Source organism: Rhamphochromis longiceps, linkage group LG14 (genome assembly GCF_057381845.1).
Source record: "Rhamphochromis longiceps isolate RC_006_pf linkage group LG14, R_longiceps_female_GT1.1, whole genome shotgun sequence".
Lineage (NCBI taxonomy): Eukaryota > Metazoa > Chordata > Actinopteri > Cichliformes > Cichlidae > Rhamphochromis > Rhamphochromis longiceps.
The window spans coordinates 24,474,929-24,531,493 of record NC_140570.1 but is presented as its reverse complement, the minus strand read 5'-3'; the positions used below and the strand labels follow the sequence as shown (position 1 = coordinate 24,531,493).

Here is a 56,565-nt window from a genome sequence, read left to right as displayed (position 1 = left end):
TTCCTGCCAGGTAAATGACGCTCCGCAATGTGGCGACGTCATTCGGGGCGACTGGAATCGATAAGGGAATCGTTTGCAAAAATGGCAAACAATTCCAAGGAATTGAAACAGTGGGAACCGGTTCTCAACAAGAACCGGGTTTCAATACCCATTCCTAGCTTTTACTGTGTAAATTGGTTCATCACAGTGGAAGCAGGTAGGGGTTCTCTGCCATTTTTGTTCAATCATTTTCTCCTCTGTTTTTTGCTAGGCAGGGAGCTCAACCGTTGCATTTTGTTTTCAGCTATAGAGTTCTTGGTTTGATTTTTAGTTAAAGGGGGTGTTTTGTTTGTTGTTTTGACCTTGGAGACCCTGAAGAAAAGAGCTTCCCTCTGTGTTCCTTATTTACTTTAGTAGTTTTGTGCAATAAATCATGTTTAATGACATCTATTTTCCAGTGCTTTGTTTTCTTTTTCACTTTGTGTTACTCCCCACCCCAGTTAACACTTCGTTTTTAAGTGGGGCGTAACAATCAGCATTACATTTTTGATACTGTATTAACAGTAACTCTGGGCCTCTGTGGAGTGTGCAGCTGATCTCATCACTGTCTAAAAATGGATAACAAAAACTAAGGAGTGCTGAATCATTCAAAAATACAGACTATTAGAGTAACAGGTGTGTAGCATTGCTAACTAGCTAGCAACAAGCCTCAAACACAGTGCATATGCTAACAGCTAATCTAGCAAACAAATTAACAACAGAGTGATTTTAGATGTTGTAGAACTATAAGATAATAAGCTGTGTGTCTTTTTTATAATACTGACGTGGTTGTATTTACCTTAATTGAACGAGTCGTCAGTCGCGGTAAACCCATCAGCAGATAAAGTGGAGCAGCCAGGCTACGTAAAAAGTGTAGGGGGACGTGTTTGCGGTCACGTCCAGCGGGTGTGTGTGCGGGAGCGTGACACAGTCGCTCCACCTCAAGTCACTACTGCGCAGACTCTGGCTCCAAAAATGCAAGATGGCAGCCTCCAGAAGCGGGCTAGTTTGGCTTCATTTGTGTACAATGGGAGGAGGTGCTGTCGCGTCGTCCATGTTTTCTACAGTCACCGGATTCGATCCCTGGCTCCTCCAGTTTGCATTTCAAGAGTGTAAATGTGTATGAATGTAGTTAGGAAGCACTTAGTTTAGAGAGATTGGGTGAATGTGGCATTTTGTATAGAGAGAGTAGAAAAAAGTGCTATATAAGAATCAGTCCATTCACTGTCTGAAAAGAGTTTCGTCATGTTACTTTTGCACTATTATGCACATTTTGTTATTAGATGGCTTGATTAAGGTTCACATTAGGCTAACATCTGGGGCCAGAGCTGTAACTTTTCTGGGCCAGCAGTGTGTCTGTAACTGGCCCGTGGCTGCACACAGCTTACACATGGCCCACATATCGCAGAGGTAATCCACACATGGGCCAGCACAGGACCACCAGTGTGTCTGCAACTTGCCTTGTGCTGCCCAATATGTGGGCCACCTCTGGCAAACCAGATATGGGCCACTAAAGGGCCGTCATTCCTTGTGGTATGCGGGCCAAGTGTGAGCACATTGTGTGGGCCATATACGGGCCATACCGGTTTTGCTATGTGGGAATAAGGAGGATTTCAGTTTTATTCTCATTACACTTAAGGAAATTAGAGCTGAACCAGGATTTTAATTTGGATAAGCATTCTGTAAGAGAATAAGGTGGGAGGGAGGAATCAGGCCTGAAATATAACTGGGTGTCATTGGCAAAACAGTGAAAATGAAGATCAAATTTATGGAAAATGCTACCAAGAGGGAGGATGAAAATTAGGCAAGGCTAGGACAGTGACATGTCTGCTATCTTGCTGCTGCTACATCTGCTACCACCATTTTCACAAGGGCGAAAGAGAAATATGTCTGCCTGTTAAGCTGTCAATAACCTCATCAAATTCCTATAGGTATGCTGTTTAAAATATACCTTCCATCACCTCCATCATTAAGTAGTGATCTAAAGATCACAGTGATGTGATCTAATCTACTGTCAGAGGATAATCTGTAAATACTGCTGTTTAATGTGTTGTTGTAGGCTGGAACTACATTTAGACAACATCACCTGAAGCAGTCAGCCCTACCTTCTTGCTAGGGACCCACAAGAAACACCATTCATGCCTTCTTCATTGTGATTGAAAAGCATATACTTCCATGTAAAGTGACAGGTTCAGTAGGAGCCCTTAATGAACTCTTTAAGGCCCATTATATCTTTTGTACATCATTTTGAGTCCAAAACAAAACGTCCACAAAAGGCACAGGAGCACAGAACAGTCCCAAACAGGATAGGTGTCAAGACCCAAAAACACATAGATCTGGAGGCCGTGGCACAACATTTCAGGAGGCCGACAGAGCAGGTCCGGAGGCCGGCCGCGAAGCCAGCGGTGGCGACGAACCCGTTCAGGGGACCACCCTCGACGGCGATGACATCCAGCTGGTGGCCTGGAAAGTGGCCGGTGAAGGCGAGGTGGTACAAGCCGAGCTGCATCAGATGGCACTGTAGCAACTGCAGGACCAGACGAGGCGGGACCAGACGGCAGCATGGCAGCTGCGGAACCAGACGCTGCAGGCGACGATGTGGTAGTTGCAGATGGTGGAGCGGGTGGTGGCTGAACAGACTCCCCAGAGTCGTCAGCGGACACGAGGATGTGCTTTCTGGGTCCTCCAGGACCCCCAGCTGACGAGGCGTGATGCTGGCTGGGTTCCCCTGAACCCCTAGCAGACGTGGCTTGATGCTGGCCGGGCTCCTCAGAACCTCCAGCTAACTTGACATGATGCTGAAACAGTTCTCCTGAACTGCCAGCGGAGACATGCAGCGGAATGGGAGCTGCGAAGTGCTGGATAAGCTCACCCAAGCTTTCAGCAGGAGCAGAGGGTGCAGAAACCCCTGGCAGCATAGGTAGCTGAATTGATGTTTGCACTAATTGCTGAGCTACCGGCTGGGCAGTTGACTGAAACAGAAGTTGTAGTGGTGGTCGTGATGATGGTTGTGCTGGTGGTACTGATGGTTGTTGAACTTGCAACGGAGCTAGTAACCGACTCTCAGCAACTCTTCTCCGGGGAACAGGGACGGGTACTGTGCCTGGCCGAACACCAGCCATCCCCACCTGAAGAACAGATACAGGTGCAGGGATGAGCTGTGTTCTGGCTGCCTTTACCCTCGGAGTCAGTGTGGGTGCAGGAGCTAGCTGGACCTCCGCTGCTCCCACCCGAGGAACTGAAACGGGTGCAGGAGTCAGCAGGGTCGTAGTTGCCCTCACCTGGGGAACCGGCACAGGCAACGACGGAGTGCCCGCCATTCCCACCCGAGGAGCAAGTATGGGTGCAGGGATGAATGGAGCCTCAGTTTGCCTAGGAACTGAAGCAGGGTCCAGCTGGACCTCAGCCACCCCCACCCACGGAGCTGGTACGGGTGCAAGGGAAAGCTAGGCCCGAGCTGCCCTGGGAACCGGAACTGGAGGCGGAGAGCAGAGCAGAGGAGCCGTAACAGTCACGGGGAAAACCAGATTTATGGTATCAGACATAGTTCTAGAAAACCGAGACTTATGGCAGGCTGACCTTGGAAAAATTGCTACCCTTAAGCCGTCCAGGTTGACAGTCTTAGGAAAGGTGAGTTCAGGAGCAGTCACAGGTGCTGGGGAATTCATACAAGCAGTGTCTGAATAAACTGGGTGTGAATCAACATTAAACACAGTCTTACCAAACGCAGTCTGGGAAGTTGCACACATAGTTTCCAGGACTACTGGCTGAAAAGCATGGCACGAGTTATGCAGACATGATCGTGGAACTAAAACTTTAACTCTGCAGTGTTCAAACCAAGTGCTTTTGCCAGCTTGTTAACAGCAGATGACACCTTGTTGCTCTTAACCTGGACAGTCACAGAATGCACAGTGAAGAGTTCACAATCAGCAACACAAACTTGAATGAATATTCTGGGCTTGTGATTTTTAACTCAGGACAGGTTATGAAAACATGAGGTTTTTCACAGGCAGCCTCAGAATGAACTGGCTGGTAAGCTGCGTAACTGATGGGTAAAGCAACACCAACAACAGTCTCATGAGGTGTAGCCTGAAAAGCATAGATGGAATTTGGCTGGAAAATTGAACTGTCCATGTTTAGTTAAGCAGTAGGAGAAATTGTCTTTTGAGCAGTGCAGCAGATAGTCTTTTGAACAGCATTTTTAATGTCCTGAGTGAGATTATGATTGTCCAAGTCATAAAATTCCATAACAGATTCACACATGTAATCTACATCTGAAAGCTCACTATTAATTAGTACTACCGAAGCCATCCATTAGAATACTCAGAGTCCCAAAAAGCAACCTCAGAGTCAGCCATCTTAGGATCATGAGTTTCTATCCTTACAGACTCGGAGTTAACGGTCAAAAAGTTAACTGAGTCTTGATTCACTGGCTCTGAGCTTAATAATCCCAGCATGGAAGAAGCCAGGTGAAAACTGTTCTGTTCACTCACCACGTCCAGCTCTTCAGAGCAGGACCTGGACACGATTGCGGTGAGGGACAGCAATGACAGCTTTCTCTTAGAAATAGGACTGGCAGAGAAAACGGAGGGTGTTGGAGCAACGGTGACTGGCCCCTCACCCTCCGACCGGGTGGTTGGAACCAGACGTGAGGGAGGAAGGAGTCCGATGCTACATGACGGAGTTTCTATACAGCTGGGAGGGTGCTATGATGTTACTGATGTTGAACTTTATTTTGTTCATACGGTTAATTATTAGAGTTGCCAACCGTCCCATAAAAACGGAATCGTCTCGTATTCAGAGAAAATATTACGCGTTTCGTATTGAGGTGAAAAGGAACACAGTTTGTCCCGTTCTTCAGCTACAATGAAAAAGACACTAAGCTGGAATTATTCTGTCTTTACGCTGCAGCTGCCTCTTCTTCTCTCATTCTCTCCCCCTCCCTCTCCCGTTTCTACTTCAACCACGAAACTGATCAATGATCAGCTGATTGGCTTTTCTCTCTTGTTTGTTTATCGCCCACTTTGTGTCAGAAAGAAGAAACCAGTGGAGGTCGCGCTAAACAACAGCTGCACGTTTAAGCTTGATCAGCTGTTGTTAGAATTTATTTAATATTAATTTCTAGTATCAGCTGATGTTTGCTGGAGCCACAGCTGTAAAAGCTGCTGGTCATGATGTCGGTTTGGTTATCTGGTGAGAGGGAAACATGAAGATGAAACCAGGAGATGTCCTTACTGAATCATCAGAGCTGAACAGGTGATGGAGAAACAGGTTTACCTTTTAGGTGACCTGAATGAGTTGAAGGGAAGTTATGAACTGTTTCTGAGAGACAAATAACACCAGGATCTTCTTCTATGTAGCTGACAGCTGCTGGTAACTGTGCAGGGGCGGGTCTAGCAAAGTTTTGCCAGGGGGCCAGGTAGGGCATTAACAGGGAGAGGGGGACACAAAGAAATTTTTCTTTCTTATTCTCATTTAAAATGTGTTGCTTTTAATAAGTAATTATCTGAATCTTACAACAAATGATTGATAGATTGATACATATACACCATCAGAACAGTGTACATCACTGTCACAACAGCGTTTGTTTTCATTCAAAGGCTTTATAATTTTTCCTATAGTCAAAACGCCCGGGCCGATTTTTTGTCCCAGTCCAGCCCTGTATGCAGCTCATCTGCAGTCTGGTGTTACCTACATCTTCCTATTCAGAAGGCAGAATTTCCGAGTTCTGAGTACAATCGAAAGCCCCACAACTGCAGTTTTTGTGTTGGATGTAAAAAGCGCACATGACACTGTGACGTAGGCTAGAATCATGGCGGCGGTCAACGACGGTCCAGGCATGGGATTTCTCTTGTAGAAATATGCACATTATCTTTTGCTTTCTGTTGGTAGGTGGCACAGTGCACTTGTGGCAAGTAAGCAAGCTAGAAGACTGGCAATCTTGCGGGGTATCCAGTTATGGAAAGCATCACACTAACAAGAGAATTCTGAGTAAAACCAAAGTTACTTTCCCTAGTAACTAGTTACTTTGAAAGTAACGAGTAACTTGAAGTAACTGAGTTACTTTTGATAGAAGTAACTAGTAATGTAACTAAGTTACTAATTTAAAGTAACTTACCCAACACTGCCTATTACATCGTATGCCATTTCCTCTGTGCATTCATTCATAAATGTTTCCATGTCTACTGGCATCCTTGAGAGGCTTTCTGCATCCACATTTTCCTTACCAGGGCGATATTTAATTGTGAAGTGGGAATCTGCCAGTTCTGCTACCCATCGACAACCTGTTGCATTCAGTTTGGCAGTGGACAGTACATAGGTAAGTGGATTATTGTCGGTGTACACAGTGAAGAATGGTGCATAATATAGGTAATCACGGAATTTTGCTGTGATAGCCCACTTGAGAGCAAGAAACTCTAAGTTGCCTGAATACAGATGGTAATTCTTCACAGCTCCAGTTAAAGTGCGGGAACCATACGCAATCACACAAAGCTTTCCATTCTGCTTTTGGTACAACACGGCACGTAATCCCTGGTTTGATGCATCAGTGTGAAGGGTAAATGGCTGTGAAAATTCTGGAAAGCCTAGAACAGGGGCTGAGTTAGACAGTATATCAACTGCTCTAGTGCTAACTGGTGCATGTCGGTCCACTCAAAGGGACACTACACCTGTTTCGCTTTCTTTGCCACTTTAATCTTGTGTTTCGCTGGGTTTCACCATCTGCAGGTCCCTTGAGCAAGTCATACAAATACAGAGGATTTGCAATTCTGGCAAAATCCTTGATGTATTGTCTGTAATAACTTAATAGGCCCAACATTGCTTTTAGTGAACTGTAGTTCACCAACAGTACCTGGCCGTTGTTTTTCAAAGCTGTCACAACAGCGGTATCTGCGGGATCTATCCTGCTTCCCTCTGCTGACACAATCCTGCCTCACACCAGAGAAGAGTAAGATGAGTTTTATTTTTCCACCCACCCCTGAGCTATTAGGTCCTGTAGGTAGTTTTTCATTTCCTGATACAAGGGTTTTGGTACAGAGAGATAAGTCCGTGTGACTGGCTCATTATCTTTCAATGAAATGTTCATTTGCAAGTTTTCAACACAGCCTATCTCATTATCAGATTTAGAGAATGATTCTGATTCTTCTCTTAACATCTGACTAACAGCTCGTCTCTGGTGGTCATTCACATGAGTCAAATCGACAGATGGGTCCCATTGTTCACTTTTAGGTGTGTTCTCACCTGAGCTCTTAGCCTGGATGGGACGGACTGATGCAGTAGGGAGACAGACAATTTTGAATACATTAGCAGGATATATTGATGCAACAGACTGCACAGTTCCAATAACATTCCTACTTGGCAGTGTGATGTCATGGCTATGGGATTTTGTACACTAATGACAATTTTTGTGTCATACCAGTCTTTACTAAAACAAGGGTATCACAGAACTCGAGTCTTTCAGGCCACTGTGGGTTCTCACAAGGCTCGAAGATGAGGGTTCTATCTTCTTTGAAAGGTGGGACTTGCACTCGACACTCGATTTGGATGGAGCTGTGTTTAGGCACTTCAACTCTCTCATTTGTTATTCTTACGCTGTGCTCACATGGCTGTCCCACTGTCACTGCATTAACAAAAGCTCTTGCCCTACTCTTTCTGAGGTGAGGAAAAGCTACTTTTACTGTTTTCATGAGTTTCTCTATATTCTTATTGTTTGTCTGATCCTGTACTCTGTTTGCAACTAGGTGTGAAATCACATTGAAGCTAATTATTGTCAGTGTTGGGAAGGTTACTTTTAAAATGTATTCCACTACAGATTACAAAATACATGCCCCAAAATGTATTTTGTTCCGTTCCGTTACTCAATGACAGTAGCATATTCTGAATACTTTGGATTACCTATTATATTATCGTGCTTTTTATAACTACATGAATGTACTACTGCTGTATGAATTATTACTTTTACTGAAGGTTACTCGCCATACCAATACCGACTAGATTTTTAAATCTTAATATAAAATGAGTAACAGTAGGGTGGACACTAGGTAAGGCTGCACTTTTTGCACTCTGGTGGCCCAGATCTGGTTTGCCAAAGGTGGCCCACACATTGGCCAGCACAAGGCCAGTTGCAGACACACTGGTGGTCCTTTGCTGGCCCATGTGTGGATTACCTCTGGAAAACCTGGTCTGAGCAACCAAAGGGCTGTCATTCTTTGCGGTATGTGGGCCATGTGTAAGTTGTGTGCAGCCACGGGCCAGTTGCAGACACACTGCTAGCCCAGAACAGTTTCAGCTCTGGCCCCAGATGTCAGCCTAATGTGTATCTTAATTAAGCCATGTAATAACAAAATGTGCATAATAGTGCAAAAGGAACATGACAAAACTCTGTTCAGCCAGTGAATGGACTGATTCTTATATAGTGTTTTTCAATTCTCCCACATTACTCAAAGTGCTTTATACAACATTTACCACACACTTTCCCTTAACTGGGTGCTTCCTAACTACAGTCATACACATTCACGCAATGCAGATTGGAGGAGCCAAGGATCAAACCACTAACCTTCCGATCAATAGGTGACCTGCTCTACCGCCTGAGCTACAGCCACCCACTGGCAAAGCTGAGTAAACCCTCACTAGATTTTGGATAAAGTGTACACTCACAAACCTGTCAAACCTGCATTTGAAACGTTGGCTACCAGAGCAGTATAGTATTGCAACATGGCATTTGTTGCAATGACACATCTGCTTACCTGTATCTTTTGCTCGTTTCTCCTCCTCTTCTTTAATCATAAATACATAATGGGCTTGGATTTACAACATTATACATGAAATATGCTCTATTTGGAAGTGCCCCCCACCCCCACCCCTTTGACAGGTTGTGTGTGAGACTTCATCATCAAACTGTAAATTATAAATTTTAAATTGTCATTGATACCTTTACCCCTAGTCCTAAAGTGTATATTTATTTTCTTACTCTTCTTATATATATTGTTTGTTTACTTGCACTGCTGTAATTGGAGCGTCATCATCTCGTCTCTCTGTATACTGTACTGTATGTAGCGGAGATGACAATAAGGTTTACTTTGACTTCAGCAGCAAGCAGGCGCACCGAGGGCTCTCGCGCTCACTTTTCACATATAGAATTTTGAAAAAACATCGGTGCAAATTATAAGTCTGTATCATAATGTCTCGTGTTTTCGTGTTTGTTGGTTTGTTTTTATTTTGTTTTATTTTGCGAGTTGGTTATTAGATGCTGCTCCAGCCAGCCAAAGAAGTCCCCGCCGCCCCATTCTCTCCTCCCTGTGCCGCAAGCAGCAGGCGCACCTCACAAACGGATGGCGCCCTTACTCCCAGCAAATGGGCGATATAAAACCAATCGGTGCCTATGCCATTCCCAATATGCGCTGGCATGTCATCGGAGCAGCATAAGAGCGAGCAATTTTTACATTTTTTGCCTGTGATGCCACCCCTCACCACGATGCCACCCCAGGCAATTGCCCATGCTGCCCGTATCAAAAACCGCTACTGGCCCGAAGCATGTGCACCACAAAGCGCCATACTCGGGTCCACCAATAGGTGGCGACAACACAACATAGGAACCGGCTTAAACATCCACACTTGAAAATTACAATCACCTTATAAACACATTCCAATGCGACAGCTACAGTCAAATTGTGAATGTTTTTATGTTGTTGAAAAATATACTTTATTATTTATTCTCTGTGAGAATGCCTTACTGTGAAAACTGATTATTTTATGTTGTTTGTACAGTGCTCACGGCATCTTTGGTGGCACATGTGTCCAATAAATGCCAGCAAAAATTAAGAACGCCTTATGTCCGTTTTTCAACTTGGAGGGAGTTACACTGTCTTTCCGCTACACAGCAACTTCAAAAGTGTTAAATGTTTTGGTGTTAATAGTCTTCTTGCAAAAGTAGAGTTAATTTTACTCTAAGTAGAGTCACATTCTTTTAATGTAACTGAGGTGTAAAATGATAGTAGTTAAAGTCGAGTGTTAAAAATGAGTGTTTCTAGGTCAAATCTGGAGGTGTTACAATGGAAACATTAACTCTTGACCTCCTAACTCTGAACTCCTACAGGGGCTATGACACCAATAGAGTAAATTCACAGACTCCGCCCCCAGCACCATAGGCTCCAATCGAAGCTGAAGTGAAGCCTTTTCAGAACATTTTGCTCTACATATTTGAGTTGTTTGCCATGCTTGGTAAGTCATTTTTTCAAAGATTGTTTCAATTGTTATTAGCTTTTACTTCTGTGGCTCTTTGGAGTTGAGACAAAGCTGTGTGAAAGGCATTAGCCATGTTGCTCGGTGATAGCATAATATTCTGTTTTAGCTAGCTGAAAGGTGTTGTTTGTGGGCAAATACCACAGCCTTGAAAAAAAGCTTGCATGTGAATTTTCTGTCAAATTTTTGGTCAAATACACCTAAAACAATGTCTAGAATGTGAAATGTTGGTATAATGGTGCTACTTGAAGCCTGAAAATGATCTCCCATAACAAAATGAGCAAACAGCAGTAGCAGATGTCCTGACTGGGTTCTACGTTAGCATTTAGATCCTTCCAGAGTTTTGTGCACACGGTTTAGGTAAAAATGAAAAAGGTTGAGGTTTTACATTTAGTTCAGTATTACCTGTTGTCTGTGTCCTTGTCTTTTGGGAAAATACTTTACACAAGTTGACTCAAAAAGGATTCCTTTTTTTTTTTACTGTGCTGCAATTGATTACTGGATTATTTGTGCCATTAATTAGTGTCAACTAAGTTTTATTCAATCTCCACATAGGATATGCTTGTGAAGATGGAATATGGGGAGAGCAGAATCAGAATCAGAATACTTTATTCATCCCGAGGGAAATTAGGGGTTACAGCAGGCAGCACGCTAATGGCGCATGCGCACTTACAAAGGAACCTTCAGACCAACTTTACACAAACATCACATTGGGCAGACATGTCAGAAGGTAGGCTGATAGGAAAAAACAACGAAAATACACTACATGAGGTAAGAGGAGGAGAAAAAAAACTCCACTCAGACTGAGCTCCTAGTGGGAGAACAGTTTGATAACAGAAAAAACACCTCAGCACAAAAGCACATGACTATCAATACACCATAGAAACACAAGACAAGCAACAGGGGCGGGTATAGGGTAAGAGAGAGCCGGTGTAGACAGCGCATCCGGTCCTGCAGCATCTGTGCTGGTCCAGTTGACTGCTATCTTCCCCGGTAGGGCACAAGCATCGAAGGCGTTGGAAAGGGAGGGGGATGAGTGAGTGCTTATCAGTATAAGTGTGTGTGTGTGCGTGTCCATAGTTTAGCTGAGACAGTGTCCTTCGGCCTATCAGGCTAAGTAAACAGTCCTCCAGCAATCCAGAAGTGCGTTGCAGTTCCACAAAGTAATGAATGAAGGACATGTATATTGTATTTTGTATTTATTGAAATAAGTGATGAGAATGCTGTTATTTGCATTTACCAGCTCACCTATGTCAGACCTTTTGATAAACAAAATTCTAATGAAAGTGAGAACATGTACACTGTTACATCTTTCAGAAAATGTTTTGAAATTGTGGTGCACAGTTCAGAATAAATGTTTTTCAAAAACCATTGCGTCTTTTTAGTAAATGTTTATTTCCAAGAGAAATTTTTAGAAGTTCAGAACAGTAAAATTCCCGCTTTTTAGAATTAATTAGAAGATAACTCTTACGTAGTTAAACTAAAATACTCTTTGAGAGTTAATATATTGTCACGGTTTGCCGGGGCAAGCCGTGTGGAATATTTAGGACCTGGGCCCTATTTCAGGAAGCCGGTTTAGTGGAAAAACTGAGTAAGTATACCCTGAGTTAACGAAAACTCTGGGTTTTCGGTTTCACAAAGCGAGTTCAGCTGAAGCCTGAGTGAGTCACTATGACGACACACGCCGTGAAGCTAACCTGCCCCCTAGCAGGTTTACTACAACTAACCCTGACTGTCTCCGCCCCTTTGTCGGAAACCTGACAGTAGGAAGTGTCAGACATGGCGTGTCCCTTCCTTGAAGAGCCAGTAGATCGTGAAGCCCAAATTCTCCGCAGAGCTCTCCGCCGGGAGAGAGTGATCAGAGCGCGTTTGGACATTTTATCATTACCTGATGATTTTCTGTGCGAACGTTACCGTTTCTCAGCACAATCTATAATTTATTTGAATAACATCCTCAGGCCATATATTACGCATGTGACACATCGCGGACATGCTCTGTTCATTACATATTATTTGTATTGCACTTCGGTTTTTTGCAAACGGGAGCTTTCTGTATAATATTGGTGACGCTGAGCACGTTTCCAAGGCTACCGTCTGTCGGGCAGTCAGGAATGTTACAGTTGCACTGAAACGTCTCCTGTACTCGTCTGTGGTGTTCCCCGGTCATAGACCCACAAGATTTATCAAAGAGGGATGCCACAAAATTGCAGGTATCAGGATGAACAAAACTTAATTCATGATGTGGTGATACTTGAACTACTACTTAAATTTTACATTTATTCTCACGGTTCCCAGGCGTGATTGGCTGTATAGATGGCACTCACATTCCAATCATTGCTCCTTCAGTAAATGAAGGAGACTATGTGAACAGGAAGTCTTTCCACAGCATTAATGTACAGGTACATAGTTCCCTGTAGCATTTCAAACTAACAAATTATTTCATTATAGTAATGGATGCTAATTTGTGTTCTCTGCACTGTGAAGATCATATGTGATGCTGCCAACATTATCACAAATGTGGAAGCCAAGTGGCCAGGCTCTGTCCATGACTCACAAATATTCCGTGAATGTACACTGAGCACAAAATTTGGACATGGTGAGTTGAGAATACTTTAAAATATATAAAGACCAATTGCTTCAGGGACATTTGAACTGAAGTGTATCCTTCTGTCTTAGGAGAGTTCACTGGCTACTTGCTTGGTGATAGGGGGTATCCATGTTTACCCTATTTGCTTACCCCTTACCCTGACCCTGAACCGGGCCCACAGCAGCGATATAATCTGGCTAATTGCAGGACAAGAGCCAGAATTGAAATGACTATCGGAATGCTTAAGGCCCGGTTCCAGTGCCTGCAAGGACTCAGGGTCACCCCAGAAAGGGCATGTGACATTATTGTGGCATGTGTGATTCTTCACAACATTGCCACAATTAGAGGAGAACACTGTCCTTCTGAACCAAACATCAGCAGTGATCCAAACCATGAACATCCTGACCCTCCCACGGACATACAAGATGGAAGAGCAGTCAGAGACACCATATGTCACAATCATTTCTTTTGACCCATCACCTCAACATGTTGAAAGAAGAATAAACAGATGTTTTGTTCAACTGGCTTTATTGGTCGCCTGTGTTTCCTGTACACAAAGTGTAAAGTGTCTCTGTTGCTTCCTCCTCTGTAACAGCTGTCAATGTTTCTTCATTATTTTCCTGCAGTAAAGAAATTAACAACATTGCTGTTCTACTGTAAACTCATATAATCTGTGGAGTATTACTCACAACTGCATGTTGGTCTGGCTCAACAGGAGGCTGCACCAGATGCAGTACACCATCAACTGATAGAATATGAGGTTTATACAGGTCACTTATAACTTACAAGGGACCAAATGGCAATTAACAAACATATAGCACTCAGCTTACACTTCATTGTCATTATGCTCTCAAAGACAACCAAGACTGAGGGAAGGCAAAATCAGTCGGAAAATAACTTCACTACAAAATAATCCATTATGGTAAAGAGTTTATCAAATGAATGAGTGGCACTGCAAAGGTGACTGTGAAGAAAGGATGTACGCACATCATGTATTATTTTGAATTTACCCCCTATGTAGGCACTTGTGTCTTGCGGGGTTATTGACTCACAGGATGTCCCCACAGAGATGCCTTCAGCCACAGGGCGCCCACTGTTTTGGCTGAGGGCCAACTGCTCAGCCTCTGTGAGTGGTGGTGGTGGAGGACCCCCACCTGTTTTTCGGGCCTCCGCTTTTTTTCTGTTGGCTATAACGGGGTCACATTTGAGCATACAGAGTAAGCAAATATGTACTTGTAATGTGCTCAGATAATTTCAATAAGTGCTTACAGAAAGAAAATTAATGTAGCCTCTAACTGCAATTGATTTACATAGGACACACAGACCAAGCACTATGGCTCATAATACAATTACACCTTACCTGTTTGGACTATATTTTTATATTTCATTTTTACTTGCTGCCAGGCACGTTTGGGGCCTGTTGGGTTGCACCTGCGCTCACATCACATCACAACATAAAATGTATAAAATAACAAATAAAATAACATATGATAAAATAACGTGTTAAATGGGTGGAAATCCCTAGATCAATGTTTATATTAACACTCACGCATTGACTCTGTTGGCTATGTTTTGCCATGCATGCTCCCTTTCTTTTGCAGCTGAGGCTGTGTTACCTTTTTTTCTGCAAAATTTGCATGTTATCGGCATATGCTGCCATCAGAATTTCGGCCTCAAGCGCTGTAAAATACATTGACCGCGCCTTCTTTCCCTCCATCTCCATGGTGACTCGCTTACTCTGTGCTCCGCTTATCAGGGCTTTATGTATCCTCGTGCGCGCGCTTAATTTGGGGTTAAAGCAACTCCGCGTTGACTGAACTACTTGTTATCAGCCTTTCTGAAACCGAATATTCCGAGTTGGACAGTTCGGGGTTACTCAACCCTGAGTATCGTTTTTCACTCTGAGTTTTCTAAACCGGCTTCCTGAAATAGGGCCCTGGACGCAGCAGCTCTGGTGCAGGTGAGTGTTTATTAACGAAGGGAAAAACAAACAACAAAGGCGCAGGGAACATGAAACTGGAACCTAAACTGGGTAAAACAAACCAGAAACAAAGATGCAGTGAGATCCGGGGAAATACACATGGAGAGATGCAGGGAGACCGAGGGGAACAACACAGACGAACCAGCAACTACCATGACAGAAGACACAACTTAAATACACTCAGAGAACACAGGGAGATTACACACAGGTGGGGAACACAGCCGGGAGTGATTAACGTGACGAGACTAGGGAGGCAAACTGAAAACACTCACATAAGACGCAGACCTTCACAATAAAACAGGAAACACATACACGCAATGACATAACCCACCAACTTAACACAGACTGGGGGACACAGAACATGAACCATGAAACAGAAGAGTACAAACACCCAAGGCAACCAAAACCACAGAATACTAATAAACTAAACATAAACACGGAGTCGCAGACTCCGGACCATGACATAATATATAAACTCTTAACACCTAGTTAGCATTAGTAAGTGTTAAATTATCAACTCCAGACAGATTTGGTGTTTAACACTAAATCAGAGTTAACCTACCAACTCTCCAAAAAGAGTTAAATTAACACTCTCTGGTGTGGACCCATATAGACACTTTAATAGTGTTGAAATCAAATCTGACAGTGTTAATTTGGACATGCTGGATTTGCTGTGTACATCAGCTAATAAAATAATTTAAAAAATGAATTCATAAATGAATTTACAAATACATATTTTATTGCACAATTTACTATTTAAGCAGATAATTCTTTAGTTTAATGTGTGTGACTCGTTTGGTCCTCCATATACCAGCTCCTCCAGGTAGATCCTTGTGCTTGCTGTAGCTACGCCCCTCAGCCACGCGCTCCCGTCAGGACCCGTTACAGTGTGTTTTGTCAAGTCATCATGAGATCACCACACATGTAGCGTAAACTGACTGGGGTTTGTTTGACAACTATTTGCTGTGAGACCAGCAGTAACCCTAACAGTATATCAAATATAGATGTGCCAACGTTTAAAATACACATCATTGATTTACAGGTTTGTCGTCTGTATAGCTCAGTGTATGCTACTCTGATTTGCATTGTGTTTCACGCAAACTCATTCAACCTAAATCATTACACTGCAAATAATAGCGAAATGTAATTTTATGACAGTACATTCTTTGAACACGTTTTGTATACAGCTACATCACTTTGCTTACATCACCTGTGCTCACCTGCAAAACACCGAAACATAACCATGTCAGTTCAACGGGAATGCGCAAGCAGGCTGTCCTTGCACCAAACAACACAGGACCCCCAGCCCCCTCCCCCACCCCTTGCCTGCGTAAACTTTGCTTCTGGGTCTGATACCTAACGCTAAAACATAATAGTTGGATTGCCCGTGAACATAATGTATGTCAAGGATAAAAAAGTGAAGATGTAAATAAACACTAACAATATCTATTAGAAATACATTCTTCTGTCTTCGACCATTCTGAGTCACACACAATCAAGCACAGTATGACATGTCAGACCGAGTGTTTCCTAAATCGTGTTAAGAGATGATTCTCCCATACAACCTCTTTTTAAAAGAGCCTGCCACCAAAGAAAATTTGCTTCAATGTAAAATTGGCTTTAGTAGACTACATCGAAGGAAAACCAGACAAACAAGTTCAGCCTACAACATGAAGTACCCTAGATCAAAACAGAAAGCACAAAAAAACCACAGAATACAAGTGTCATGCCAAGAACTTTCATGTATTTAAATGGTAGTAAATGTTTGCTTATAGTCTGTCAAACATATCTCATCACAATTCTATAAAAACATTTTAAGATGCCAAAAAGGACACTGGATTGCTCATAATGAGGAACACATAGGTACAATGACGAGTCATAAATATACTTGCAAAACGGGCAATTCCTTTATTTTATATATAACCCTTCAATACTCATGAACCCATTAACCGTATGCTATCTACCAACATAAATAAATATTCTGTATGTTTAGACATAAAAAAAAGAAAAAGAAAAAACAGAAATCTCTTTTGTTCCCGATTGTGAGATGAGGGATCTGTCAACAACGATTGCTTAATGTGGTTCACCACCTGCACAGACAGGTAAATGAGTTTTTTTGCCAACCTACAAAACTTTCTACCTGATATTCTGGAGATAATAATTCGACGAGTTACCAGTTAAACGGATGCTTGGAAGTAAACGGAAGCGTCATCTCCAAGATGGAGCTAAACGCTGCAAAGTAAGTCAGGAGTCATGAAGCAGGTGAGTCGATAGAACATAAAACACACACACACACACACACACACACACACACACACACACACACACACACACGCACACGCGAAGATTTGAGCTTGGAGTGTATGTTCGACATGATTTATTAGTGAGTTTTTACAACATAAGTCAAGCCTAATGAGTCAGCGGTAAAATAATCTACTGGACGAGTGGCCTGGGATGGAGTCGAATTCACGTCCTTGATGATCTTTTTGTTTTCCTGTCCCTCCCTGTCTACAATGCTATCACACCAGATGGATTAAATGGAATGAAGGACCTTTACTTTTAACGGTTTTTTCTGTCTTTTTCTCGTTTTTCTTTTTCTTTTTTCTTTTTACTTTCTAAATTGATTCAGCAATATTTTCCTCGGGGATTGGAGTATGTACGGTATGTAAGTTAAAATAAGAATCCTATTATCAGAAGGACTGCATGTAGGGCGCAGCGCTCCCCATGACAAACAGATGGGAACTAGCAGCATTTGGGTAGCTCTCGTCAGCATACGACAATCGTTAACATGTCACACACACACATGTAGACAATATGGTTCAGCCCATTTCAAAGACGATCACTTTTCAAACACCCTGTCGTCACTTGTAAGAAGATTTCATCATCTAAAACATGTATCAAGCTGAATGAAAAACTGAATTTTCACAAACTAACTCCCATGGATGACTTGGGAACTGCATCAAAGTAAAATGCTGCAGTAACAGACAGAGATAAAAGTGTTCACCATCAGATCTGGACTATCTAAAAAATTGAACCCACCAACAGGACAGGAAAGCCAGGTTCCCCTAATAAATCTTCATCTCAGTGGGATCTATTTCAGGTATAGAAATCAGTGCACACCTGAGTGCGGTGTGTTTAAAATTGGAATCTATATTGTCTAGAGCAGCTGCATACTTTAACAACTGCATGTTACAAGTCTTTTATTGTTGCGGAGCTTCTTGGTTTGCATACCATGTTATCAAGCGCTCTGGTTGTGTGCCCCCGCTACCTTGACCCTCTGGTTATAAATGACATATTTTTAGGCGTTATTACGTGGGAGGTGGGGCTAATTAGACTATTTAGCCGCATATGTTTGCCTCTCAGACTCAATGGGAGACACATTCTCCTAAAAGGATTACAGATGTACCTGCTTCAGACTCTCGGGTTTGGTAGGATTTCGTACCTTTGCTGATATAGATATATTTGAGTATTTTAAGGCTGTATAATGATGGTTCTCCACCTGTTCTTTTAGCTTGGCTGATTTTTGGATTCTCTACTGATTGTGGTAAGTGATATTGATTTATTTATTAGTTCTTTTTGAGTTGTGAGGATCCGTGTATAGGGCCACTGGCTTGACACAACTAATAAGGTTCCGACTGCTGGTGCGCTGTTTGTGGAAGCTTTGAGAGAGAGAGAGAGAGAGAGAGAGAGAGAGAGAGAGAGAGAGAGAGAGAGAGAGAGAGAGAGAGACCGTGCGTCATAGGTAATAATGCTTGGAGGCAAGTTACTTTCTTCTCCACTTCCCACTGCCAGTATTATAAATAATAATAGCATAAATAATAATAGCATGCATATATATATATATATATATAGATAGATAGATAGATAGATAGATAGATAGATAGATAGATAGATAGATAGATAGATAGATAGATAGATAGATATGACGGGCAGAAAAGGGGGGGGGGGGTAATAAAGGGATAGCTTAAAAAGAAATGCACAATGTATCACCAACTGCCTCACCGCTATTAACAAACAAGCATGCAACACCTGGAACACAAACAAATCCACAGGTATATAAATCAGCTAACTTCTTGTGGTGTGTGTGTTGTTGTTTTTGGGGGTTTTTTCCCATCTTTTTTCATCTTCTAGTAATTTACTGTGGCGTTGTGGGAAAAAGAATGGGAAAGGTGATAGCATCAGATGCGTGATGTCCGGGCGTGGGCGGCAGACTGATTCATCCATTTGAAGACACCTCGGGGCAGTCTCGTGGGTTCTTCAGGGACGTCAGACTGTAGAATCATATATATATATCTTGTATAGTTAACGAGTGGTATGGGGAATATTATTGGAGCAAAAGGATTTGTTTGTGCTTCCCAAACATTTAGATCTGTGAGGTCAGTTGTGTGTGCGTTATCAACTCGGTGTGTGTTTTGCAAGAATATTTACAGAACTTCATAAATAGTTCAAAAGGTGCATAGGCATCTGCAAATATGAATTAAGAACCTCTCGTGCATGCAGACCTTTAAATGTAAATTCAAACTTGAGGGCGTATTATGAGTAAATGCCCGGGACAAATCTATAAACGCCTCCAGAGATGTTCAAATTCTTCGATTAAATCACTGAAAATAGAGACAACTGTTTTACCGTCAGTCTTTTTTTTTTAACCTGTGGTTCTTTACATTCTTTACCGTAGACAATCAAGATTCCTAATGCTATTCAATTTTAGTCCAAGTTTTTAGTAACTCATCATTTTCAATTTGTGCTTGCTGACAGTTTCTGCCGCAGGAGCAAAGGCAGCCTCCAGAAACGACTGTGGGTGAGTCACTGTTTCTTCACTCGCTTTGTGTTCTTTAATTTCTGGCCGCTGATCAAAGGTCAAGCGTTTGGTTATAGACTACAGAGAACTCATTGTATTGATAAGGCTCCTCGCAATTTTAGAGTTCGAACAATTGTGTTGATTACAGTCGAGGCAGAGTGGTTATGCGGTTGTGCAGATGATGTTTTTTGCGAGGGCGGCGGCAAAGATGAGTGCAGTGCCAAGGAATTCCGCAGTAAGTTGAATGAAATGGAACAGCGTGTCCCCAGGGGGCTGGGACTGGTGACTGGATCAGATTTCAGTCGACATGTGTGAAGGGAACCTAGGTGATAAGGAAGTGTTGGGCAGGTGTGATGATAAGGAGAGAAAATAAGTTGGTTTTGGATTCTGAACACATTTGACTGCGTGAGAGTGTGTGTGTGTGTGTGTGTGGGGGGGGGGGGGGGGACGCGAATACAGATTAAATACATGGTATGCAGAAGCAGACGGTGCAGTCTGAAAGTGAATGGGAGACTTCAAGGTGGTGTCAGGTCAAACTACATGGTGGTCTGCAGGATGATTTAAGAAATCAAGGATATGAAGCAAGAAAAGCAGAGGCAAGGGTCACATGGTGAAACTGGAAACAGAAGAACATAGAGTTCTCGGAGGATAAAGTACATCAAAGTATTTAAAGGGAGAGGTTGTCAAAGAAAAAAGTGTGATATTCAGGGAGATGAATGTCAACAGGCTGTGAGGAGGTTGAGGACACACATGCAGACACATAGATGCGAGAGTGAGGTTTAACAGTAGGCAAGCCGTTTATTAATACCTGAACATAAAAAAAGCAAGAGGCAAAATGGAAACTGAGGTTTAACTAACATAAACTGGGTGAACTAACCCAAAACACTGAACAGCAAACCCGGAGATGGACACAGAAACATGGAGAGAGAGAGGGAGCAAGTTTGTGTGACTAAGGCTAGAGATTGAAATGTACAATGAGTAAAGAGAGCCTGTTGAGAGGGTGGAGAGTATTCTGAAAAGCTCATGAGAGTCAAAAGTGGAAGGATGGAGGAGTGTTGAATCAGGAAGTGCAGGACATGAAAAACAGACACCACTGGGTTTTTGAACAGTTTTCACTCAAAGTCTGTCATCACTGTGAGTGCTGCTATAAAGTCAACTAAATAAAGTAAAAGGTATAACATTTATTTTAAAGCATATCCAGGCACTATGCATTACTGACAATGTATGAAAGGTGCTGCGCTGCAGTGGTTTGATCCATATCGTTTCCCTTCGGCAGTGTCATTAGAAGGCATAGCATACATTTTCACTGCTTTGCAGATGATACCCAACTTTGTCTATCCATGAAGCCAGATAACACACACCAATTACTTAAACTGCAGGAATGTCTTGAAGAGATAAAGACATGATTTCTAAATTCAGATAAAACTGACATTATTGTACTTGACCCCAAAAATCTTAGGCTATGTTCACACTGCAGGTGAAAGCGCATCAAATCCGATTTTTTTGACCCTATGCGACTCATATCCGATCATGGTATGACAGTGTGAACGGCACAAATCCGATACTTTCAAATCCAATCTGGGTCACTTTCGTATGTGATACTGAATCCGATACATATCCGATGTTTCAGAAAGCGACTGCTCTTTGAACGGTCAAGTAGCATTAAATCCGTCTTTTACGTCACTGACACAAGACAGACGCCAATTATCAGCTCCGGAGAAGACATCGCGAACGCTTCCTGGCCATCCGGTGAAACTCCTGGGAAGACAATGTTGGAGAAACGTTAACATTTTATTTGTACTGCATAGTCTGCAGACTCTTACAGAAATCTGCAACTATCCTTTGAAGCACCGCTCCTCTCTAAAACAGCAATAAGGATAATTATTTTGTTATCTACATTATTATGTAGATAACAAAATAACTTAAAGCAAAAATTGGGAAACGTGAAGTCGGAAGTCTTTATATTAAGGGCCATCAGTCAAACAATACTGTTGCTCTGGGTCTAAACAGAGCGCGTTGTGTGTGACGTCTTCTTTTGCGCATGCGGGCCGCTTTGAGCGTTCACACTAGAGCGCGTTTGCGGTCGCATTTTATTTGTAGTGTGAACGAGCAGACAAAAAAATCGGATTTGATCAAAAAATCGGAATTGAGCATCAAGACCTGCAGTGTGAACGTAGCCTTAGAAATATGGTGTCTGCCACAGTGAATAAATGGACTCAAGCGCAGGACTTTGTTGACCCTGAAGATGAACAGTTTATTTACAATGTCACCAGGTGCTATATACAAAGATGCAAGGGGAAAGGGGCTCCAGGGAATCCGGGGAGGGGGAAGGAAACACTCCACACTCCTGTTCGACCACACACGCTACTCGTAAACCACTTGCGCTCATGAACACACTCCAGGGATAAACAGGTCCAGGAAGATCTATATACAAGAGAGCACAGTTTCAAGCTAGGAAAGCACTAGAGACAAGAATAAACAGCAAAGAGCTGGGGCTACACTGACCTGTGTCGTGCAACGATCCAGCAATGACAAATACTGAGCTGTTGTCTTAAGTAGTAGCTGGAATGGAAGTATAACAAGCAGTGGGTGAGTGATTATTTGCAGGTTCGTAGGCCAGAAGCGGGAACTTGCAAGGAGTTCCACCCAGGCAGAGGAGAGGGAGGGAGAGAGAAACAAGAATATTAGAGTGATGCTGAAAAGCTAGTTCATGCATTTATCACTTCTAGGCTTGACTACTGTCATTCATTATTATCAACTTATCTTAACAACTCCCTGAAGTGCTTTCAATTGATCCAAAATGCTGCAGCAAGAGTACTGACAGGGACTAGAGAGAGCATATTTCTCCTATACTGGGTTATTTTCATTGGCTCCCTGTTTGATTCAGAATCTAATTCAGTAGTACCATATCACTCCAGTAGAGAAGACTGTAGGCTTACATGTGGATCCTGGAGTATTTAAAAGTACAGCATTTGAATAAAGTGAGTACACTCCTCACATTTTTGTAAATATTTTGTTATACCTTTTTATGGGACAAGATTGAAGATATGACACTTTGATACAATGTAAAGTAGTCAGTGTACAACTTGTCTAACAGTGTATTTAACAGTGTATATGCCTCTCTAAACAATTTAACACACAGCCATCATTGCCTAAACCACTGGCAACAAAAGTGTGGAGGGTCATCCTTTCGGTGCTCAGACAATACACCACACAGCATCAAATGGCTATTGTCCCAGAAGGAAGCTTCGTCTAAAGATAATGCACAGGAAAGCCCGCAAACAGTTTGTTGAAGACAAGCAGAATAAGGACCTGGATTACTTGTGGTCTGATGAGACCAAGATAACATTATTTGGTTCAGATAGTATCACGGCTGTGTGGTGGCAACTAGGTGAGGAGTACAAAGACAAGAGTGTCTTGCCTGCAGTCAAGCATGGTGGTGGGATGTCATTGTTTGGGGCTGCATGAGTGCTGCTGGCACTGGGGAGCTATAGTTAATTGAGGGAACCATGAATGTCAACATGTACTGTGACATACTGAAGCAGAGCATGATCCCCTCCCTTCAGAAACTGGGCCATAGGACAGTATTCCAACATGATAACAACCCCCAAAACACCTCCAAAAGACCGCTGCCTTGCTAAACGAACTTAGCAAGGTACTTAACTGGCCAAGCATTTCTCTAAAGCTTAAACTCTACTGAGCATCCGTGGGAAGTCCTCAAAGGGAAGATGGAGGATCAAAAGGTCTCTAACATCCACCAGCTCCAGTATGTCATCATGGACGAGTGGCACCCCGTGAAGCTCTAGTGAACTTCATCTCCAACAGAGTTAAGGCAGTGTTGGAAAATAATGGTGGCCACACAAAATATTGACACTTCGAGGACAGCTTGGACATTTTCACTTAGGGGTGTATTCACTTTTGTTGCCAGCAGTTTAGACATTAGTGGCTGTATGTTGAGTTATTTTTAGGTGACAGCAAATTTACACTGTTATACAAGCTGTACACTGACTACTTGATATTGTATCAAAGTGCCATATCTTCCATGTTGTCCCATGGAAAGATATATTTGTATATTTACAAAAATGTACTCATTTTTGTGAGATATTGTATAATGGGAGGCAGAGCCTCCAGCTTTCAGGCCCCTCTTCTGTGGAACACGCTTCCAGTTTGGATTCTGTAGACAGACTCCCTCTCTACCTTTAAGACTAAAAGGCAGGGAACTTAACTTTCCTTGACTTTTCCTTAAAACTTTCCTTTTTGAGGAAACATATAGTTAGGGCTGGTTCAGGTGACCCTGAATTCTCCCTTAGGCCATGTCCACACTAACACGTTTTCGTTTGAAAATGCATCCTTTTGCCTCCGTTTTGGTCTTCCGTCCACACAGAGAGTAAAGATTAATATCAGTTTGTACATGCTTCAGATAGCTTTTCTTCAAATTCTTTAATTCTCACTCGCTTTTGCAGCTTTGTACTTTTGTGTTACTCGCAGCAACAACTCCACCTCTTTGTTAGTCCATTTAAAAAATTCGCTGCTTATCCTCAACATTTTGCCGCGACGTTTCAAAGAGCCAGAAAGTAAATAAATGACTGACAGAAGTGAGGTAGGTTGAATCGTCTTGTGTTTCACGCATGTGCAGTACTGGAGCATTAGTGTTTTCGCCTGTTTCAATGTGGATGAATAACTCTGTGAAAACGAATGAAAACGATAGTGTGGAGTGTTTTCAGACTTATACATCATTTTCAAATTTATCCGGGCTAGTGTAGACATAGTCTTAGTTATGTCACAGTAGGTCTAAGCTGATGGGGGAGTCCCATGACGCACGGCGTGTTTATTCTTCACTGATATTTTTCACACACAATATTTGTCTGTACACTACTCTGCATTTAATCAGTGGGAAACTTTTCCCTCCCACTGTCACCAAAGCGCTTACTCACAGGGTGTCATATCATTGTTGGGTTTTCTTTATTTTCTCTTTATTATTGTAGGGTTTTTACCTTACAATGCAAAGTGCCTTGTGGTAAGTTAAGGTTGTGATTTGGCGCTATATAAATAAAATTGAATTGAATTGAACTTTTATTTATACTATAGGGAGGGCCATCTTTTTAAGCAGTAGTACAGTAAATTACCTTGTATATTGTATTTTACAATGACAAATAAATGAACCATGAACTTTGAATGGATTAGTAAGGAGGAAGAGAAGACAGCAATGAAGAGGCTGAAGAATGAAAGGTAGTTGGTTCAGATGGCGTACCTGTGGAGGAATGTGAGAAAAATAGAGAGGTATCCTTGTACTAACACTCTGAAAGCAATGTAAGCTTTGAGAGTATTGATGGAGTGCCAAGGTGCAACGAGAGGAAATGTGATACTGTATGAAGAAATCAGGAATTCCAGAGAAAGATATGAGGCTGATGAAGAAGATCTATGGAAACAGTGAGACAATGGTGTGTGGTAGGAGTGACAGGTTCATGGTGGAAGTGGGATGAATGTCAGGTGTGATTTGGGACAGAAGAATAGCAGCAAGAGTGAAAGGGAAGGTTTACAAAATGGTAGTGAGACCCACTATGATGTGGTGCCTAGAAAAGGAGACAGTGGCACCTAAAAGAACACAGGAGGTTGACATCCAGGAGGCAGAGTTAATGGAAAATGGTAAATGGACTGATACTTCTATAGTGCCTTTCTACTCAATATGACCACCTAAGGCACTTTCTACTACAAGATGATGGGGTAGTCTGTTTCACATCTTCAAAGAATCAGTTGAGAATACATAAACCTTTTTGTTTTTAATCATTAAGCTTTAAATTGTAAAATGTCCTGTAAGCTATAATGGAAATAACTAAGGATAAACTGCCTTATTAGAAGAGTGAGGAAGATGTATGGTAAAGGGGCATGGGTCAGATTCAAACCTGGGCTCCTAGCCATACATCAAGTGGTCACCTGCTCATCCCAGGGAGCTAAACCAGTACCCATGAGCTTCTACATTTAACCCAGTTGGAAAGATGTGATGGAAGACATACTAAGACAAGTTAATGTAAAAAAAATTCTGAGAAACTTCGACTTTGAGCTGGGATTTTAAGAAGTACCTTCCAGTTTTTGACATTTGGAGTAGAGGGAGGTTTTAAAATGTCCTATATTCAGATAAATTTTATGTCAGCACAGCAAGGGTGGAGGTGTTAAAAATACTATAAACAGCTTATGGGTATGCTCCTGTTGCTACATTTTAGTGTATTTTCATAGTTGTCCAATAGAGGGCATTAGTACAAAGGTTAAAGGGAGTAGTCTCTCTAGGTTTGACGGTGTAAAACAGCAATTTTCTGTATGCACTGTTAAGTCTATGGAATTTACTGTCATTGATAATAGGCTTTGGTTATCTGTGCTTTTCAGAAAAGACTGCAATGGGACAAAGTATGACACACAAGAAGCTGCTTGCTGTGGAAACAAACTTTACCCAGGGGCGAGTCTGTCTTGTTGTGGAAAGGAACCTTACAATCCTGAAAAAGCAACCTGTTGCAAAGTACAAGACGGAAACACTCTCAGAGGTAACGAACTTGAAATCTAGCTAAACTGAAACTGAAATTTTGACTTTGTAACTGGCCAATAAAGAAAAGCACCTGAAGAGCACCTAAATTAAAAATCTTAATAGAAAATAAGTTAAAGAGCACAAAAACTCTTAACCACCTTTCTGGCTTTATGAAGCAGTTGAATTGTACCGCTTTAGACTAAAATTTGTTTTTAATACAGAATTTAATTGACTGAATAAATTGGAAGTTGACTGTATACACCCCCTACTCTGGTAAAAAAAAAAAAAAAGTCATGGCAGATACTGTAATAAGAAAATCATTACCCAGTTATGGATAGCTATGTTTGAACTTTTTGGGTGCTTGTTGTTGTTATTGTAAATTAGCATGCTTTTTGTCAGAGCGCAAATGAACAGAAAAAGAACAATAAAGTAATGATGGGAAGTCTGGATTCATTGCACACATCTGTATGTGTTCATCTGCTATCACTAAGTCAGATGTTTCCATTTATTCAGAGGTATTGCAACATTTCTTTTTTTGAACAACTGTGGGCCATTTAACACTTAACATGACACTTTCAGCTGTTACACTGCTTCTAGTGTTTGTGTCTTTATTATACAGCCAATGTTACTCATGGTCTGAGTGAAAAGGTGTCCAACTGCTGTGGGCTGAAGCCCTACAACCCTGTCAATGAAATATGCTGTCAATCAACCATCACTGCAAAACCTGGACTAATGGCTGAATGTTGCGGTAAAGGTGAGCAGACACACTGATGAAAAACATCACATTAAGCATATATTATATAATTAAAAGGCAAAATTCGAAGACAGACAGTGTTACAAACAAAAAACAGGACTTCTTGAGAGTTGTGATTTTCTACTGCAAAATGTACTTATTTTATGTAAGTAAGGAGAAATAGTGGAAACAAAAGAAGATGGATTTGTGGTTCTAGATGTTCATTTGAACATACGGTAATGTTGTGTAGAAGGATCCCTCATTCTTCAGTAGAACAAATATACAAGTGGAAAAAATATAATCAGCATCGGCAGAATGTTGCAGAGGCTTATCAGCTTAGTTATGGTTGAGGCCAAAGAGTTAAGAATCTCCATGGTATTCTCCACAGAGGCTTTTGCCAAGGACAAGCAATTGTGTTGCGGTGCAAGTGATAATAAGAAGATTCTGGTGAGAAATTCCAGTTTCCACCGGTGCTGCGGGCACAACCAGTATGATAACAGGACTCAGTGCTGCTGTGAGAATGAAGGTGTTCTGGAGGTACAACCGAAGGATTCATCTTGCTGTGACAAGAGCTCCACTACAGGTAACTCATTACTTTGTACATTTACATGTCAACTGTGGGTGACTCATTAGTTTGTACAGCCAAAGGAGTTTGCAAAGAAAAGCGTCTGGACTTCTTTAAGTTACTTGAAGACGTTTCACCTCTCATCCGAGAAGCTTCTTCAGTTCTAAGGTCAAATATTGGAGAGTCCCAGATATAAACCTAGTGGGAGTTTCCCCCCACAGAGGGACAAAAGGACCCCCTGATGATCCTCTAATCGCCTGAGCCAAGGTGTGAAACTGGGTGTGGGTCCCAATCAGCCAGAGTTTCGGGTGAGTTCATTGTGAAACCTGGCCCCACCTTATCATGCGAATTCCTGAGGTCAGATGGCTCAGGATGTGAGTGGGCGTTAAGTGCGTCTGGGAAGGGAACTCAAAACTGGATTATAGATGGCAGACAGTTGGTGTCGTAAACCCCCGCCTCTGTTCAAAGATGGTCGCTCACAGTGGACATAAATGGCTTCTTTCACTCCTCTTTCAAACCATCTGTCCTCTCTGTCCAAAATGTGAACGTTAGCATCCTCGAAAGAGTGACCTTTGTCCTTAAGATGCAGATGGACTGCTGAGTCTTGTCCTGTGGAGGTGGCTCTTCTATGTTGTGCCATGCGCTTGTGAAGTGGCTGTTTGGTCTCTCCAATGTAGAGGCCGGTGTATCAGAAAAACTCAGGAGGGTTTTCTCCAAGCATGACATCCCGGTGTATTTCAGACCCAGCAACACGCTCAGACAAAAACTGGTTCACCCGAAAGACAAAACGCCAAAACACAGACTTAACAATGTGGTGTATGCTGTACAGTGCAGCGAGAAATGCCCAGACCTCTACATTGGAGAGACCAAACAGCCACTTCACAAGCGCATTACAGACTAACTAATAAACCTGCCACATTTGTGTGTATTTTTCTCCCTTAATTCAGAACTCTATAAATGGTAAATGGCCTGTATTTATATAGCGCTTTACTAGTCCCTAAGGACCCCAAAGCGCTTTACATATCCAGTCATCCACCCATTCACACACACTGGTGATGGCAAGCTACATTGTAGCCACAGCCACCCTGGGGCGCACTGACAGAGGCGAGGCTGCCGGACACTGGCGCCACCGGGCCCTCTGACCACCACCAGTAGGCATGGGGGGAAGTGTCTTGCCCAAGGACACAACGACCGAGACTGTCCAAGCCGGGGCTCGAACGGGCAACCTTCCGATTACAAGGCGAACTCCCAACTCTTGAGCCACAATCGCCCCACAAGCGATACCATATTTTATAAAAGATCTGCCATGTCTACAGTGCTGTTGATCCTCCAATAGTTGTCATATAGCAATCCAATAAAATCCAGACTCATAACTGGAGGTGATGACTTTGTCATTTCCTCTACAGCTTTCCATAGTTGCCTCAACAAACCAAAGCAACTATAGTGTCAGATAGCTGTTGTTTTTTTTTTACAAACGTCCACAGAATATTGTTTAAACTGAACTAGAGCTAATCATAAGATAATCATTTTACAGTGAAAAGCAGTATTGCAGGATATACTGTACGAGAAACACAAACACAAAGCTAAACATGAATTAACTATGACTGAAGTATAAGTCTTACAGTTTTTAGTATCTGATTCGTTTTCACAGGAGTGCATAATGTAGGAATTCTGCATTGTGGTCCGAATGATAATAAGAAGAGTCTGGTGAGGAATTCCACTTTCCACCGGTGCTGCGGTCACCACCAGTATGACAACAGGACTCAGTGCTGCTGTGTGAATGAAGGTGTTCTGGAGGTACAACCGAAGGATTCATCTTGCTGTGACAAGAGCTCCACTACAGGTAACTCATTACTTTGTACATTTACATGTCAACTGTGGGTAACTCATTACTTCATACACTTACATGTCAACTGTGGGTAACTCATTACTTCATACACTTACATGTCAACTGTGGGTAACTCATTACTTCGTACACTTACATGTCAACTGTGTGTGACGAATCCAGTAACAACAGTTCCATTTTTTTTTTCATATTGTACATATGAGTCTTAATGCACATCAGACTGTGGTGAGAAATGTATTTGATTGAGTAAACATCATAGAATTACAGACTAACTAATAAACCTGCCACATTTGTGTGTATTTTTCTCCCTTAATTCAAAACTCTGTACAAGCGATACCATATTTTATAAAAGATCTGCCATGTCTACAGTGCTGTTGATCCTCCAATAGTTGTCATATAGCAATCCAATAAAATCCAGACTCATAACTGGAGGTGATGACTTTGTCATTTCCTCTACAGCTTTCCATAGTTGCCTCAACAAACCAAAGCAACTATAGTGTCAGATAGCTGTTTTGTTTTGTTTTTTACAAACGTCCACAGAATATTGTTTAAACTGAACTAGAGCTAATCATAAGATAATCATTTTACAGTGAAAAGCAGTATTGCAGGATATACTGTACGAGAAACACATAAACACAAAGCTAAACATGAATTAACTATGACTGAAGTATAAGTCTTACAGTTTTTAGTATCTGATTCGTTTTCACAGGAGTGCATAATGTAGGAATTCTGCATTGTGGTCCGAATGATAATAAGAAGAGTCTGGTGAAGAATTCCACTTTCCACCAGTGCTGCGGTCACAACCAGTATGACAACAGGACTCAGTGCTGCTGTGTGAATGAAGGTGTTCTGGAGGTACAACCGAAGGATTCATCTTGCTGTGAAAAGAGCTCCACTACAGGTAACTCATTACTTTGTACACTTACATGCAAGCTGTGTGTGACGAATCCAATAAAAACAGTTGCACTTGTTGTCATATTGTACATATGAGTCTTAATGCACATCAGACTTTGGTGAGAAATGTATTTGATTGAGTAAACATCATAGAATTAAATACTAATTAATAAACTTGCCTTTAAAAAAGATCTGCCATGTCTACAGTGTTGTTGCTCCTCCAATAGTTGTCTTACAGCAATCCAATAAAATCCAGACTCATTACTGGAGGTGATGACTTTGTTGTTGCCTCTACAGCTTTCCACAATTGCTTCAACAAACCCAACCAACTACGCTGTCAGTTAGCTGTTTTTCTCAAACCTCCACATAATATTATTTAAAATGAGAGAGCTAATCATAAGATAATCATTTTACTGTGAAAAGCAGCATTGCAATTATTATTTTTACGGTTTTCTCGTACAGTATAAGCTAAACATGAATTAGCTATGACTGAAGTATAAGTCTTACAGTTTTTAGTATCTGATTTTTTTTCACAGGAGTGCAAAATGTGGGAATTCTGCATTGTGGTCCGAATGATAATAAGAAGAGTCTGGTGAGGAATTCCACTTTCCACCGGTGCTGCGGTCACCACCAGTATGACAACAGGACTCAGTGCTGCTGTGAGAATGAAGGTGTTCTGGAGGTACAACCGAAGCATTCATCTTGCTGTGACAAGAGCTCCACTACAGGTAACTCATTACTTTGTACATTTACATGTCAACTGTGGGTAACTCATTACTTCGTACACTTACATGCCAGCTGTGTGTGACGAATCCAGTAACAACAGTTCCATTTTTTTTTTTCATATTGTACATATGAGTCTTAATGCACATCAGACTGTGGTGAGAAATGTATTTGATTGAGTAAACATCATAGAATTACAGACTAACTAATAAACCTGCCACATTTGTGTGTATTTTTCTCCCTTAATTCAAAACTCTGTACAAGCGATACCATATTTTATAAAAGATCTGCCATGTCTACAGTGCTGTTGATCCTCCAATAGTTGTCATATAGCAATCCAATAAAATCCAGACTCATAACTGGAGGTGATGACTTTGTCATTTCCTCTACAGCTTTCCATAGTTGCCTCAACAAACCAAAGCAACTATAGTGTCAGATAGCTGTTTTGTTTTGTTTTGTTTTTTACAAACGTCCACAGAATATTGTTTAAACTGAACTAGAGCTAATCATAAGATAATCATTTTACAGTGAAAAGCAGTATTGCAGGATATACTGTACGAGAAACACATAAACACAAAGCTAAACATGAATTAACTATGACTGAAGTATAAGTCTTACAGTTTTTAGTATCTGATTCGTTTTCACAGGAGTGCATAATGTAGGAATTCTGCATTGTGGTCCGAATGATAATAAGAAGAGTCTGGTGAAGAATTCCACTTTCCACCAGTGCTGCGGTCACCACCAGTATGACAACAGGACTCAGTGCTGCTGTGTGAATGAAGGTGTTCTGGAGGTACAACCGAAGGATTCATCTTGCTGTGACAAGAGCTCCACTACAGGTAACTCATTACTTTGTACACTTACATGCAAGCTGTGTGTGACGAATCCAATAAAAACAGTTGCACTTGTTGTCATATTGTACATATGAGTCTTAATGCACATCAGACTTTGGTGAGAAATGTATTTGATTGAGTAAACATCATGGAATTAAATACTAATTAATAAACTTGCCTTTAAAAAAGATCTGCCATGTCTACAGTGTTGTTGCTCCTCCAATAGTTGTCTTACAGCAATCCAATAAAATCCAGACTCATTACTGGAGGTGATGACTTTGTTGTTGCCTCTACAGCTTTCCACAATTGCTTCAACAAACCCAACCAACTACGCTGTCAGTTAGCTGTTTTTCTCAAACCTCCACATAATATTATTTAAAATGAGAGAGCTAATCATAAGATAATCATTTTACTGTGAAAAGCAGCATTGCAATTATTATTTTTACGGTTTTCTCGTACAGTATAAGCTAAACATGAATTAGCTATGACTGAAGTATAAGTCTTACAGTTTTTAGTATCTGATTTTTTTTCACAGGAGTGCAAAATGTGGGAATTCTGCATTGTGGTCCGAATGATAATAAGAAGAGTCTGGTGAGGAATTCCACTTTCCACCGGTGCTGCGGTCACCACCAGTATGACAACAGGACTCAGTGCTGCTGTGAGAATGAAGGTGTTCTGGAGGTACAACCGAAGCATTCATCTTGCTGTGACAAGAGCTCCACTACAGGTAACTCATTACTTTGTACATTTACATGTCAACTGTGGGTAACTCATTACTTCATACACTTACATGTCAACTGTGGGTGACTCATTACTTCGTACACTTACATGCCAGCTGTGTGTGACGAATCCAATAACAACAGATTTATTTTTTATTTCATATTGTACATGTAGGTTTCCTTCGAATGGAGCCTTAGCTTGACGCTCCGCTTAGTCCCTCTTTCCATATCCAAAAAAAACAAAAAAACAAAAAACAGTCCTTGATAGTTTTTTCAATATTTACTTCAAAAGTCCAAACAGGTACACAGCAACAGAATTCCAAATTACGAAAACTTATAAAGCTCAATTCAAAATGGATGAAGAGAGATTGCGAGGTCAAAATACCATGTGGCTCCACTCTCCTCTCGCCCAACTTCCTGTTTTTTCTGCACTATCAAAATAAAAGCATACATTTCAAATTAAACTGCATGTAGGCTTCTACATTACCGGCCCCTAATTGTTATCAATGTCTTTGAAACAATTACTCCAAAATCTTTAACTTAAATGAAAAGGTCTATGGCTACATTACTTAACTGAACTTCAACTATCTTAAAGAAATCTTCTTTCACTTTCCTCCCCTCAGAGGAAACTAGTTCTTGACTTTCGAAGAGTGCATCAATTATCTTCAGCTTCTTGCAAAAGGCACAGCTTTGTAACTGGTCGGCCAAGCTCATTGGTCTTGGTCTTTACTTTCACCTGACGCACCAGACCTTTCTGGTCTGGAAAGGTCTCTACGATTCTTCCTAGTGGCCATGAATTTCTGGGTGCTGTGTCATCTACGATCAGCACAACATCACCAACATGGAAATTTCTCTTAGGTGTAGTCCATCGTTGACGCTCTTGGAGCTGCATGAGGTATTCCTTGCACCAGCGTTTCCAAAAAATGTCTGCAAGATATTGGATTTGTCTCCACCTGCGATTTACATACTGGGCATCCTTGTTGAAGATTCCTGGGGGTAATTCTGGCTTAACCTTCAGCAACAGGAGATGGTTGGGTGTTAAAGCCTCCAGGTCATTGGGATCTGAAGATTCCTTTGTAATAGGCCTGCTGTTCATAATAGCCTCAGCTTCACACAGCAAGGTGTGGAGAACTTCTTCATCCAACAGTTGTTCTTTTACTGTGATGTTCAAAATTTTTCTCACTGAGCGGATGAGTCTCTCCCAGCTTCCTCCATGGTGAGATCCTGCTGGTGGATTAAAATGCCATTGGATCCCCATTTGCTGCAATGATTTTATGATCATACTGGAGTTCCATTCTTTAATTGCTTTCTTTAACTCACTGTTAGCTGATCGGAAGTTGGTTCCATTATCTGAGTACATCTCTTTAACTTGTCCTCTTCTGGCAAGGAATCTTCTGATGGCATTGAGACACGCATCAGTGTCAAGTGAAGATGCAACCTCCAGATGTACAGCTCGTGTGGTAAGACATGTGAAAATGACACCATATCTCTTTACTTGACTTCTTCCCCTTTTTACCAGGAATGGACCAAAGTAGTCAACACCTACTTTGGTGAATGGAGGGTCATCAGGCAGGATCCTGCATTTTGGTAAATCTGCGATTATTTGTTTGCCAGCACTTCCGTGTAGCCTTTTACAGGTAACACATTTTGACAAGAACCTTCTAATGGCTCCATTTGCTCTAGGGATCCAAAATTTTTGACGCAGATGAGCCAACATGTGATTCCGTCTGGCGTGAGCTGTAACATCATGGGTATGTCTTAACACAAGCTGTGTGATATGTGAGTCCTTTGGCAAGATGACTTGCTGCTTAGCATCATCTGGCATTGCTGCTCGACTCAACCTTCCTCCAACTCTTATGACTCCATCTTGCAGTACTGGAGTCAACTTGTAGAGAGAGCCTTTTTTCTTCACCCTTTGATGTTCTTTCAGCATTGCCAAGTCCTGTTCAAAACTTTGCTTCTGACAGTACTTCACAATTTCCATTTCTGCTTCAGACAAATCGTCACAGGTTAGATTTTTTCCCTTGAAAGCTTTCTTGAATTGGCTCATCCTGATTTCCTCACTCATTGTGCTTGCTTCCTTTCTCTTTGCTATTAATTCCTTAAGCAAACTCTTCAGTTTCATGAACCAGGCTACAGCACGCTTTAGCTTTGTCCAAGATGAGTAGTGATTCATCAGCTGGTCTACTGAGTCTTTGAGCCCTTGCATCTGAATGACATGTGTCTGAGCTTCTCTTTTGACCTCTAAGTCATCAAAATCCAGCATTCTGGGATCTGGATTCTTCGGCCACTGATCTTCTGAGCAGAATAGAAAACTTGGACCCGAAAGCCAATCGCCACATTTTAAGAATGCTGCAACAGTCTGTCCTCTAGAGACATGATCTGCTGGATTCAAAGTGGTATTGACATATCTCCACTGCCGAATGTGAGAATGGCTTAAGATCACTGAGATCCTATTAGAAACAAAGGTCTTGAATCTTGTGCCTTCACTATTCAAGTACTTTAGCACAGCCGTGCTATCTGTCCAAAAAACAGATTCATGCAGTTCTACTTCTAGTTCCTTCTTTAGAAGTTTATCCATCTTCACTGCAACTGTTGCGGCAATCAGTTCCATTCGTGGGATGGTTGGACACTTCAAAGGTGCAACCCTTGCCTTTGCCATTACCAAGGTGGACTGAGTCTCGCCACTTGCATTGCGCAGCAACAGGTAGCTTGCTGTTCCATAAGCGTCTTCGCTTGCGTCAGCAAAATGATGCAGCTGCGCAAAGACTGGTGCACCAAAATGCTTTGACTTGATGCTCCTGTCAACTCCAAAGTCGTCAAGCCTTTGCAAATCTGCAACCCACTTATTCCAGCTCTTAATGACATCCTCTGGTAGGGATTCATCCCAGCCGTATTTCCTCCGACATAAATCGTGCAAGATTTTTTTTGCACACAGAATCACCGGAGCAACAAATCCCAGTGGATCAAAGATGGAGCTGAGAAGGGAAAGCAGTCCTCTTCTAGTGTTCGGTCTGTTTTTAAGGTTGATCTTGAACTTGAACTGATCTGATTCAGCACACCACTGAATTCCCAATGCTCTTTCCATCGGCAAATTACTCTCGTCCAGATTCAGAACTTTAAATCCTTGTGCTCTTTCTTCATCAGGAATTGAGTTGAGCAACTTTCTGCTGTTGCTTGACCATTTTGTTAGTCGAAATCCGCCTTTTGCCAACATGTTCCTCAAGTCAGAACACAGGGTGATTGCTGCGTCTTCCTCTGCAATTGACTTAAGACAGTCATCCACATAAAAATTTTTCTTGACTGTTCTTGCAGCTTCTTGACCAAATTCCCTTTCGAAATCAGTAGCGCATTTCTGAAGTGCAAAAGATGCAACACTTGGCGAAGAGGTGGCACCAAAGATGTGGACCAACATTTTGTGTTCTGCAAGCTTCTCCTTGTAATTCCCATCAGACCACCAAAGAAACCTGAGGAGATCTGTATCTTCCTTGCTGACTCTGACCTGATGGAACATGGCCTCCACGTCAGCCATTACTGCCACAGTCTCCTGTCGAAACCTCAGGAGGACTCCCACCAGTGAGCTTGTCAAATCCGGTCCCTGCAAGAGATGCTGGTTCAGCGATGTTCCTTGAAAGCTTGCCCCACAGTCGAAGACAACACGTAACTTTTGCTTGACTGGATGTCTCACTCCATGATGAGGCAAATACCATGTTCGTCCCTCCAGTGACTTACATTCAGCATCATTCAGTTTGATCGCGTAACCCTTTTTTAGGATATCATCCATATATGCAACATATTCTTCGTAAAACTTGACATCTCTGGTGAATCTTTTGTGTAAGTTCAGCGCACGTTGCACTGCGACTTCTCTGTTGCTTGGCAAGCACAGCGCCTTGCTTCTCACTGGAAGACAAATACTATAATGGCCATCCTCCAGTTTTGCAGACTGAGACACCATGTTCAGAAACTGACGATCTTCCTTGGACATTTCAAGATTTTCGTCTTGTCCCGCATCAGGAAAGTCTTACTTAAACTGTAGCTGCCAGAGCTCTTCCAACCTGGCTACTGATATCCTATTCACAGTCACTTGTGCCAATCTGTTTCTCCCACTCATGTCGCCTCCACTCCTAAGTGGTCCATTTACTGTCCAACCTAATATTGTTCTCACTGCGTAGGGTCCATTGTCCACGCTGTTTACCACCTTAAGCGGTTCCATGGCTTTGGGAACATTCACTCCTATGAGTAATCCAACATCCGCTTGGATAGTGGGAAGTTTCACTTCCCACTATCCAACATCCGCTTGGATAGTGGGAAGTTTCACTTCCGTCAGGTGTTACCACCTGTCAACATCCTCCTGGCATGGGATATTGTTTTTACTTACAGGAATGTGGTCTTGTGCATACACCTCTGAAAGTTTAATAAACTGGCTACCATCCAGACTACTGACTTCCAGTCCAGTCACAATGCAGGTGTTCACAACAGATTCATTTCCCATCGTTCGGAGTGAGATTTTCGTAATTCGTCCGTTCAGGTTCAGTTGTTTTATCAGTGACTCTGTCACAAAGGTGGCTGAGCTGCCTTGATCCAAGAATGCATATGTTGTTACTGTCTTGGTTCCTTTCTGGGCCTTGACACGTACTGGAACGATTGGAAGAATACAATCTTCCTTACCGGCCCCAGTCATGCTGAAAGTTGCTGTTGTTTGTACAAGAGCACTTGATACGAACTGTTGAGCCGCCCCCCTTGCTGTTTCTTCTTGTGAGTCCCTATTGGTGATGTGCAGCAGGGTAGGATGCAGTCGAGAGCATTTGCAGCTGCTACTCATGTGACCATGTTTCAAACAGGCAAAACACAGTCCTATGCTCCTTAAAAACTCAATCTTGTCCTTATGAGGCTTGTCCTTGAGCTTTCCGCAGATTTGGAGGTTGTGTTGCTCTCCCTTGCAATAAACACAAGGTTTGCTGCTTGAAGCAGCATTGCAATTATTATTTTTACGGTTTTCTCGTACAGTATAAGCTAAACATGAATTAGCTACGACTGAAGTATAAGTCTTACAGTTTTTAGTATCTGATTTTTTTTCACAGGAGTGCAAAATGTGGGAATTCTGCATTGTGGTCCGAATGATAATAAGAAGAGTCTGGTGAGGAATTCCACTTTCCACCAGTGCTGCGGTCACCACCAGTATGACAACAGGACTCAGTGCTGCTGTGAGAATGAAGGTGTTCTGGAGGTACAACCGAAGCATTCATCTTGCTGTGCAAAGGAGTCAGCTAACCCTGAAGGTCAGAAATGGTCAAATGCAGTCTCATGCATATCTTACAAATCTATTTAAGATTTAACTCTTAGCTTCATATTTTCTATTAAAATGTAATGACAAATGATGAGTTAATGGCAATTATTTTGGTTTAGTTTAGTTTTCCACTTCAAAAGGCTTTGTGCTTTATCTTTACAGGTTTTCAACAACTGGTAAGATACATACTGCAATAAAATATCATTCTTTTACTTTTTTGTGCAAATATATGAATGTTTGCCTTTATGTTTTATATTTTTCAGACACATGAGCTCCAACACTTTTGGTAAGTAAATGGGTTTTACTATAACAATTTTTACTATAATGTCATATGTAGACAAATGTAAATTTAATCTAGTCAAGATTAACTATCATGCATTCAGGCTTTGTAGGAAATGTTCTACTCTAATTTGAGTTTATTTACAGTTGTGCTCAACAGTGTACATAGACTCATCACTGGCATGAATATCATAGTAAATTTGTGCTTAAATTATTTCTTTGAACTGCTCTTTTTCATGAGAGACTATACAGCACACACCTTTAATAATTTAAAAAACAATGGGTGCACAATTTTGAAATGATTTTTGATCTTCTGTAATCCCCACAGTGCCAAAAGTCTAAATACACCCCAACTAAGTTAAATGTCCCTTAGTAAGTCGCACCTAAACCACATACTTTTGGTAGCCATGAGCAAGCTTTTGGCATAAATTTGATCACTCTTCTTGACAGAATTGGTTAATTAGGGGTTAGTTAATTGAAATTTGTTGGTTTATAGACACACAATTGGCTTTAAGCCTGGTCCACCAATTTCTTTCAGTTGGATTGAGGTCACAGATTTAATCTTTACTGAATGAAATCCGAGTACACGCAGTAAAGTGTGATGCTATCCAGTAGCCGGTAAAAATAAATATACCTGTTAATACTTTCTGTTCTGCTCTGTGGTAGTGTACCAGTGATATGGAGTGGTTTTTGTGTTTATTTTGGCTGTGTTTGTCTATCCACAGCACTGAACCAAACACACATCTCTGTGGGTCGACATGTTACAATCCAAAGACGCATCGTTGCTGTGAGAGACACCAAAAGCCTTTTTGGTTCTGCGCCTCAGGTATTACCGTCTCCATAGCTGTTTCTTTGAGTGAGTGTGTGCCAGGGAAAGTTTTCAAGAACTCTGCATAGTCCTGCAAAAACAAAAACAAAACTAAGAACACTCTTAAAGCTTCCCTGCAGATGTTCTATCTATCATTGATCATTGTATGTGACATTGCATCATCCCATGGTTTTTATGTGGGCCTGTAGAGTGAGTTGAATCAGATAAGGAACAGCCCACGCTCCAAGAAAGCAGTTAGAGCTGAGTGAGCAGTTTAAACATGTTTATCTTACGTGCAACCGTGTAAAAACAAAAACTTATTTGCAGCATAAATTTCCCCTAAAGGGAACATTGCATCATTTGCTTTTGTGACACCATCTCATTTTGGAAAATCCCTAGAATGGAAAACTATAAAGAGATAAAATAACAAGCTTAACAGGTTCTATTGACAAGATGTTGACAAGAACTTTCATCTAGGATGATGAAACTATATTATATTATACTGTAACCTGTTTGCTCATTGTGAAGTCAATACCAAAAAACCCTTTTCCAAATGTTTAGGTGAGGGGCATGTTTCCCACTGTGCTGCATCCTCTTGTCTTTTTACACAACTTGTAAGAAATTAGGAGATCAAATAGCTTTTGAAGTCGCATGTTTTCACAGTCTCATGTTTCAAGTGCTAGCCAGTTTTTTGTCTCTTTAGTTTTCCACAAAGTGCCAGATGTTTTTATTGGGTGGCAGATCCTGAGGGAAGCATCAGTTTATCAGCCATGCTTTTATGATAGTTACAGACTGAAAAGAATGCAATCTTATCTGCACGTGTTCCTCCAAAGCATGTTCATTATTAATGGTGCTTTCAAGTTACCCTGGCCCTATGCCTCTATAATGGTACCCGTAAATAACGTTTTATTGGTCCGTATTTAGCTTGGATGATGTTGGCAGCTGAAAGTGTGATTCATCAGTCCAGAGAACAGTTTTCCAGTTAGCCTTATTCTATCTAAAAATAAGCTCAGGCCCAGATAACAGTATAACTAAGGAAAGATCATGGCTATGGGTCGAATAAAATTATTTCTGTTTGATTCAGTAATTCATCCAACACATTGTCATCTATACATGAACTCTTTATGTGAAGTCTTCCTACTAACAGCCATGCTTTAGAACTTTAAGGGTTCCTTTTACAACAATGTGATTAGTCACTTGCAGCAATAGTCCTGACAGAACGTTGATATGTTGTTATGCAAGTCAATAAGGTACTGCATAATACACAGTCTTTTCTCACTTGACCTTCCATATGGACCTCATGCCTGTATGGTGATTTAAAAAAAAAACCAACTATAATTATTATAGTGTGTTTAGTGTCAGGAAAGAGTCAGAGTCATCATGGGGTTGAAACGTACCCCAGCTGCAAGGCTCTGTTTTCCAACCAGAGGCAGGATGAGCCCCTGAACAGCTGATCAGTCTGCAGACTAGGACCCAGCACTTTCTTCTTGTGAGGCAACCATGTCAAGCGCTGCACTACAATGACTGACCCTGAACTTTAGTTCAACTACTGAGTTGTTGTAATTTAACTGTAACCGCCAACACTGTTATAAATCCATCAAATCAAATCTGCCACAGAGACAGTTTTAGGCCTTAAGTTAAATGGCTTTTGCCCAAAAAGAGGGACTGTTTTAAAAGAAGTTCACATTGACATTCTTATCTTGGGTGTGTAAATAACTCTGACAGTTAGAAAGTTAGACAAAGACTTTTTTTTTCTAAGGGTTCCCTGAAGACTTTAAGTATTTTTTTTAATCAAACTTTCAGACAGTGAAGTGTGTCTTTATTTTTCCAGACAGTACATCTTGCCAAGATCAAAATCATGGAAAATGTAAGCTGCGCGGAAGGGTGGTTCACTTACAAATAAAAACTTTTTTTCTCCCTACATAGAGAAAGATTTCATTGTTCATATTAGCAAAAGGTTAAATTGCTATGGGAAAATGGTCTTGATATTTTCCCCCAGACCACACAATTGAAAGAGCTTCCATCTTTTTGAACCACCCTATGAAAAACATTAAAGCTTTGCAATGAATAAAAAGGGATAACTCAGGATTATCTTTGAATCCAAAAAAGGATGTGCAGCAGCTGGTTTGTTCAAAATCTTGGCATCTATATCAGTTACTGTACTCCACAAAAGACGTTTTTTTTTTTAAAATCACCATATCTTAATCACCATAAGGCATTAACTTCTGAGAGTTTACACTCCCTTCATGTCAAGTATTCCAGTGTGGAGAATTAAAGCTCTAAGCCCGGAGGTGGAGGGTTTTAAACATGTGGTTTGGTCTTTCCATAATATGTGAGCTGTTCAGAAATGTCTGGTATGCTTAACAGCCCACATCAGGGTGTGTAGTGTTAACCTTTATCCTTTTTTTTTTTTGCATTTTCCTGCACTAGTTGAGCACTCAAAACACTTTCTACTATAAATCCCTTTCACCCAGTCACTTACATGTAGGACTAAGCACTTTTATCTAACATTCAGACACACTCACACTACCGTGTATGCATCAGTGGTAACTCAGTATCTTGTTCACTATCTTGCCCAATGAAATGCATAGTGGGGACAGCTCTTCTACCAACCTAGCCCCAGATGCCTCCTACAAAGACTTGGAAACCAACCGAATTCCTTTATTTTATAGTCAGTATTTTGCAAAGGAGGGAGAATAAAGCAACTTGTGTGTAACAAAGTTACACACAAGACATCATTAATCGCAACATGTTTTATTTTTACTGCAACTACTATCTCTTCTTTCCACCTAACCCCAACCCACCCCAACCCTCACACCTATCTGTTTAGGTCAAAGCAAGGCCAGGGTGTATGACCCACGTATAGAAGTCTGCTGTGATGGATCCGTATTTCGATGCAAGCCGTGGCTAGATCAAGTAATGTACAAATTGTTTTTTGGGTTTTTCTTTTCCTTTTCTGGGCCTGCCCAGCTGTTTGTGTTTTTTAATCAGTGTAAAGTGCAAAGCTCAACAGTTTTAATCTCCTTTTCTGTAGGAAAATGAAATCAAGCTTTCAAATTATGGCTAAAGCCTAAAGCACTGTTTCCTTAAAAAAACAAAAGGGAAAAACATATTAATGGCATTTTGGCGAGATTTTTCATTAAAGTTTTTGTTATTAAAAATGAAGGGCCTCATGCTGCAATGTTCAGTTTTACACAAATAACTGACAGCAATGGTACCTAGTGATCCCAGACAAAAAAGGTTGTTTTTGTGCAGCTTCGATGAGAGAGCTTAGAGCTCCACCCCGCTCCTCTTATACAGTAACTGAGGGTGTTTTTCAATCTGATGTTTAAACTCGTCTAGCGGTGTTGGTTTTGGTTACCACTACTGCAAAAGGTCCATAAATCTGGTAAGACAAAAAAAATTAGATATGTTATGTGTGGAAATGAGACCTGTGTAATGTTTGAATTGTTTCAACTTTTTGTTTTTTTCCTGATTTTTGCATTTCATCTTCTTTTTGTAAAAACTCATAAATTTATGTGTTCATCCATGTGCATTTAAATGCACAAATAAAAGGGTTTGGCTGTGCATTGTTGAGCAATTTACTGCATTATTTCTGATTCTTCAAGTGCTGTGGAGTGACTGCGTATTGCTCAGCATAACGTGGAGTTCTCTGTTGTAATGACACCTTGTACGAGGGCAGAGATGATGGAGAGGAATGTTCAGAGATGTGTATTCCTTACAATCCGGCTAAAGGGACTCTATGTTGTTCTCAGTTTTATGGCAGCCCGGGACAACACTGCTGTGGGACGGAAATTTACCGGCCTCGTACTGAGATCTGCTGCAATGGACACAGGTGATTGTGTGCGTGTGTGTGTGTGAGTGAGTGTGTTTGCGTTGCTGCTTTACATTGCTGAGAAAGTCCAGTGAAAAATTAGTTCTTTAACTTTGTTGTTTTAATCAGTTGGAATATAACGCTAGTTGGAATTTTGTCAGACAGGGTGGCCGAAAGTATGGAAACATTTTTTATATGTAGTCTGTCTCTTGAGTGAAAACAGAAACCGTCTGAGAAAGGTGAAGCAGGGAAAAAAAACATTTCGCACGAAACCGTCTGAGAAAGGCAGACGTTCTTTTTTTCCCTTGGAAAATGCGCTGAACTACTGTGCCAAGGAATCTCTCAAACAGCCTGTCTGGGTCTTTTATTGGGTTTGGTGCTAACTGTTAGTTGTTACACCCTGTCTGGTCATGACTTATGTCTTTCAGTGACTGATTTTTTTTATTTTTTTTATGTGGACACTAACAGAGAGATGAAGCTGTAGCTCTAATGATGTTCTACTTTTAATTCCCAGCCTGTGTAAAGACAGTGGTAAAGACATTATCTTTCAAGCTGGCATCCAGCAGTGAACATGAGAACTCTAACTCAGCCTGTTAGGAGCATGTTTCTTCATGTCGCTGTCCATATTTAATTATAATTAGTACCTCTGTTTTCCACCCATACAAATCAGAACATGTGTGATTTGTTTAATTACTTTACATTGCTGATGAAAACTGGAATTTCCTCCTTTTTTTAGAATCAGTATGGGAACACGGGAGCATGGGAACAACTTATTCTGTCTCTTCTGTGAGAACGAAGGGATTAAAAAAACATCTGCATGGCACAATCCATTTAAACAGACATGGTGTCTGAGATAGGAAGACACAAAATAAGCAGAAATTCAGCTTCATCTGTTTCCTCTTAACTTACTGTGCCAAACCTCTCTTTGTCAGCCTGTCTGAGTCCCTGACTCTGACTCCCATTTGAAATTTTTATGTTTAAAAACCCTGTCTGTGTGCATGACTCATCTCCTGGGATGCCTTTTTGTTTTCAGTCGGATTTCTCAGAACCCTCCAGCTGTGACGTAATAACCCTATTCACCACACTACTGTGTTGCCCTTACCGTTATTTCATCATTCAGTATTTCTCATATGGGTTGAAAGAAGTATTGATGTGTAAAATATCACGTTCAGATCTCAGTTTCTGTTTTATGGTTAGTTCCAGATCAGCTGAACTCGTTGAATTGTGGCTGTTTTCAGCTACAGTAGCTGTACAGTAACAGCAACACTGGGTATAAATGCATTCTGTGTAGACTCTGAGTGTTGAAATTGCTCTGATAGTGTGTTTCTTTCACTTCACCCTGTGTAAACACTGTTTTGAAGCAGAGAGGAAGTTATCTTTCAGGCTGACTTCAAGCAACATACATAAGCAGTGATCTAAGTGGGCTAGTACTTATATATTGTCTTTCTACTCAAGCAAACACTCAAAGCACTTACTTCTATAAGCATCATTCACTTAAATATAGACATTCATACAGCTCATTTATGAGCCTAAGTACTTTGTACTAATATTCGGAGTGTAACAGCAGCAACTTGGGGTTCACTTAGCCTCTTATGAGCATACTTCTTTATGTCACTGTACTTAATTTAATTCTAACTGCTACCTCTGTTTTCCACTCAGACACCCCAAATCAGAAAACCTTCACTGCTGTGGGGTCAAAGCCTACAACATTAAAGACCCACAGATGAAGTGCTGTGCAGGAACACTGTACAATCTGACATCATTAGACAAGCATGGAGGGGACGCTCAGTGCTGCGGATCCATCCTGCAAAAGCCACAGGTAGATTTATTAATGGTGTTATCTGAGGATCTGTTGTTTGTGCATCTATTCATGTCTTACACTGTATTATATCATTGTCACGGTTCGCTTGAGGACTCACACGCAGGACTCAGAGGCACAGTTGGTATTTATTACAGTTCCACCAGGTGTATATACAATTAGTGCAGGGGTAGTGCTATATACAAAGCGGTGACAGGGAAAAGGCTCCGGGGAAATCCAGGTAGGGAAAAGACACTTGCTCCTCTTCTGACTCTCTCCTATCGTGACCAGTCTCTCTCCAAACACTCACAAAAAAACAGGAATCCACTCGGGGAATGCAGGGTCGGGTCCAGGGGATCTATGTACAGAAGGAAACACACGTTAGAGGTTTTGCGCAGGGAAGAACTTGCTCAGAGCTGGGCTGCACTGACGCGAGTCACACGCAAAGATCCAGCAATGAGTAGAAGCCACTCCCTGGCTTAAATGCTGGCTGCACTGATGAGGCCCAGGTGTTTCCTCTTCAGAGGGGCGTGGGCCAAGGGCATGAACCCACCATGAGTTCCGCCCTGGCGAGAGAGCGAGAGAGAGAGCAAGAGAGAGAACAAGAGAGAGAGAGAACGCTACTAGTCAGCGGCCTGCTGATCCTCTGGCCGTGACAATCATAAGATCTTATAACATAAAACAGTTGCGAAGTTGGAGTAGTTATTGTTAATATCAGGCTCAGTGAGCTCCTCTAAGCAGTTTTCTCTAAGGCCATAGTGAAATCTATGTTTGAACTGCACTCTGGATCTATTTACTGTATATCTGACAGTCAGAATAACTTAAGTCAAATCCATTCTTCGTTCCCATGTGCAAAAAATATAGCTAAATTCAGCCAACGTACCAAAATTACTGACTGAACTTAATGTTGTGGCCTCACTGGTTGCAAACGATTATGCTTTCATTAACCATAATGAATTATATATCTTTTCAAAACCAGGATATTTGCTGCTCAAGCCAGGAAAAAGAGGTGCTTTACTCTGTCAAGACAGGATTTGGATGCTGTGGTCACCTCTATTACAACACCAGCCTGTGCTCATGCTGTGCGGAGAGGCTGAGAAGAATCCATGAACCAGGAAAGGATCAGAGAAACATGATGCATGGTCTGTTGTGTCTGCTTAAATGTCCTCTCACAAAGTTAAACTTCATTTTGTGTCATTTTGACTTCATAGCACAGTTGAGGTAATGCGTTTGACCAATAATATGCCTGTAATGTTCTTTTTTTAGGATCCAGACTTCTATCTTTGAATAATCTAAACACAAGTGATCTCTGCAAAGAAAGTAAGATATCATCTATAATTTTCAATATTGGAACAAATGTTGTTCTTAAATTTTTTTATGGGTTTTTAATGTAATGTACTTGTGTATCTCTTTATTTAGTGTACATTGGGACTGTGGAAAGTGTGTCTGTGAAGAGCGTTGTGTTCAGGAATGTGCTATGGGTTCATGGGAAATATTCCAACGTGACAGCTCTGCCTTTGCATCACATCTTGGACATAGATGATCACTGCAAATCACCTAAACTGTTTCTTGGGAAGACCTACATCTTTAACAACGTTAATATTTTCACTGATTTCAACCATGACTCTGTTCTTCAGTCGCTCCATTTCATTTTTTATAAATGTTCATCTTAGATCACCACTGTCTGATCTATGTATGGTCAGTTATTAGCTATTCCCTTGTTTTTGTCTTAGAACAAGTACTTAATTTTTATTTACTCAGTGCTGGTTTTCTTACTCTAAAATAGTGCTACACTAAGAGTAATGCATAGGGGTTTTTTATCCTCAGAAGAATGTACTGTTAAAGTACTCATTACAGGGATGTTCTCTTACATGGTCTATTAACAATATAACACTGAACCTTAGAAATGCCCATTAATTTGTAAAACTCTACCCTAAAAGGAAAGACCATTGAAGCTTAACATTTGGGCACTTTGCTGGTGTAAGCATAAAATCAAAGAACCAGCCATATTTCTATCACACATTTTATTTTTACATTAGTTATTGTTGTGCAAGCACACATGAAAATGTTTTAAAATGTGATCTTTTTAATCTTTTTGTTACCTAAATAATTGAAGAACATGTAACTCAATTGAATTAATTCATTAACTGAAATATGTTTACTCAATAATGCATTATAGAAAAAATTAACTTGATTAGGGATTGCATTACTTTTCAACTGTTTAAATTTAAAAAATCCAGAATTAGTTATTAGTGATATTACTTACAAGTTGCTATCAGTAATGCATTAAATGTTCAACGCTCATTTCCATCCAAACCATGTTGCTCTGTTTTTGAACGCATCCCAAAATGTGTGCTCGGTAATTACTACTGTTACACAGCTAATTAGTGCACAGTGTTGTTAACTTATACATGCAGTAATGCAATATGACCATTATCTTTCAAAGTCTTAAAAAGCTAAAGTAGTAACTAGGATATCCAAGCTAGTGTTGGTTTGAAATTAACAGTAGCTAACACCTTAGCTATCAGTGTAACAGGAAGCAAGGCATGCAAGAATGTTAGCATACAGCTTAACGGTCACATAAGCTAAACTGCTATCAGCTAATATTGTTTGTCATTTGAAATTTTTGTGACTGTTATTTCTATGCCTCTTTTTTGCACTGAACTAAATTGTAAATGGCAACTATTTGCACTTTTTGAACCATACAATTGAATGTATAAATGTACTGTAAAGCATGATTTATTTGAAAGATAAAGCTTGTAACTGTCAAATGGTTAGTTGACAATACCATTATTATAAGCACCCCAGTTCTCACTGATCCCTCTAAAAATGCAATATTTCTGTTTCTTTGTAAGTACCTACTTTTAATCACCTTGACCCAAGTTATTTTTATATATGTGACTTTCGGGAAGATGTTTGGCATTTATTGTACTGTGTCTTTACTAAATTGGTAAGAACATACCTTTAAGCTACTAACAGGACAAGCTCATGATATACAGTATATATATTATATATTATATTGCATGTTTATATTTAATATTTAATAGCACCTCCTGTATTATTAAGTTTTAAATAAATAAGAAGATAAGAATAATTGAATGTGTGTGTGATTTTTTTTATTACTTTTATTACTTATTATTTTATTTATTACTTTATTACTTTTTATTACATAACAATTTATTGGACTATATATACATAACTATTACTACATTTTATATACACATTGTTTATTTGTATATTCGTAGATATTCAACAGAATTAGATAATAAATCAATACTCTGTGCTTATTTTTCTTACTTTACTTTACGGATACCCATATGGATACCACATACCCAAAACATACTAGGGAGTGCATAATTTTTTCATTTTTTGGTTTGTTTGTTTTTTTGCTCTTTTTAAAATTCTTTATAAAACACAATGTCATCGGATTTGATTTAAGGTCCAGATTTTTCCTTGGGATTTAATGTTGCAGTCACATGCTGCTGTTCAACCATTTAGAAACATCTCATTATATTTAATACATTACACTGGGTTATATGTTGTAGATGTACATCTTGTGGCTCGAGCATGCTCCCCTCCAGCTACAGGACTTTACAGGACTACCTGGAGACCTTCACTCTGTCTGTCCTTTTCTACTCTAAGTGGTGTGTAGTGAATGTGACAGTGACCAAAACCACCTGAGTTCTTCCTAACCGGAAACCCTGGAAGACGAATGAAGAACAGGCTCTGATCAGAACTCGAAACACAGCCTTCAGGCTGGGGGACAGTTCTCTGGAGAGCACTGCCAGAGCCAACCCGAGGAGGGGCATCAAACAAGCCAAGGAGACCTCCAGGAGAAGGATTAAGGGCTTCCAGACAGACAACCACCGCCAAGTGTAGAGAGGCAGTCAAGCCCTCACCAACTTCAAAGGCCAGAGCCCCCCAACCCCCGACAGCAGCCTTTCTCGTGAAAACCAGGAACAAGACAGGTGACGCCTTTGCACCATGCCCACCACCGGTTTGACCTGCTGCCCTTCGGTCTGTGCCTAGGGTCAATCAGGTCCCACACCTCTAGACTCACTCCAATATCCTACTCGTGTTGTAGTTTTATAAACATCTCTCACTACCTAGCCTTGTTTACCAGTTTGCTTGGTTTTTGACAGCCGTGTACTTAACTTGTCTGTGTCCTCCTTTCTCCAGAGAGTCTGAAGGAAAGGTCAGCCTCATTCTTACCTTCTTTTTCTCCACTCTGTCACATCCTTTTAGACTCCGATTGAAACCTCTATTCCACAGGTGTCAAACTCCAGGCCTCAAGGGCCCCTGTCCTGCAGGTTTTATATGTGTCCTTGATCCAACGCAGGGGATTTAAATGGCTAAATTACCTCCCCAACATGTCTTGAAGTTCTCCAGAAACCTGGTAATGAACTAATCATTTGATTCAGGTGTGTTCACCCAGGGTGTTATCTAAAACCTGCAGGACACCGCCCTCGAGGCCTGGAGTTCGACACCCCTGCTCTATTCTGTCAAAAGAGAGGGGAGCTGTTGATTCCTGTTTAACACTTAACTGAAGCATATATATCTGATATTCTAGCCCCCATAAACTCTTTACAGACACTTAGCAGAGAATTCACCTTTTTACCATTGAAGACATACCTGTTGACAGACCAGGGTTTTTTAAAGCCTGTGGGCAACACTCAGCCTCTTAACCCTTCCACTCTGGTCCGCGTGCAGTCACTTGTAAACAATAAAAGATAACTGAAAACTATTTCATGCTATGCAGGGTGTGATGCTTTTATTTTGAAGTTTTGACTTTTATTTATGTATGGATGCATGCAAGTGAATCCTTCAAAGTTATGTCGTGTTTGTCACTGAAGAAACAACAGTAGCTTTGAGCTCACATCAGTTTCCTGTTACAATCACTTCATGACATAATGCATGCAGGATTTGTGACCGAGCACAACTTTATAACAAGCATTACTCATTCGCAGATGCAAACAGTGAGAGGTTTCATAAACATTCAAGCACACAGAATGAAACTGCTAACATGACATGATGACAAGACAAGACTGGCAAAAACACTGTAAGACGATTCATGTGAAAATGCCTTACTGCTGATTTCCACCAGCTTGACATTTACTGACATTTGTGACCCTTTGGAAAAAATTATAGCCAACCCCTGTTCTAAATGATGCAGGCTACTGTATATTTTACATGACACAAAAACAAGACTGGCAAAAACACTGTTTGTAAGATAATTCATGTGAAAATGCCTAACTGCTGATTTCCACTAGCTCAACATTTATTTAAAAAACACAGATGTGTCTTTATATGAAACCTGCATATATAATACAAAAATGTTACAGCACCCTTTAAAAATCTGGGAACAATTTAAAATAAAGTTAATATTTAAAAACTTAATCATGTACTTTAGAAATCAGAATATAAGACTGACTTTTTTGGCTTCATCACACAACCACATAATACATAACATGAAAGCGATATGCTTATCCTTTCTTTTCGATTATTCTTGTCACATTGGAAGGTATGCAAGTGAACAGTATTTGAAAGTGATGTCTTTAAGAAACAGGGAAAAAATACAGCAAAGTGCTGACAGTGGACTACAGAGATGGATCTGGGCCTCCAGTTGATCATATACTGTACACCAAAGCCCCATCAGAAACGATATCAGTGGAAGGGTGTCGATTTATGTTTGCACTATGTTAAACAGACCGTTGCATCTATTTCCCATTTTGCTGGCAAAATATGAAGAAGCATGGGAGGCTTGTGACCTTTGCTGAGAATGATGTATGGAGTCATTTTTGAAACAATAAACAACCTCTCCCTATCTTCTGATCTTGTGTGTTTTTTCTAACAATGACTATGTGGAAGGGAATTTAAAATGCTCAAAGTCGAGGAAACACGTTGCAGCTGGCACTCAATCAGCCTTTACATGTGATTCTTTCCCGTTAAGCCCACAATTCCCACTGGAATATGGTGCAAATAAAAATGTACTGTGCACAACAGGGAAAACACCACTAACAGCATACTGGCAGCTTTAAGGGACACACCAAAAATACCTGACATGCCACTGAAGTGAGAGAATACTTTTTTTAGTATTTGGAGGTGGCCTCATGTTCACATTTACAAAACACAGAAGCGGTTTCTTTTACAGAAAGAAAAGGGGAAAAATATTAAAGTGGAAGCACAGAGAGTTTAGAGAAAAGCAAAAACTAGTAGAACACATATTGTCCAGTTTATAAGTGTGTTTATGACAACTGGAAGACAGCAGGTTCATTCGGTATTTTTGTGGCTCACAACGGGGAGTGAAGGTGGATCACTGAGATGCACAGATGTAAGATACAGTTAAAGCCACTTATAGACTCAGAAGCAAGTGTTACCAACATATTATCAACTGGAGAAACTGTTCTCTAAGTAGTGAGGATGTGGACTGATAAAATAATGTACAAATATTACTTGTTTTATTGCTGTTGCTTATTACCTCAAATTGCTGTAAAGCATTCATGGAAGGAAATCAGTCTCCACCCTTTACACATGACAATGAAGAAAGGTATGCCGCCTGGAACCTTTAAGATGGCACTCAGGAACACCATTGGGGGAAAACAAGGGCGAGACAAACTTGTCTCGGTGTGATGAAACCCTGTGAATGTGTCGAATCTTTCCAGTGAATTGCTTCGCCAAGTCTGCTGGTATTGCTCATGTACAGCAGCCCTCCTGTGTGTGGGCTACATACTAGAGATGGCACGATACCACTTTTTTATGTCCGATACCGATATCATAAATTTGGATATCTGCCGATACCGATATGAATCCGATATAGTGTTTTTTAATCGACAAAACTGTTTTTTTAAATATCTTGCTGCATTTTGTATAAGTTCATACTCAAGTTTAAAACAACAACTACACTAAAGCTATTCTGTTATACCTGTATGCAAAAAAAAAATTTCATAGTTCAGCAATACTGATCAATCTAATAAACTCAAACCTACACCATCCTCCCTATTCTGGTATTTTAAAGAGTACTTAGCGTAAATATTAAGCAACCTAACTAATAGGGTTCCAACTCCCAGCAACAACAAAAATAAATAAATAAAAAATAGGGAACCACCCCTCACGCTCCACCTCATGATGCTTAATCGACGTAATCAACCTTAATTTGATGCAGTGTGAAAAAAAATGCACAGAAATCAATTATTTTTCAAGAAATATTAAATAGATTCAACATCTTTCTTCAACAAAATTGCAGACTGCACAGATGGTACCTTCCCAAAGGAAAAAGTACTATAGCTTACTAGGGTATTTATATTAGACTTAATAGTCACTATATACAGTAATTGACTTCTATTCATTTTACATCAAATTAAAACTTTGGGTGTCAGATAATTATTTATTAAAAGCTAGACATTTTAAATGAGAATAAGAAAGAAAAGTATGTCTTTGTGCCCCCTTTTCCCTGTTAATGCCCTATCGGCCCCCCTGGCTAAACTTTGCTAGATCCGCCCCTGCTCAGTTACCAGCGTCAGCTACGTAGAAAAAGATCCTGGTGTAGAAAGTAATATTAAATAAATTCTAACAACAGCTTATCAAGCTTAAACGTGCTGCTGTTGTTCAGCCGCTGGTTTCCTCTTTCTGGTGCAAAGTGGGCCAAAAACAAACAAGAGAGACGGACTCCCGACAGAAAAGCCGATCAGCTGATCATTAAGCAGTTTCATGATTGAAATAGCAGCAAGAAGAGGCAGTCGCTTGTTAAGCTTAAGGCAGGAATGCTTTACAAACATTCAGAGATGGACTTACACACTTGCTTTACTTCTCTCGGGAATAACTTTGTCGGAGATGAAATGTTGCTAGCGAAGCTCCAAATGCTATCCAGACCACAGGTCCCTCATGCCACAGCCGCTCTATCACGTGATGCATACTGCTCCGACGTGCTAACGTTCTAAGGTGAGTTACAGCGTGTTGCAAGTTTTGTGAGGTGCTTTCGTGATAATTAATAGATCGGATTACATTTTTTATTTTTCTCCGATATCCGATCCAGTAATTTAGGTCAGTATCGGACCGATACCGATACGTAATATCGGATCGGTCCATCTCTACTACATACCAGTGAAAATGTAAACATAATGGTCCTAAATTGATAGCACCCACAAAGTTATACTAATGTGGTAAACTTTAGAGAGGGGGTCAGGAAATGAACCTATCCGGTTGTTCAGTCTGATGTCACTAGCCGTGTCTGGACCTAAACTCCACTGCAGGTCCATATATCAAACGATCACTATGGCATTACTAAGAGTTGAAAAACTGTCTAAAGTCTTTCATCTTTAATAAAATGATCAGCGTTCTGCTCTACCAGGTGTAACAATTGAGTTTAACATCCAGGCATCCATGAAAACGGAATTTATGACATTTTACGGAGTTAGAAGTTAGCAGGGAGTTAGCTCGCTAGCTTCTATCTAAATACAATATAGCATGTCCTGACTGCGGGGTTTTGGAAACAAATTAAAACGTACAGCTCTGCTATCACTTCCAGCATAAATGAAGACAGAAAACTAAACAGCAGTGACGTTTGTAGGGTTACTGAAGTTGGGCTAGCTGGTATATAATGATGTGCTACGTGACCGCTAGCGACACAGCTATGTTAGCATAATATAAACAAGCTAACTTTTTTTCCACTCGATAAAAGTTAACGTGAGTGTTCTCGGTGGTCAGGAACAAATGTAATCGCATGGCAGGATGCTGTAAAAGGACCAAACTTCAGCCAGGAGAACAACTGAGATAATCCATCCATAATACGAGGTTAGTCATTCATATACTGCTGCATGGGCTGGGCTGTAGTTACATCCTAAGGTTTTAAAAACTGAGCTTAAATAAATGATTAGCGATAATAAAAGCCGAGGGAGGTCAACAGTGATCACTGACTGTTTTAGGAGCTTTTTGAGATCAAATAGAAGAAAATACATAACGTTAAACATGTTAACAACACAAAAGCCATATTAAACGCAGACTACTTTAGGCCCGGAAGTAGGATTCGTCGTGTCATCACTGAACAACCGGATTGACAAACATTTCCGTAAGATATGTTTTTCCATTCCATTTATAGACTTCCTATAAATGGAATGGCAGTGGTATCTCCCAGTGTGTACAAAATCTTAATGCCACTGGGGAAGTTCAGAGATGTGCAACTCCCACAGCAATTTTTCTTTTATAACAACTTCCCTTTTTACTGAATGCAATGACTTCATGGTGTAATACAACTGGGATTTTGGGGGGCGAAGGACAAATTTTATACAGGACACAACTGTTTTTATAAGCCTTAACCAGGAGTATTAAATATGACTCATTTTGGCTCCCGCATCAATGATCCGTTGCCACTCCTTCCTTCCTTCCTTCCTCCTGTCCGTTGCATTGTGCCAGTTTTTTTTTCTTGATTAACTCGGAGATGGAGATGTGGGTGGAATTTATGGCCTTTGTTTGGTGGTGTTTGCTGTCCTAAAGAAAAATGTATTTTATGGAGTAATTAAATATTGCTATCATAAAAAGACATGAATATAAGTGATAGAGGTGTTTAGGGAGGCTCTGCATGTTCGATTTGGCAGATGTTTCCTGCCAGTAAAAAGGTTCTCTGTTCAAACCTTGTAATTGGACGATGCTTTTAGGTTCTTGTGCAAGATCCTTTCAACTACTCAGGTTTTCTCCCACACAGTATTAGCACAAGACTATGTGAACTGGACAGGCAACTAACTCTGATAGGGGGGATTTGGCTCAAGTTACTTTGCTATTCCATAAAAAATAAAAAACATAATTAAACAGTGAGTGCATTCATACTGTCACTTATGTGAAACTATTCTTGCACTCACACACACTACAGCTACAAAACAAGTTATAAACAAAAATGTGCAGCAAAACTCATTAAAGTTACATTTTAAAGCGCACTGGAAGAGTCAGTCCTGTGATTAAAAACCCCATACACCGGACAACAAATTTAAAGGTAGATATCAGTAGAGTTCAGTAAATGTAGTTCAGTTTTCTTACCTATCTGCTTGAGGTGAAAATGAGGGAGGATGGAGAGCGCTGGAGGAGGATGAGAAAGATATAAGGGAAAACATACATGCACAAATGTTATATACTTTTGAAAGAGATAGTTGTGATTTTTAAATGGACACTAACTTATAACGCATGCTATGTATGTGGCCAACCTTTAGCCACACAAATATAAAATGTTATTAGGCAGAACACTGATGTCCATCTTAGCCACTGTATTCAAGATTGCAAGACAACAAGGCGGCTTTCACAAACGTTGTCAGCTCCTATGTCTTTTTAATATATTCATTCTAAGTTTATGGGAACACATCAAGTTGTTGGAAATGTAATTGCACACTAATTAAGGTATATTTATGAGTACAGCATTCTTTTTATTTCTATTAAATGACTTCAGGTACTTACTTTACCTTTAACTCCTTTCTGATATTTATTGTGAATTTGTTATTATATGGCATATATTCTATATAAGATAAACAAGACCAATGTATTTACTGCTCCAGTATTTACTATGACATCAACATCATAGAATGGTTGACCCATTCAGAAATACATCACTTCTGTTTTTCCCAGAATTTATAATGGTAAATGGCCTGTATTTATATAGCGCTTTACTAGTCCCTAAGGACCCCAAAGCGCTTTACATATCCAGTCATCCACCCATTCACACACACTGGTGATGGCAAGCTACATTGTAGCCACAGCCACCCTGGGGCGCACTGACAGAGGCGAGGCTGCCGGACACTAGCGCCACCGGGCCCTCTGACCACCACCAGTAGGCAACAGGTGAAGTGTCTTGCCCAAGGACACAACGACCGAGACTGTCCAAGCCGGGGCTCGAACCGGCAACCTTCCGATTACAAGGCGAACTCCCAACTCTTGAGCCACGATCGCCAAGTCTGCTGGTATTGCTCAGCTAATGAGTTCATTGCTTGGGTAAGACCATGGGGAAATTACACAGGATGGGTGTTGCATGAGCAGGTAGCAAGTACTATTTTTAAGCTTTCAAAGTTTATTTTCTAACTTCTTTTTTTCTTTCTTTTTCTTTATTATAATTTATATTATTATATTATTTGCCTATTCATCTCTTTCTCACAAATATTTTTTGTATTTAGGGTTTTTCCATCTAAAATATTTGTGTTTAATATTAATGTATTTATTTTTTTAAACTTTCATGAAGAAAAAGAAAGGATGACCAGTACTTTGGTCAACACAAAAACTGGAATGGGTCAAACTGACCCTTAACACAATTAGAAGGTGTATTATGTGTAGTGTATTATGACAGATGTTTAAATGTCACTGAGGCAAAAGGATATGAAGTCACAGACAAAGGTTAAAAGCTTCCTTCTTCGGTCAGAGTAAAATCCAGCCATAAATTAGTCAAAAATAAACAAAAGGAAGGACAAGGAAGGCAACTTCCTCTGGTACTGAGCAGAGCAATCTTGTCATAGTTCAAGGAAACACTTGGGAGCTTGGGAGCATTTCTTTTGTGTGTGTGTGTGTGTGTGTGTGTGTGTGTGTGTGTGTGTGTGTGTGTGTGTGTGTGTGTGTGTGTGTGTGTGTGTGTGTGTGAGTAGAGTCTGGCTAGTACACTGTCAAATCTTATTACATTATTATACAATATTACAGACCAGAAATACATACAGACAAAGTCATAAGCACGCTAAAACATTTCACAGTGGTTGCAACATAGTCTTCTCTGAGAGAGAGCACTCAGTACAGTGGGCTTAGAAATAGCACCATGGGGGTGCCACTTTTTCAGGGTGCTGAACTCTAGCCAGCGAACACTGAAGTGGATGTGTGATAATATGCTAAACTACATGCTAATAAAACTGTCTTTCTGACTCTAAATCACTGGTAATTAGGGCTGGGCGATATGACCCAAAATTCATATCTCGATATTTTTTAGCTGGATGGCGATATAAGATATATATCTCGATATATTTTTTTAAAGTCATAAAGTAAGAACAAAAAGAGAGTTCTTAGTCAAAGCTGTGTCCCAGATGTCACACAGGCACTTTTATTAACATAGAGCAGATGTACATAAAATTTACTCAAAAATAAATTATGAGCATTTATTAAATAATAATGCTC

At 40.7% G+C, this 56,565-nt stretch overlaps 1 protein-coding gene across 1 annotated transcript; it reads left to right on the top strand.

The window, feature by feature from the left end:
• The first annotated feature begins 18,216 nt into the window (after nucleotides 1-18,216).
• LOC146654102 (uncharacterized) lies at nucleotides 18,217-47,425 on the top strand. Its single transcript, XM_085379962.1, has 20 exons — nucleotides 18,217-18,253; nucleotides 18,337-18,369; nucleotides 19,581-19,623; nucleotides 26,005-26,159; nucleotides 26,760-26,894; nucleotides 27,262-27,456; nucleotides 29,994-30,185; nucleotides 30,715-30,906; nucleotides 31,549-31,740; nucleotides 32,270-32,461; nucleotides 37,535-37,732; nucleotides 37,903-37,916; nucleotides 38,004-38,026; nucleotides 38,745-38,845; nucleotides 41,658-41,743; nucleotides 42,583-42,662; nucleotides 44,301-44,460; nucleotides 45,419-45,581; nucleotides 45,706-45,759; nucleotides 45,859-47,425. Exons 1-20 carry the CDS (start codon nucleotides 18,226-18,228, stop codon nucleotides 46,110-46,112), a joined length of 2,490 nt encoding a protein of 829 aa, XP_085236088.1. The 5' UTR covers nucleotides 18,217-18,225; the 3' UTR covers nucleotides 46,113-47,425.
• The last annotated feature ends 9,140 nt before the right edge of the window (nucleotides 47,426-56,565 follow it).

Bases quoted from the DNA above. Each gene is read 5' to 3' on its own strand.
- LOC146654102 (XM_085379962.1), top strand. From the start codon at position 18,226: ATGTACCTGCTTCAGACTCTCGGGTTTG. The intron at 27,457-29,993 runs GTAACTCATTAC...TCGTTTTCACAG, and splicing joins TGACAAGAGCTCCACTACAG to GAGTGCATAATGTAGGAATT. The intron at 41,744-42,582 runs GTAATGTACAAA...TGTTGTTCTCAG, and splicing joins GCAAGCCGTGGCTAGATCAA to TTTTATGGCAGCCCGGGACA.